A 54881-nucleotide genomic window follows, 5' to 3' on the forward strand; every position below is an offset into this window, starting at 1 on the left:
TAATATTAACCAACAATATTACGCCACGCAATGGAAGATAAATGGTTTGCGAAAAAAAACACTTTTCAAGGAATATTTCACCCAAAAACTAAACTTCAGTCACTGTTTGTACCAAATCGCCATGACTTTACGGAAGATGGTGAGTAAACGGTGGCGGAATTTCTTTATTTGGATGAACAAATCTTTTAATTCCCGGTCAGTATAATTATTCCAGAGAACTTGTTTTATGGACCATTCATTTGTTGTTTTTACAGCAAAAGACATGACACTGAGGTTTCTCTCTGGTTTTTCCTGTGACTGAACTCATGAGTAGCTGAAGGAGACCATATCAACAGAAAAGTCTCATTCGTATCCCTCTGAATTATCTCGTCCCTATTCTGGTTTTGATCTTCTTATTCCGTCATCTCCTCTCTCTCACTTTAACTGCTGTTTGTGCTTGTTTCCCATAAATTACCCGGCGGAGCACCCACACAGCAGTTCACACACATCCATGATGGCCAACTCTCTGACTAACATCCCCCTGACCTCATCCCAGATGACTAGACATTAGGGGTGTGGGTAAAGGAACGATGAGTGAAAGAAAGTCTTCTGTATTTGGTTAAGAGTTTTTTCTTTCCAAAGTCTTACTTGGATGGGGCCATTTGTTCACCTCTCAGACACCGAGAAAGAAACCTTAGTCATTATGAAACAGTTTGTGTCTGTCCAGGAGGAGGGTTTGAGAGTCGACAGACAAAGAGCATCTGTGTGGTTGAGAAATACAGAGAAAGGAAGCAAGAGGTTGGGAGGAGGAGAAAGTTGTACCTTGACGTGAGACTGTGCTCCAAGGTTGTAGATTTCAGTGGGTTTAACTTCATTGATAATCTTTACCAAGCACGTGCTGTCAGTCAGGTCTCCGTAGTGCAACTTCATGTCTATAAGGCACAGAATAAAAGACATAAACATTCCTCCTAAATGTGACCGAGCAATCTGAAAAGTTTGAAGTTTAAACATTTTTTCCTCCACATCGGCTCAAGTTTAAAGATTGCCACCTAAGCGAAAATAACCAGAGACCCGAAACAAAGAGGTCATGAGGTCTGAAATTTTTATTAAATTGTTTACTGAGCACAAAAAAGCTGCCCATCACCAGATTAGCTGGAGAGGAATAAGAGAGAAATAACTGGAGAATCCATATCTAGATTTTTGTGCAAAACTTTTTTACATTTTGCTTTCAAAGCCAGATACAGACTGAAAGACCTACAGTATTTGAATTGCAAATGTTTTATACAGGTTGACTATTAAGTGACTTTACTTAAAACTAATCATTTCGGGGAGTGAATTCTGTCGTAGAACACTTTTGGCACTCCCATAAATAGGCAAACTCTTGTTTGTACAAAACAGGATTAAGCACTTAAAAGGAGAGTGACAACCATATTTAACTGCACTGTGTAAATGACATTCCCTGTAGGAATAAAAATAGAAAAACCTCTGTCTTCTCTGTGATAAACTGCAGCCCAAATGCATGAGTTTTATCACAGAGGAACCATACCAATGATTTTCTCAGACTTCGTCCCAAAAGAAATAATTACAATCCAAATATTGCTGAAGAATGTTTAGATAGCAACCGTAAAGGAAAGTACCTTAAAAATTACTTAAAAATACTGAATTAACAACTTACAACACCCAGTGGATCCAATGCCTGGTGATATTTTACACAGGTTAGAAGACATTCATGCATTTACAAACATCATAAAACATGCATATCACAATCAGGTGCGTTTGTGTGAAACTCACTTCCTTCTGTGTGTGTTTGAGGGTTATGATAAAGGTGCTCAATCCGGCCCGTGTTAAAAGAACTGGACCTGCGGAGTATACCATGAACCTGCCCAAAACAACAACAAAAACATTCCAGTCTTTTAAGCAGACAGGATTTTAAACTGAATTATGTACAGTATTGTTCAAAGGTTTGGGATCAATAAGGTTTTTTTAGCAGCAGTAGTAGTAGCAGTAGTAGTAGTAGTAGTAGTAGTGTATATTTATCTAATGCCATAGTCAGCATCTAAAGGTTATTTTCATGGCAAAAACAATTTAAAAAGATACCAAGTATAACAAATACAATAAAAAAACAGCAAACATACAAAGTTATATTGCACAAGATTTTTTACACTAACATATGATAAAAATGTTAAAACTTTTTGCTGCCATAATTATATTAAACTCTTTAAGTGAGTTTGCTTTATAAAAGAGTTTTCCACATACACTAAAAGGTGGACAGTCCAATAAAATATGTTTGACAGAAAGGGGAATCTCACAGAACATGCATTGAGTAGGATCTTCACCTTTGAGCAAAAATGCATGAGTCAGTCTTGTATGATCTACTGTATGCGACATCTGGTAAATACCACTTGATAAAATTCTGTTTGAAATTTCCAGATGCATTTCAAGTAATTTATTATTTGTACATGTATCCCACTCTTCTTGCCACTTATTTAATATGTAACGATTAATAATAAGGTCGGATCTCTAAGGGAGGAATATGACATGTTGTTACTTCCTGATTAAAAGCCTTCTTTGCAGCTGGATCAGCTCGCTCACTTCCTGAAAGAGCCAACGTGTCCTGGAACCCCAGCAAAAATAATACTATAGATTTGATTCTGTAGATGGTCTAACTTTGGTGAAAATATAATCTATCAAAGGATGATCAGTTTTAATGAGTCCATTACTTGAAGGCATGATTTAGAGTCCGCAAAAATGATAAAATCCTTTTGCTGAACATTTTCAACATATTCCAAAGCTAATAGCAAAAGCTGTGAAAACTGAACACTGTTGAAATATGAATTCCATAATGTTCCACTGTAAAAAGTTATTGGGATTTTAACAGTAAGAGATTGTAAAATGCGTACAGTAAAAATATGTCAACTGGTTAACGGTTAGTTTCCATACTATATCGATGAATAAATGTAATTACATTTAAAGTTATTACTATAAATAAAATTTAAAATTAAAAATACGTTTTTTGGAAGTAAAGTTAAAGTCATTGGTATAATTAGCAGTGATAAACCGTAAATCGACACTCCCATAATTCCCTGCATGACACTCCACATTTGATGTTTTTTTTTGTTGAAATAACATGTTTCTTAGTTTTTTTCTTATCGGTTGTGTATAGTGTTGTCACGGTAACCAAAATTTCATTATTCGGTACCGATACCAGTGAAAATCCATGGTTCTCGGTACCAATTTCGTTACCCAAGCAAAACATAAACATATGCTAATTAAAAATAATAATAACTTTTTATCACTAAAAATAAAATCAATGCCATTTTTATACTTATTTACAATTGTGTTTTACAGTTTCTCTGTAATTATAATTATGAGAAACAGTAAACAAGTTTAATTTAAATTAAATTTGTTTTTAATTAATGGAAATTTAAACATTTTATTTTTTGGTAAATAAAGCGGATTTGCTATTAAAATTAAAAAAATGGAAGAAATAGTTGATTTATTTCTTTTAAAAAAATTAAAGTTTTATAATTTTTTTCAACAGTGGTTGCAGTATCCACACTACTAAATAATAGTAAATATTCATAGCAAGATGCCTTTATGTAAAATTTACTTTTATTTTGATGTGTTACCATGAATACCTTAAAATTTACCACTGGTTTTACTCAAATGAAATGGTAAAAATGCTTGTGAAGTGACTGACCGAGTACTCGTACCACCGGTACTTAAAGAAACCTGGTACCATGACATTTTTCATTTTTTAGTACCTACTAGGTACCGAAGTACCGGGTCTTTTTGACAACACTAGTTGTGTACATCAGGATTTAATCTTACCATCTAATGTTCTTAAATGAATGTTTATTGCATTAATTCAGTATCATGTGTGTCACCATGATGTGGATTAGTGTTTTGTGTGAATGACACAGTGCACCTTTTATATAAACAAGTATTGCCCTCCTCAGCTCGTATAAAAAGCCATTTGTGATGAGCTTTAGTTCATTCATGTGATTTTCTCACCACCACTAGTTTTGGTGGTTATCAAGTGCGTTACAATGGCTCAAAACCAGATAGTAGTACTTCAATATGTCTGTTTATTAACATTAAATAAGTTAATGAAATATATGTATTTCATTTTGAATTTAAGTCAAGTCGTAAAACCTAAAATGTTGCTAGCATATTTTGGGTGAAGTGAAGCTGACAGTGAAGTTCTGGCAACCACAATTTATGAAATATTTGACCCTGAATGTCACAGATTTTTTTTTTTTTTTTTTTAACAGTGTTGCTGTCCTAAAGTATTATTGAGAAATGAATACTTTTATTGATCAAGTTTACATTGAACTGATCAAACATGACAGCAAGGATATTTAAAATGTTACTTTTTAAATAAAAGCTGTTCTTTTGAGATTACTGAAAAGAATCCTGAAAAAATGCCTAAAATGTTACTTTAAAATGTAAAGTATTTAAAAACATAAAAATAATTTACCCAAACCTCTGAACAGTCAAATATTTATTTATATATTAAACCTTTAAAGATCCAACCCATTTAAATGAAATCTTATGAACATATGACTTTCATATTTGATCATTAACAGACAGGGAGATATTTGCATCAGATCAATGTGAAGATGATTTCAGATGGGTTTGTAGCATGTCTTTAAGGGTTACATTGGCTTACCCACCTCATAACCTTTAGCCAGCAGAAAACTCAGCCAGGTAGGACCCATCCTAAAACCACAAAGACGTAGAATTATTTTGGGTTTTGAGAAAACATGCACACACATTTAACGGCAAGCATTACCCAAGAGAGTAATTCAACACAATGACCATTTCTTTCAAAATTTCATGAGCCAGTCCCGCCACGAATACACCGCCTACATTATACAAATACATGTTTTTGCACACGTACACACACGCGCTTGTGTCGAAACTCACCCTTGTGTCTTTCCAAAGCTCTATGACTTTATTTCTTTCAAGCAACACAACTATTTTTGCCCCAGTGGATCCAATTATATGGACAAAAAAAGACTATTTTCTTTTGTGTTTAACAGAAGAGAGCAAGTCAAACAAGTTTAGAATGACATGAGGCCGGGTATATGATGACAGAATTGTCATTTTTGGGCGAGCTATCCCTTTAACAGCAGAGAACTAAAAATCCCCTTACTAAAAAGAACTCCAAACATAGTCTGCAAAGAATGCAAAGTCGACAAGACAGCTAACAAATAAGTAAGGAGTGGCCTATGGGCTACAACACACACCATAAGCCAGTGTAATACAAGTTTACGGAATCACCTGAGCACATCACACACACAGACAAAAGAGTATAAATCGAGCAAACAAGGCCAATGTTTAAGTCAGTGAAAGCCTGACAGCTCAGTTTAAGTCTCTGAATCCACCTGCCGTAAACTAAAGACACGTTTTAACAAGACATAAGATATAAACAACTTTCGAGTCGCTTTCATTCTTATTCTCGTCTCCTTCTCATTCTCCCTTTTTCCCCTCTCATACTTCCCAACCGCACATTCTAGAACTTTGGAACATTCCGCCCCGGCCATGGCATTCCGCCCCCTACTTCCTGCTGGGGTGATATAGGCACAGTCCCAAAGACCTTTGGGAAAAAAATGAGAAGCTCCAGCAGCCGTGTATGTGCCTGTATATAAGAATATATATATCGGCATAGGAAAAGATGTGCTTAAAGATACATTACCATTTCCTTTTCAAACCGTTCGTTGGCCATTTACATAAAACCCTGCTCAATGTCTGACCACCTGAGGCTCTCTCTGTGAATATGTGTGTGTGTGACACAACCAGTGCCAACTACAGCGCGGACTCATAACCCTGATAAAAAGCAGCTTATCGTCACACTGAGACTGTTGGGAAACGTTGCCTGTTTCCCGCAGATTATGTTCATAGACAGGAAACCTAGACGGACACGACATTCCAACCAGTCTGCGCATACGCACACACTGGCCTACCTTCAGCCACCAATCACTTTCAGTCTGAATTATAAAATCTTTAAAATAAATCACTTTTTAATTCCTAATCATCTCTTATTTTGAGTCAAACCCACATGTGCGAAACATCTCAGAAATACTGACTAATTTGGAAAAACTTTCCACTGCAATTACAATCACCCTTGTGCACCACATAAAGATAAATCTATAGGCCTTTAGACCTCTGCACGAGACACAGGCTGATTGCTAATGGCAAACTGTGGATGCATTTGTGCTGAGAAAGCCAGAATGGTTAAGGAAAGAATGAAAGCGAGTCAAATAAGTCTCCGTCTGTGACGTATTATCTCTGTTTGTGTACGTACTTGCGTGTTGACTGTGTGAAAATAGATCACTTACATTTGCCTTTGCCCGCTGTAAAGCGGTCTTTCTCAGTTTACCAACTCAAAGCACACATCCAAACAACTGCTGTGTGTTTTCCTTTATTAACCACAAGTGGCGCAACAACTTCAGCTTAATTATCTGCACACGTCAACAAAATACACACAAATTAAAGCGTTATACTATTCATTTTGGCTATGGCAACTGCCTTTGAATATGCCTGTAATGTAAAATTGAGTCCAGTATGGTTTTATAGTGATAAGCCTACACCAAATTATAATCATTTAATAATAATCATCAATTAATAAATATTTAAACTGCTTCCATACTCAGATAGTGTTTGTTTATTTACTTTCATCTTTCTGAAATAAATGATTGCCAAACATTTGCCATCAACTTATGATGATATAAGCATAAAACTCCAACAATAACCGGGAAAATGAGCTATAATCTACTATTTTCTAAATATGTTCCCGTCAATGTGGTTTGCAAATTGGGTTGCCTTGCTAACTTGTTCCTTAACACACCTGCCTCTAATAGTATGGCTATTAGAGCTTGTTGGCTGGTTCTGGTGTGTTTAAATGGGGTTGAAGCTAAACTCTTCAGGACACCGGCCCTCTTGGACTTAGTTTGGGCACCCCGTATCTAGACGATGTGTGTCATTCGAGCGCCCTCTTCTGTTCATCAAACAAACTGCATGCTTCCTTTTTTACTACGTTGCAGTCCTGTTCCAATTGCGCTCTGCCACGTTAAAGCTTTATCATAAGAATCCTCCCAAAAATCCTCTCAGCACATACACCCAGGCAAACTTTATACGCTGCAAGCTGGTCTTTCCAGTTAAACTAAAGAGTTCAAAGGAATCTAAATAATTGTAGTGCATGCCCAACTTGGCATCTAATGTTACACATTGAACCACGTCAGCGTTCTGATGCAATTCAATGCATGTCAATTAACGTTTCTAGCTTCTTCTTTTTTTCTCTTTTGACTTCGCATTTACCTCACTGACAAAATAAATCTAAATAAGTGTAAAAATATCATCTCATGCACACCAACACAGATGGAAAGCGATTATATAAGGGATTACAAAATTAATACAAAATAATTAAAGAGGCTGAAAGGTATGTTTCAATCCCAGCCTGCCAACATCACAACAACTGACAATTAAAGGCAAGGCACGTTCAAGATTCCATGGAATCAATACAGTGGGAGAGGCTCTGTACACACACACATATTTACACAAGCTGATATTCCCTCATGCTGTATCTGGACCAGAATATCATTTTCATTCATAAGAGTGTGTTTGTAATATATGAAAAGAAAAAGCCAACGAAACTTTTCTGTAGACAACCAGTTTCTCCTTTTGCATTCATACAATTCATTCAATCATATCTTCTTTCATATAGTTTCTCTCAGCAGGCTGCCTTCAGTAATGTTTTCACACACAACTTAAAGGGGTCTTACTATGCAGTTTGACTTTTTCTTCTTTAGTTAGTCTGTAATGTTGCTGTTTGAGCGTGAAAAAAAAGATCTGCAAAGTTACAAAGCTCAAAGTCCTCTTCAAAAGGAGATAAATCACTTTTCAAAAATCTCAACGAACAACTCGTTTGGACTACAACGCATATTTTCTGGGATTTGTGATATCACAAATATCAACGAATGGGACGAGACCTGGTTGAGCTGCACTAGAGAAGACACCAAGTGTTATAACTATGTCAGAGACATGCTAGCTTCGTGGTTACAATCCCCCAGGTGTAAAACTTGATTTTGACACAATATTTACGCCGAAGCTTGCAGGGGGCTATGGACAGGGGCATGACATTTCCCGACCAGGTGCCGAGTGCTGCCAATCACAACACACACAGGCTCAGCTAACCAATCACAGCACATTTCCTATTTCAGAAGGCAGGCCTTCATTTAAAACAGTTCATGCCAGACTGGGGGAGAGAGATATTCTAACAATGTAAAATATGTTAAAAACGATGTGTTTTTCGAACCACCTTGTATGAGAGCCTGTTCTAGTAAACCCCATTACAAAAACAAGTTAAAAGTTGTAAAAGAGCATAATAGGAGGTCTTTAATAAGTAATTAATATGTATAGTAATAGGTAATAGGCTTATGCACAGTTAGAATATCATGGCCAACTGTTTAGCAACAAATAATCAATAAAATGAACTCTGCTTGCCTCATTAAACTATTTAAGTGTTTTGTCACAGGAAAAAAAAATACTATTGACTGATTTCTTTTTGTTGAATTGTGTGTAAAACACTTTAATTGGAGTGGAGAATAAATATACAATTTTAAACATTTAAATCTTACTATTATGGTCCAGAAAATCTGACCAGGACAAAATGGATGGCACATTCAGCAATATATATATATATATATATATATATATATATATATATATATATATATATATATACACACATACATATATATACACACACACAGTGTGTACGGAAAGTATTCAGACCCCCTTAAATTTTTCACTCTGTTAGATATTGCAGCCATTTTTTTTCTCATTAATGTACACACAACATCCCATATTGACGGAAAACACAGAATTGTTGACATTTTTGCAGATTTATTAAAAAAGAAAAACTGAAATATCACATGGTCGTAAGTTTTCCTTTTTCACATCTGGATTTGGGGATCCTCTGCCATTCATCTTTCCCTCAATTGCAACCAGTCGTCCTGTCCCTGCAGCTCAAAAACACCCCACAGTATGATGCTGCCATCACCATGCTTCACTGCTGGGACTGTACTAGACAGGTGATGAGCAGTGCCTGGTTTTCCCACACATACAGCTTAGAATTAAGGCCAAAAAGTTCTATCTTGGCCTCATCAGACCAGCGAGTCCTTCAGGTGTTTTTTAGCAAACTCCATAGGGGCTTTCATGTGTCTTTCACTGAGGAGAGGCTTCCGTCGGGCCACTCTCCCACCTCCCACTGCTGCATCTCTGGAGCTCAGCCACAGTGATCTTTGGGTTCTTCTTTACCTCTCTCACCAAGGCTCTTCTCCCCCGATAGCTCAGTTGGCCAGACAGCCAGCTCTAGGAAGGGTTCTGGTCATCCCAAACGCCTTCCATTTAAGGATTATGGAGACCACTGTGCTCTTAGGAACCTTAAGTGCAACAGAAATATTTGGAACCTTGGCCAGATCTGTGCCTTGCCGCAGTTCTGTCTCTTCAGGCAGTTCTTCTGACCTCATGATACTCATTTGCTCTAACATGCACTGTGAGCTGTAAGGTCTTATATAGATGGGTGTGTGGCTTTCCTAATCAGGTCAAATCAGTATAATCAAACACAACTGGACTCAAATGAAGGTGTAGAACCATCTCAAGGATGATCAGAAGAAATAAACAGCACCTGAGTTAAATATATGAGTGTCACAGCAAAGGGTCTGAATACTTAGGCCCATGTGATATTTCAGTTTTTCTTTTTAATAAATCTGCAAAAATGTCAACAATTCTGTGTTTTTCTGTCAATATGGGTTGTTGTGTGTACAGTAAATGAGAAAAAATGAACTTGAATGATTTAGCAAATGGCGGCAATATAACAAATAGTGAAAAATTTAAGGGGGTCTGAATACTTTCCATACCCTCTGTATATATATATACATATGTGTGTGTGTGTGTGTCCACATAGCAAGACAAGGCCGTTACTTAAAACACATCACATACATGTGCAGAGCGAAACCTAGAAACCTGAATACCAAGTATCATGGTCTGAATGACTAGATACACACCCATGTCTGTAACATTCTCAAGCACTCTAAACTTACAAAAACATGTAAAACGTTTCACAACAGACTAGAAATGAAAGTTATGCCATTTTGTCTGCTTCCTTATTTCAACAGTTTAAACTTTCTCTATCCAGCAAACTGGAAAACAACATCCCGCTACCAGCTTATATCCTCAAACAACTTTTGAGAGGATGTGTCACCTGTGTGTCCTGTTACACAGTTCACAGTGATTCACAATGAGAAGGTCCCAGGTGTGGCGATGACAGCCAACAATGAAAGGACTCACGTGAGACTCTCCTGTTTGTCACCAGGTCTGTAGTGCTTTACAGACACAACAGGGCACACCGGACAAAGTCATCCCACTATACTATGCACCTTGTACTTGCTTCGTTGACAGTTCCTTATAAGTCCGGAAATGACCACGTGAGAAAAACAAAAAATCGTATGGCCTATCTATATAAAAAATGTATTTTACAGGGACAAATAATTGTATTTTAGCAAAAACTACTGTCGTCATGGTTACCAAAAACCACCAAGCAAGTGAGTAAAGGTGTCAAGGACAAAACTGGATGAAATTGTCTCATAAAAGTCTGACATCATTTCCTCACTCTCTTGTACGGGACTGACAGCCTCAGTCACTATTCGCGGCATCTCTTTTCCGTTAAAAACAATGAATTGTGACTCAGGCTATCATTCTGCTTGACATAGCCATTTGTTTTCCACAGAGCAAAGAAGGTCAAACTCGCTTGAAACAGATTTAAGGAGATTAAACATGACAGACTTTTGATTTCTAAGTCTCCGTATATATCATCGCGTATGTTGAGTTACCTGACCGGTTATGCCTGTAATGATGGCCACTTTCCTTTTCGTCTCGCCGGTGGCTGCCGCCGCTGCTGCTGCACACTGAGCCATTCTCTGGAGCTGGTTTCTGTTCGGAGTGTGTAGGGCAGGTCTGGATGCACTATGCGCGATCGTTTGTCATGAACGGATGCAAACACATCCGAAACTCCAGCTGCTTGAATGACACATTCAGGAACCTGCACTCAGCAGCCAATCACAGAGCTCAGCGCCAGTGACGTGAGCACCACAGAATAAAGAGGAGAGGAATCCCGTTGGCTTGGGCTGTAAATGTGTCACAGCGCCCACTAAAGGAATCAAGATTCAGGAGGAATTAAACAAAACGCTGTTTAGGTTCTCACTTTATTATTATCTAATAATAATTTGTACAATTATATAATATGTCTACATTATATAATAAATCCTAGGCCTAAATCACTGCTGTTAAATTGCTTCAACTAGTCTAGGCAGTTTTTCTGGTCTTTGCTGGTATCTCTCAGATTGGCGTCTATAGGCCATGCCTTGTGTATTATAGGGAATAATATTCAGAAAAAAACAAGCCTTTTGCATTATAGGGAATAGTATTCTGAATATTTCACAGTTGGTTTGATACCATTAGCTCTAACAGTGTGAGAGTTTATTTAATTTGATTGGGTACAGTACATAAAACAAATGAAAAGATGTGGTTTTAGTACTCTATATAAACACAATAAAGGATAATCTGAAATACTAAGCCTTGTGTATTAGGGAATAATATTCTGAATATTTTAACTTGATATTCAAACAGTGTCAGAGTTTAATTAATGTATGTGGGTATAGTATATAAAACAAATGAAAAATATGGATTCAGTAAAAATAATAAAGGCATTTTTTTAAAAGCAAAAACTAATTGCTTAATTAATTGAATTAAAAAAATAATAAATTTATATATTATTTATATATATATATATATTTATATATATTTATATATATTTCCCTAGAAATTAAGCCTTGTGCAATGTATATTTATGTCTATCTGAGTCAGTTTGGGATCTAAATATAACAGCCACAAAGACTTTAATTGGCATAAATACAGTTTATAAAAATAATTGAAAATTAACTTTCAGTGCATATTCCAGTGCATGAGGCAAAGAGGTTCGCATACTTGAGCTAAGGAAGCAGGGTTGTAAACAGTACAATTTTGTACAGTAAACAGGTAGATGTGTGTGTGAGATCATGAAGACTTGTATTGTGTTTTTAAGGGTAACATCGTTCTTACATGATTGATTTTGCCACAGCCGTAGATATATGTGGTGTGTGTGTGTGTGTGTGTGGTGTGATTGTCCGAGAGGAGATAGAAAGAACAAACAAGACAATCAAATGTTTGTTCAAAATATATTTTATTTTAGATAATATTTAAAGTTCCAAAGCAGGTACACCACAACAATATATATTCAAATGATGTAGAAATACTAATAGTACTGATTTTAGTTTATGTAGCTATTATATTTCAGCTTTCCTCAATCCAGTCATGGCATATAAAGAAACTGGAATCAAAACAAACAAATAAATAAATCTCTTATTAATGTATAATGTTTAACTTGTTATTAATGTTTTGTCATTTTTCCTTAGAAGCTTATGTGTCTAAAAACACTACTTTGTTAGCCATCAGCTGACGTACAATATATTTCACTCCATTTATATTTTGTGAAAGCATTTCAAGTAAACATTAAAAAAGGTGATCAATCTTTATATAGAGAACCACACAAAAACACACAATACATTGGTAGGTAGTGTTCTGTTTTTTTCTTTTTTTCTTTTACGTTTGCCTTCATGGAAGTGAGATGTCTACTACAAAGAGGGGTAGTGAGCAAGACCGAAAACAGCTAGTGTCCCAGTCTCAAATTTCCAACTTAAAAAAAAAATTGAAAACCAAAATACAATGAAGTGTGAGATCAGCGGCATTACCTAAACATTTTGCACAATACATTTGCTCTATGAGAAACCCTCTATGACATTCTAAAAGACAGTATTGAATAAAATGCTGTAAGTGAAGTTGTATTTGGTCATGGTTATTTGTATCAGATAACAGTAGCTACATGCACACATACAAACTCCAAACTCTTTAGACTTCCTAAAAATCAGCAGAAATGACATAACATTCAAAATTTTTTTGAAAACCAAAATACAATGAAGTGTGAGATCAGCGGCATTACCTAACATTTTGCACAATACATTTGCTCTATGAGAAACCCTCTATGACATTCTAAAAGACAGTATTGAATAAAATGCTGTAAGTGAAAGTTGTATTTGGGTCATGGTTATTTGTATCAGATAACAGTAGCTACATGCACACATACAAACTCCAAACTCTTTAGACTTCCTAAAAATCAGCAGAAATGACATAACATTCACAAATGATAGATTATTTGCAGGATTTTGACATTAAGGGTGCTAGAGTTTCAAGTGTAAAATACAGTACTGTTTCCTGTGTGAATTCTAATGCCTTCACAACAGACATGAGAATGAAATGTTATAAACCAGGCAGTGACATACAGAAAATTACCATAAGACTCAATATATTTGTGCGTATAGAGTATGAATGATGATTTCTGTTGCACTCTTAGTCATTCACATGCTTCCTCCAGTCATGGCATATAATAAAGTGCACATACAAGACCAACTCACTGTAGAATTAAACTGTATGTAGTAATTTTTCATAAGACGACGGCCACCAGACAGTTAAAACCCACCTAAACCAGGACTGGAGCACAGTGCAAGTTTGTCATAGAGCCATAAATGGTTAACATTTTACAAAATAGTGAAATATTATTGTCCCACAAGTGGAGAGCTGTACTTTTAATGTGTTGTATGCTGTTTTAACTTAAGCTTGAGGTAAGTCGGTAATAGACAATGTACAGTTTAATATTTAAATAGATGTTGTGTAGTTGTTCAGGTACAACAGTATTGGTCCAGTGTGTTACCAAGGCATCAGGAGAGCCGAATATCTCTTCTGTAGAAAACATTAAATTAAGGATATGACAACTGAATGTTTATTGCTTTTTTAACATTTAAAGGGACAGCCCACCAAACACAAAATTAAATTCTGTCATCATTTACTCGTCCTCATTATGACTTCCTTTCTCCTAAAGAACACAAAAGAAGAGATTCTAAAGAATGTCGAAATACAAAAAAACTGGGTGGGACAGGAAACTGTTATCAGATACTGTTATCTTCTTTTGTGTTCTGAAGTAGAAAGGCATACAGGATCAGAACGATGTGAGCGCGAGTAAACAATGACAGAATTGTAATTTTTAGGTGAACTATCCACAGATATTTCAGGTTATGCATCTTACCTGTTTATCCCTCTGGAGGAGGGCCATGAGAAGAGTGACACTTGTTTTTCTGTGAGAGAAACAGGTTCATTAGTTTTGTATATAATATTATTTTATTTGCATTATTCCACTGCTGCACTCATTTAGCCATAAATTTGAAGCTGTTATTAACCTTATGGTGTAGACCGGTAGTGAAGCGCTCGGTCTGAAGCCATGGGGTGTTTCAGGGACTGGGATGCACTCATTCTCCAACTGCACAAAATAAATCCATTAAAACACAAACACCCAGTTAATTTGTCAGAATTAAAAAATACAGGAACACACAAACCTTTGCTCTTCACAAGCAGGCGTGAGATGAAATCTTTGGCCTCCTCCGAGATGTCGGCAAACTCTGCTTCTTCAAAACTCACTGACACGCCAGGATGTTATTTTAGGCGTCTCATTATCATCCTCACCCAGGAACGAGAGACAAGCCACTGAGCCTACACACGCAAACACAAGTACGCTTTACAATCACTCCTTTTTGTATATATGATTGTTCATCTGATGTCTATGGACTCACAGCATGTACGTGATGACACTAAACTCCACATATCAGTTGGGAATGAGACAAATTCATAGTTGATAAACTTCAGGAGCCAGGAACTCGGTGTGCCAAAGTTCACCCTCAACTTTTCCTGGGTTTATATCTGAAAGGAAAATGAAGAACAAAGTGGCGTGATAAAAGCAGTAGATCCATGACACAGTGTAAACACAGAAACAAATACTAACCTTCTTGCAAGCCCAAAGTCAATTATCTTCACCTTGTTTGTTTGTCGACTGACACAGAGAATGTTTTCAGGCTGGTGACAGAGTAAACACAGGCATTTCAAACTTCTTGTTCTTTTTTATGCAGCTGATACAATTCTATTAACAAGAATGTGTTCGGGTACCTTTAGGTCAAGGTGTAATATGTACATCTTGTGCATGTACTGAAGGCCTTCACTGATCTGTCTGATGAACAGCACTGTGTCCAACTCGGTCAGCTTTGTAGTTCTCATCTATGATCCGGTCAAACAGCTCTCCACCATCAACACTAGGGGGTAGCGAGGGTACACAAATACACACAGAAACAAAGCATGAATAAGATTCAGTTAGTGAGAGTGAATGTCTGTGTGTGAAATGTGTTTTTCGATGTAACTTACTACTCCATCACTAGAATGATTTCATGTCGAGATTCAAAGGCGGCATAGAGCTGGATCAGATTGGCATGATTCAACTGGTTCATCACTTCAATCTCACACTTTACTACCTCCTGACAACAAAAAATCAGTGAATCGTTACAATACATTTATAATTTTTAAAGCAGTGGTTCACGGACCAGTGTGAATATTAACTGAAAAACGAACTAAACTAAATTAAACTACACCAAAATGTTGAAAACAAATAACATTATAAAAATACAATCTAAATATTAGAAGAATAAAAAAAACTAAAAAATAAGGAAATTACTAAAACTGAAATGCAAAAAAAAAAAAAATTATAAGCACATTGCTAAAACTTAAATTAAAATTAAAACTGATAATACAAAAATAAAGGATGAATCAAAACATTAAACAACACAAAAAATATCACTGTTGTGGGTCACCAAGTGGTCCATATTTGAATTGGATGATTTAAAAAACAACAATAATGATGTCTTAAAACAGCCACAGCCATTTACCTTCTCCTTCTGACTCCTGGCTTTAATGATCTTGGCTGCTAATATCAGGCCGGAAAGATTTCTCTTCACATTTGTGCACCATGCCAAAGCGTCCTCTAAAGACAAAAACAAAAAACAAATTTAAATTTCAAAGTTTGGAATCTTTAAATTCCCACGTTCTTTTTAATACCGCAAAGGAAATGTACTGTAATCTCCTCTTGTCTCTAGGTATTTACTTTCACTAAGGGCTAAAAATATTCAGCATGTCTTATTACTCTCTCAGTGTCTTTCCCCATCCATCCACACACACCTGTCTGTCACTTTCATGCCCTTGTGTATCATGTGTCCTGTAAGCTCTTAAAATGCTCAGCAATCTTGTGTTTAATGGGTTAATGGGTTTAAAGACACAGGTATCTTTCCTTAAAAGTGCCTTTGATGTAAACAAATCTAATATAATATGATGCAACACTAATACTAACTCACCCTCCAAGTACTTCCTCTTTATTGATAGTGTAGTAACTTGCAATCTGGTGGGTCTTGGTTGTCACTAGACGGTGCTCAAATGGTGCAGGTGGAGGAGGGGAAGAATCTGTAGAAAAGATAGCAAATGTAATTACAAAAAGGGAAATAGATTCGCAGTTATTCTTAGACTATTTTCTTACCAATGACATATTCATCAGTTCCTGGCTCTGCATCTTTCCTCTCCTCTTCTGTCCCCTCGTCTGGTGTATCTGGTCCCGCCTCTGCAGCTTCAAGTCCTGCTTCCTCTTCCTCCTTCAATTCCTTCTCCTCCTCCTCCAGCGCCTCCTCCACTCGGCTTTTTTTAAGTTCATCTTCAGTCAGATTCTCGTCAGTAACATGTCTCTTAGGGCTGAAAGTCATTTCCAGATTCTCCTCACAGCTACATGAATATATAAATTAAAAGAGAGGCAATATGAAATATATTTTATCTTAGTATCTTATTTTATTTTCAAATACAATACATTATATAAATCCATCATTTTTTGAATATTGTTGTATTTTGAATTTTGAGCACCACTTCAAATCAGCATATTAGAATGATTTCTGCACATTTAGCTTTGCCATCATAGGAATACATGACATTTTAAAATATATTCAAACAGAAAAAGTTCAATTGTAATAATAGTACACACAAGATTACTGTTTTTACTGTATTTTGATCAAATAAACACAGCCTTTGTGAGAATCAGATTTTAAAAAATCATTTTAAAAATATAAAAATGTCTTACAGTCCCAAAACGTTTTAGTAGTAGCATATTAACTATTTCTTTTAACCAAATTCGCATCTGAATATCCAGGACATACCTTTCTGGTGTGACTGTAATGCTTTCATCTGTCTGGCCAGATGAGTTCAGCGCAGCTAGTTGGCTTTCTTCAGATAACAATAAAGCCTCGTCTTCTTTTGACCTTTCATCTTCCTCCTTTTTATCCTCCTCTTTTATCTGTAATAATTCAGCAACAATTTCTTGCTCTCTTGCTTCTTCTTCCACTGCATCCTGTTGTTTGTCATCTTTTCGTTCCCTATGTTTCTCTCCTTCTTGCTCTTCTTCAATAAGATCCAGATGTGCAGCTGCGCTGACTGCTGTCTCTGCCATGCATTGAGAAAGCTGATTGTTCTGTTTGTTGAGCTTCTGCACTTCTTCAAATCCAGCATTGACTAAGTCTTCAAAAGGAGGGGGAAAGAAATTAGCACAAAGAACAAAGAATCTTAAACATTATTAATCAGTTTATTTACAGATTTTCAATGTGACCTCTGGCTTTTAAACTCTGTTTTCTTTTCTTCCTCACCTGATGCATCCAGTTGTTTCTTTTTCTTCTGGGTTTTTAAACCTTTTTGGTACACTTTAGATTTCTCCTTCCCATCCTTTTCTCTAAACTAGAGAGAGAGAAAGAAATAACAGCACAATAGGACATTTATTAGAAAGGACAAAGGTAAACAGTAAGTATCTATCTATATGGTCACAAGTGAAGTGTCATAATACAGATTCTAACCAGTGTAAAAAAACAAAATGATCATTTATTAACAATCTTTTAAGTAAAAACACCTGCTTTCAGTGACAAGTACACATTCAAATGCTCTGAGCTGCTAATGCGCAATGAACCTGATATTTCTGATCACACACAATCATCTGCTATGAGCTGAATGTACAGCTGTGTCCTTGAGCTGCTACTGAGAATCACTCATCATGTCATCGGTCAATCTGTTTCCTAAATGCCTCAAGCCAATGACAAGGACAATGAACCTGGCAACCCATGTTCTAGAAAAGCCCCTGGTGGAAATGCAGCACAGCTAGACACAAAAATAAGTTGGAAAATAGAGAAAGAAACATGCTATCCAACTATTTTGGATAAAGAACAAACTTCACACACCATAAAAAGCAAATGTGAAAAATTCTTGGGTAAGATAAACAGACAAACAAAAATGTTACAAAAATGGGAATATTTTCATTGTACAGAAGTCCACCTTTGAACAACAATAACTCATTCATTAGGTCATCTGCTTCACAGATGTTACTAACTAATGCTAATTTTGCACATAATTGTTTGTATACTGAGAAAAAGTGTCTTTGTTAATGTATTTGGCTCATTCGTTCACTGTAGTTTGTACTTGTTCACAAATGAGTAATTTCAAACAAAGAACTGGTGCATAAAACATCTAAACTTACCCTGCCGCTGGATTTTGAGTGTGTTTTTTTTCAAGAGATCTGCCAATTTTGAGTGTTTCAACACTTCGGCAACAAAATTGACAACCTGCTGAATGCCGCTGACCAGTCGCTCCAAAGCATCAAGTCGCTGATCCTGTGTTTCCTCCTTCTCTCGTACAGTTTCTATCACGACACGCACATCACACAACATCTGCTCAATAATTCGTCCACCTGCAGCTGTGCCTTGATCTTGACCGATGGTATCTAGTCTTTTCAGAGACGCTTCCTGCAGGGCGAGGAGTTTGTCCATCTTATCACTCAGATCATTGACTTGTCCTTCAATATGTACAAGAGAAGAGGACGAGGAGGATTTCGATGAAGGCTCACCAGAAATCGATGAAGATGGATGTTTGTTTGAGGTAGAAAGCGAAGCTCTTTTTGCTGTTGCTCTTCCACCATTCAGTCGTTTCTGAGGATGAAGTGGTTTGGGGTCATAAACCCGAGCAAGAGACTTCACAAGATTAGAGCTCATGATGACACTAAAACAAGTTCAAACAAATAGAAGTTTAGCTTATTTTCTTCACGTCCTCTTGAAAATGCTTCCAAACCTACAGTTCATTTGTTCCCCGTCTCATTCCCTTGCTTTCTCTCTGTATGGTGTCTTCAGCTTCAAAACCGATGCTTTTTATAGGGGTAAGCATGCTTCTTCCTATTGGCCGGCGTGTGAGTGGTCAATGCACTGTTGCTGTTATCTTCTGGAGGAGGGTCTGTGGTGTGGTGTGCGATTAGAGTTGTGAATCCTGGACCAGGTGTGAAGACATTGAAACCAGAGTGAGTGCAAGAAAAAGAGCCCGATGGATTCAAAGAGCGACGTATCGACAGCACCAACAGATCTTTTCAGTGCAAAGACTGTTAAACCAGTAGATTTCTCCTGATCGACTGAAAAACAACACCCCAGATAAAGGGACTGTGTTCACATGTTACTGTACAGAACTCTGACCCCTTTGTTCTAGGCTAGAGAATGCAATGAGCCACAATGAACCAAGTGCAAATGTGTGATTGAACAAGAGCAGGTGCGCACAGCTGAGTCTATTGAAAAACGGGCACAGAATAGTTGTTGGGACATTGAAATGGCTCAGACTTCTATTTTCAACCGGGTTCCACTGTCTTGAAATTCAGCAAAGCTCTATATGAGCCTGAATTTGAACTGTATGAGAAAAATGCTTTTGACTTCTAGAGTATGTTTTAGAAGCAAAGACTATTTGTCTGTCTGATAGGAAATTTCATGTGTGTTATTTGCTGTTTTTGTTGTTTTTTTTTTGTAGTTGTGAGGTTTACGAGCAATTTCTGAGTGAAAACTCAGCTGTTTCAACGTCAATTTTTCTCTTTAATAAAAAGAAAACACGTAGATGGAAGTTTAAATGTTTGCTGTGATGTTTGTTCCCACAGTAATGAGAAAATACATAATATTATATCAAGGAATATTAAAACCAAAGATGATTTCCAAAGATCTAAAAAGTCCTAGAAATTATAACAGTTTTTGCACAGAGATACCATCCACAGCCACAGATCCAATACCTTCGCCATGCCCTCAATGCACCTAGTTATCAAGGCACTATAATAGAAATCATTTTCTGTGAAAACTGACAGTGTGCCACAGAGGCTGTCAAAAAAGCCTAACTTAATATTTAACAAGGAGTATTCCTTTAAAATCATTCCAGCTCACATAACACATACAAGACCTTTTCCACACTAATCTTTCAGCCAGTCAGCAATGAACTGGCCTATAGTTGCTAACCTTTTTACAACACCTTCCTGTTTGCCATATACAGGAATCTGACCATTCCTTAAATCACATTAACACCCATAAGAAATAGGAATTTAATAAAGTATCATCTAAATTAATAGATTCACACAAGTAAAGAGAATGACAGTAAGCCGAGACAATCCACAGACAGCTGCTACAGTGTACTTTTACCATAAACAGATAGATATAGTCCTGCTAAATGCCCTTTTCACATGCTACACTGTAACCTGATAGCTTGTAAATATTAACAAAACAACTAAGCAGAGGGACCGATAGCTAAGCGTACAAAAATCTTATTTTAGACTGGATAGTTGTGTGCCACACTTTATGTGATAGAGCACTCCATTAAAAGCATACAGGTGATTGCTTGAAGGAGTAATGGTTTGTTTTCTGATTGGCTGATGTATTAATAGCTAGCCCCTGAACATTCAGTAATCTCGAGAGGATTGGTGGCACCTTTGGTATGTGAACTTGATAATGTGAAGTGAGCTCCACCGTTCTGACAACAAGGGCTTATAAAAAGAGACTAAGTGCTCACATTCCTTTGTGTGATGGAGAGGTTTGTGTGCGTACATGCCTGACTGTGTGTTTTTGTGATTTAATTACTGGTTACAAAACCATCTAGCCTCACGTGGAGATGGAATGAAGTGTCATTTATGAACACATGATTATATAAGAATGTGTTTTGCAATAGAAATGCATCTTCTTGCATAAAACCCATGGGTTCAATCAGAGGGACTGTCATTCACCCATGACTTTTATACACTGGAACAATTTTGCATAAATCTACAAGATCAAATAAGCATATTAGAATGATTTCTGAAGGATCATGTGACACAGATGGTTTGCTGAAAATGTATATTTGCCATTGCAAGAATAAATGACATTATAAAATGGATTCATATAGAAAATAGTTCTTTTTGAATTGCAATATTTCTTGTTTTTACTGTATTTTTGCGAATATATTAAGACTTGCTGATATTTCTTATATTGACGGGGTGGTGTATGGCACTCATGTTTCCTTTATGTCTTGGAAAGAGACTGATAAACAAACAGAAATTTAATGAGGTGGAATAGAATGGCATCGCGTGTGTTACATAATGGGGTAACATGATATGATGGCCCTGAAGAGATGATCACAGATGGGCAAAGAGCTAGGGATTATATAGGGTGTAGAATATGTGTAGAATGACAAACAGGACTCACACAGAGACATAATTCATACTTTAGCAGCTGCAGACTGATTGTATAAACTGTCTGACAGTCACAGCAGATGTCACATAACTTCAGTGCACCAGAGTACACAAACAGATCTTAAAACACATTATCATTTGATATGAGAATCACATTAGTGTTTTATCATGATTTTAGGCTTGGTAAAATAGGTTTATAGCCTCATAAACATTGTATAGAAATGAATTTACATTCATTAAACAGCAGTTACATTTATAACAAAACATGAAGTAAAATGTATGCAGTATTATTTAAAAATATAAAATGCAACTGCTGTATCGGTAATAAAGTCAATTCTCATTAGCATGTGAATTATTAAATGACATACGAAGGGGTCAAATTTTTTACTGAAACTCCGTCCGTACTTTTGGTTCATCTCACACAACCTAAATTGGATTTTGCTGTGTCTAGCACTGGTAACTAACACATACATACATAAACTAAGCATTTAAGGACAAAACTGTCTTGTTTCTAAAATACTAAACATGATATTCTGTGACTGAATGGAATCATTGCGTGAAGTTAAAAAATCATAGTGTGAGTCTGTGTCCATAATATACTATATGAAATGTGTGTGTCAACTCAGATCTGCAGACTATGTAGTGTATTCCAACCATAAATGTTGTTAACCAAAGAGTTAATGGTTCCCTACTGAAAATGTATTTCAATACTATAGTTCAAATCTATTTACTGAAATATCACTTGAGACTTATCAATATAAAAATTATCATTAAACTTTATTTGGGATATAATTTTCCTAATATTAAGCCTAAAATGAGTTTTAATGTCACCATTGAAGAGAACTGCATGATCTTTGAATAATATCGGTCTTTAAATGCAAGATATTTTAAGTGTACCTAAAATATATTAGCACAATCAAATATACTTCAGTATATCTTTAGTTAGACCTCAGCAATACTTCCACACAATTAAAGTGCATTAAACACAAAATTATTTGGAGTATTTTTATGAAGCACATAAATATATAAATGTATTTGTAGTATACTTAGCATGAAATAAATGTATTTAAAATAAATTTCAATAGGGCAGTCAATAGCGGGAAAAATACTATGGAGGTTAATGGCTACTGTAAACTAATTGGTTACCAACATTCTGTGTTCAACAGCAGAAATACACTCATGCAGGTTTAGAACAACTTGAGGGTACTGTAAATGCTGACAGAATTTTCATTTTTGCATGAACTATCCCTTTAAACTGTGACAGTTCATGTGATATACCACAAGGGGGCAAAGATTACATACAACTGTATGCTAGAAATCTATTTTGTAGGAACCTACTAGAATCCTCAAGGGTGCATGTACAATATCAATTCATGGTTTAACAATAATAATTCAACTAAATAACAACACAATGTTTTTTCTGTCCTTGTATGACAACTATGTCCCCAGAACAACCAGTCTGAATGCGATGACAGCCCATAAAATCAGACTGCTGCTGAATACCTCTTTAACTACCTGAAGAGACTGAGTGTCAATCACCTTTTTAATGGCTCAAAATTAATCCCCTTATAAATGTGTTAGATGCATCATGCTGGCACAAGCAAGTGGAAATGTCTGCACTGGCCAGAGAATGTCCACTTGCGTGTGTGATAAAGAACAAATGTACAGGTGCAACAGTAACCGTACACCAACAATGCAATCCTTACTAGAAACTGTAAGCAGAGAACTTTAAAACCGGTGTGGATGTGCATATACGTGCACATGTATGTGTCTGCAAGAGTGTGTGCATATATAGAAAGAGCATGCGCAGGAGGCTATTTCAGGGTGGGAGGTAACAAAATGCCCCCCATTCCCTGATGGATTCCATCCACCCTACATATTTATCTTATTTTCCAGTAAAATATCCCTATGTGAAGATTTACAAGTAAACATTCGCTAAATATTTACTTTTACATTTAAATAAAAAAAAATGTCAGAAGCAAAATTACTTAAATTTTAAGGCATGTTTTTTAGTGAACATATATTCCCCATATATTATAATATAATTAACATAATGGTAACATTCCCAAGCAAGTGACCCAGTTGGAATAAGAAACCCAGTTGTTTCTTAATAAACTTAACTGAGGTTTATTTTTAAACAGCAATATGGTCAATAATTCAAAATATAGGGTGATATTATGTATGTAATACAAAAGAATATTGAATAGTAACCTTTTTTTTCACTTTTTTAATTTTTATTTTAAGCAATTTAACCATCACCAGTATTAACAGCACGTAAACAGCTAAATAAAATAAGGCTTGGTTTTTATGTCATTTCAAAGTGCAACTCCATTTAAAGTTTTATGCTAACAAATAACATTATAAAGGTGCAAAAACCTCAATTCAAAGACATTAAAGGGATAGTTTACCCAAAAATGAAAATTTGATGTTTATCTGCTTATTCCCAGGGCATCCAAGATGTAGGTGACTTTGTTTCTTCAATAGAGCACAAACTGAGATTTTAAACACAAACCGCTGCAGTCTGTCAGTCTTATAATGGATGTGAATGGGAATCAAGGCTAAAACTATCTCTCAAATGGACTGTTGACACTCTAGAGTATCTACAATCTCTATTAGGAGTGTCAATGGTCCACTTGAGAGACAGGTGGCAGTAATGCATTTATAAATCTGCAATCCGCAGTCTAGGATTTTTTGTTGTTGTTGTTGTTGTTGGGGGTGCTAAAGAGGGGCTTAACAGTTTGGAGGGGTTGATAAAAAAAAAACGAATAAAATTGAGTGAAAGTAATGAATGTCTACAAGCTTCAGCTATCTATCTGCTGTAAATAGCATAAAAATTCAGCCACCTTGTGTTTTTTTTATATATATATACAGCAGCTTCGAAAAAGGCAAATAAAAAATATTCTGTGGTATTAAACTTCTCATATGCCACTGTTATTAGTAATATTACTTTTAATTCCAAATGCCAAATATGACATTTACAAATCAATATGATATGAATGCACATAGAAAAGAGAGAAATTAGGGATCTTTTCTTTTATCATAGTTTTATTTTATTTATTTATTTTTATTTTATTTTTTACATGTCAACGATAGCTAGAGATATTGTCAAAATTAAGAGGACTTAGCATTTCCAATTAATGTAGGCCTGTTACATTTTTCTTATTATTAAGCCTATTATTATTATTATTATTATCACTGCATGAAGCACTATGAGGATAATTAAAGTTTAGGCTATTAGCTTACTCCTCACTGAAAATGTTTAAAAAAAATTTTTTTTTTTAAACAGGTCTATTAATTTATGAACACTGCAGCCAATCAATGACGATTAAGAGGAGCTTTATTTTGTGCACCGATTTTCAAAACCAGCTAGTTTAACACAAAATTACTTTCTTCTAATGTTTTTCAACAAGATAAATATTAAGGGAATAATTTAAGACATTTTTATCTATACCATTATCAGCATATGTTGAATTAGTTTCGTCATTTGTTGTCTCAGATAATATAATAATAATAATAATAATAATAATAATTCCTTACATTTATATAGCGCTTTTCTAGCACTCAAAGCGCTTTACATAGACAGGGGGTATCTCCTCATCCACCACCGGTGTGCAGCATCCACCTGGATAGTGCGCCAGAACGCCCACCACACACCAGCTTACTGGTGGAGAGGAGACGGAGTGATGAAGCCAATCAGAAGATATGGGGACTGTTAGGAGGCCATGATGGTCAGAGACCAATGGGCGAATTTAGCCAGGATGCCGAGGTCACACCTCTACTCTTTTCGAAAGACATCCTGGGATTTTTAATGACCACAGAGAGTCAGGACCTCGGTTTAACGTCTCATCCGAAGGACGGTGCTCGTTGACAGTATAGCGTCCCCATCACTACACTGGGGCGCTAGGACCCATACAGACCACAGGGTGAGCACCCCCTGCTGGCCTCACTAGCACCTCTTCCAGCAGCAACCTAGTTTTCTCAGGAGGTCTCCCATCCAGGTACTGACCAGGCTCAGCCCTGCTTAGCTTCAGTGGGAAACCAGTCTTGGGCTCCAGGGTGATATGGCTGCTGTAATATGCTCCACTAATGCATTAATTTTTACTTTCACTTTACTCTTGCGCACAGTTCACACGTTGCTTGCGTGTGTTGCTTGACCCCTCCCCCATAATATCAATTATTTATAGGCCACATATTAGGCACTTTAAAAGGGTTTTGGAATGTTTATTTTTCAATTTTAATGAAAGGAACACCAAGAAACAGGAACATCATAAGGAAACCCCTTGGGGGTCGCCAGTGGATCCCCATAAAGCAAGAAGAAGAAGAAGACGCATCATGCGCCTTCAGCTGAGAACGCGCTCAGGAGAGTTCAAACAGTTCGGACATTGCGTGAATCAGAGATAAAAATAAAAAAAACTGATACAAATACTGTTCAGTTTCAAGCATGGACCAATCGCTTTGTGTCTTTACACAGCAATGTATGAGCAGGAGGGTTTAATTTGGGTTTGTTTGAATATGTGTATTGGTTTGTTTGTTTTATTGTATGTTTTAGTTGTGATTCCTATTCACATCCATTACAAGACTGATAGACTGCAACGGTTTGTGTTAAAAATCTCAGTTTGTGTTATACTGAAGAAATACAAAATCGCCTACATCTTGGATGCCCTGGGGGTAAGCAGATAAACATCCAGTTTTAATTTTTGGGTGAACTATCCCTTTACGACTGTGCTGCACAGTGCAATAAATTTATTTTTACTACAAATTTATATTAGTCCAAAAGGGTTACCTGGGATTGCTTTATATCAACATAGGGATAATCTTATTTTTTAATGTCTCAGTAGGAAATATATTGTTTGAGACATTTAGCAATTGAGAGGTAATGAATGCAGCTCTGGAAATCCATAATTTAATACAAATAAAGCTTATGACTTAGGTAATATAATACAATCTAGTAATATAGTCCTAAAATCAATAAAAGTGAATGCAGTTCATGCTGCTGTGCTGAATCACAGATGACACAACAGTCATCTTTTCTAAATGCATGCATTCAAATTTCTTACAGTATATTTAGCAAAACTCTGTTCATTGTAAAACAGCTTATTAAATTAAAAATTATGAGCATGGTTAAACTATGGCTAGCTGAAGAACAAGAGATATTTAATTAAATTAATTGAAAACAAATTTTATTTATTTATAAATATATAAACCTGGTTATTGTGCATTTAAACACATTTAGTATATTAGTACTATCACTTTCCCCCCTTTCATCCATGACTGACAAGTATTTGTAGTGTTTTGTGTAACCCAAATGAATGAGAATTTTCATACATGCAAATCAAATACACAAATCTTAAGCTTAGGCCTAAAAGATGGCAGACATCCCTCAATATGTATACAGTATGGTCACATGGTGACACCTAACAAGTCTGCAGTCTTTCATAGTGCAGAGCTGTCAATATGAACCTCCCTCCCTCTTCACCTCCTCAGACACCTCTAAATCAGACACGAAGACAAGAAGACTTGAGTTAAGCCAGAATTTTCACATTAGCACATGCTGTTCTAAACCAAGGGACAGATTATTTCAGGAGTAACACTATATTTTCTGTGCTTTTCCTAACACGTCAACACTTATCTTTACTTCATAAATTTTTTTATGGCAAACATTAAAGTAAATTAGATTTTTTTGTGTGTTGAGAGTGAACTACTCTAAAAGAGCAGATCAGAGTGGCAGAGACTTCCACATACTGTATAAAGTACACTTCAGAGTTCCATTTTTTCATGCATTTAAGGCACAAATCCCATACTCGCTTGTTTTTCTTAAAATATATAATAACAAAAAAATCTATCTAGTTTTAAACATCAAATGTCTATAATGGGGATTTTTATTATGTAATATTTACATTCTAAATGTACAAATTTATCTGTATGCCATATTTTCAATGCAAAAAAAAAAAAAAAAATGAATAAAAAGATTCTTATTATTGCTTGATTGTCCTCTCTACAAAAAAAGTTCCTCAATGTGCACCCAAAAGTCATTATTTAGTCACCCTCATATTGTTCCAAACCAATATGAGTTTCTTCTGTTCAAAAGAAGATAATTTGAAGAAATTTGGTTACCAAACAGCTGGTATTAACGTCTATACAATTTTTTATCCATAATATCCAAGTCAGTGATTACATTCAACAGTTTGGTTGCAGACATTCTTCAGAATTAGTTTGTGTGTGTGTGTGTGTGTGTGTACATATATTTGTGTGTTCAACAGAAGAACGAATCTCATAGGTAACTTGAGGGTAAATAAATGAAAATGTTCATTTTTGTGTTAACTAGGGGAGGGCAATATTCTTGTTGACATGATTAGCCAGTAGACATTTGTCAAATTTAGTTATTTGGAGTACTGCGTCTATCACATTTCACATTCACGTGACCTTGTTGTACTATGTAGTCACGAAAACACATATCGTCTGTATGCGTTTTAAGCATTGCAAATGACTTTAAGCTGTTGAAGTGCAATCAGCAGTGAAAGAGAACTCATTTCGCTATATACGCACGCTGTCTGAGAGACTGTTTCTGAGTGCTGTCAGAGAAGTGTGTGCAAGGAAAGACACGTATAACTCATAACTATTTTTGCCACTTTATAGGCAAACAGAACAGGAAATAGGAACAGGAAAATAAACACTCTTGTATGTATCAATGTATCACACTCTTGTATGTATGTATTGCAAGCATCCTCGTAAACACAGTAATTTAGGCTTTAAATGTGTAAGCAAACAGCTGAGAAAGAAAAAGTGTAACAGTATATTGGATCTGGGCAGCTCTTAAAGTGACAGCAGTATAATATTCCTGCTGTCTGTCATTCACATTCACATTAATCAAACCACAAAAGAGAAAAAAACTCTCACTAAATTTAAATTAATTCACTTTTCTTATTTTAATACGAATACAAATATATATATATATAAATATAACCATTAGGCCACGACTTCCCATAGAAACAGTGAAGAATATGCAGTGTTTTTATACAGTACATTTGATTACATTTGATGTATGTAGCATTTCTTTCTTTTTTTTTTTATGTGTTTTTGTTCTTTTGCTTGTAATAACTTTCTTATTTAATCACTGAATAATTACTTGTCTTCAGTGGGTTTGGGGGGTGGGGTATTAATCTTTGTGATATTGACTCTGGTGACAAGATTTATGAAATTTCTATGGTATCAGAAACGTAGATACCATAAAGACATTATTTAAAGCAAAACAACTATATATCATTACCTTGAAATAAAATTACTCATATTGTAATATGAGATTTTGTTCATATCACTTACCCCTAGGGTGAAATGTGCCTTAAAAAATTGTGATATCTAAGAAATTAACTCATTTCGACCTGACCCTTTTGGGGGAAGTCATGGCCTAATGGTTGGGACAATGGGAAGTCAAGTAAATGATATTACCCCCCTTTATTAATGTATTAATATTAAAATAAAGCAATCAGCTAGCAGCACTTCATGACTACCAATAATGAGTCAGTTATAATTACCTCATGCACTATATAAGCAACACTAATATTTGTGGTTGAGACACATGTTGTTCTGAATGCCACTTGGGTGGGATGTCAGATCACTGAAATGACAATGGTGTCGAAACTAACATGAGAGAAGGAAGACAGTGAATCACAGTACACCTTCACTCTTTTTACATGTGTAGTCTAGACGTTTCTATGAAGATGTTGCATTTCTCTCTATTAGACTATTAGATATTAGCAGTGCAGTTTAATCATTTCATTTTCAAAATATTGCTATTATAATTGTGACAATTTAGCAATATATTCATTGATTTATTAAGCATAAGTATATAAAAAAGTGCTCTTAGTTAAAGATCTTTCTGTGATATTACTATGTTGCATGATTAGTTCTGTTAGGCCTTTGTCACGTCACATCACTTCTTCTATGATAAGTCTATCTTATTTACTTTATATGGGGAAAAAACCACTTTATTTTGATAGTCCACTTTAGACATTCTACTAACAGTAAGTAACTTTGCAACTAGCAGTCATTAGAGTATTAGTAGACTGTCTGCTTAATATCTTCTAACACTTTACTTTGATGAGTCCACAACACACAACACATTGACTATGAGCAACTTTTCACTGTCAATGTATTCGACTATGCCTAAACCTACTGTAATCTAACAGTTTAATCTGAGAGCTAGCAGACTTAGTTGACATGTAGTTACAAAGTTACTGATAGTTAGTAGAATGTATAAAGTGAATTATCAAAATGAAGTGTGACCAGACCTATAAACCACACTGAGTAAATATTAGGTGCCCTTGGATTCTATATATCACCTTAAAACCCCTGTGAATTTGAATCAGTATTATCAAAACTGTCTGCTTTGTGAAAAAGTGCAAAGACAACTCATTTCAAATCAAAACAAAATGTACAATTCTATATATCCAACAGGAATCTCTGAAGTGGACAAAATCCTAAATATCATAATTATATTTAGCTTTTAAATTAGTTTCTTCTGTGCATCAATGGGTAGCCATGCATCAGATAAACCCCCAGTCTAAAAAACTGATTTTCTTTCTAAAACTCAATTAACTACATTAATTAATTTTTATTCATAAGAACATTATGCAATATTGCTACATGATATAATGCTTAGCTCATTAGTTGGAAATTTAGTTAATTCAGTTTTACGTCTTCAGTTCTATATTTTCTTTAAAGACCTCATAATTACCATCGTGAACCACTTTAGGGGCTCTATATCATACATTTACAGCTATTTGATTTAACTTTACCATGGATTATTCAAAGCTAATAAAACATGCTCTATGTAATATAAGACGTTGCTTAGCATTCAAATCACGACTACATGTAAATACAGTCATGTGGATTAGCACAAAATGAAATTTGGAGGAAAAATATTGTACCTGAATGTCAATAGATGCACTTTCTGGTGAACTGTCTCTTTTCCTCTTGTATGTAAATAAATTCCAAAATCGTCTCCATAGGATTGATGCAACCAAACACACACTTCCCACAATCCATAGGTCCTTATCCTGCAAGAAGTTCTCCATGTCACCTACATTCACACCCAGCAAGTCTCCACACAACTGCAGCTTATTCTTTTTAACAATCCTTTTCTTGGTCTTAGCAGTTTGTCTACTTCTCTATCTCTTTCTGTAAATGCCAGTCTGGTTGTTGACATGAGCCGTGCAGGCGAGCTACAGATTACGAAAGGTGGGCAGTCACAGCAAAGGAGAGACGTGGGTAACGGGGATAGAATGCTCCCCCTCTTCCATATAAGGAGCAAAACATCTGTCAGTCAGTGAGACAAGAGGTGGACAGGTGGAACCCTGGCTCCACGGCAAACGGAGGGCAGTTAGCAGAACTTGATGTATCCTTTAACGTTAGACACAGCACTTAAAGTGCTCACTCACACTCTCTCTTACACACACACACACAATGGGGTGAATGGCACATGGTCTGTATAATCTATCACATCCATACGCAAGCAGCATACTCAGCATATCTAAGGTACACTGATACTCTAGAACATTTTTAAGAGAAATGGCAACTTGTCACAGATTCTCCACATGTGTGACTACTATAATCAGACTAGAGATATGTGCACGTGCACGATGACATTCAAACACACAGTCACAGCTATTCAAAACACCAAGGCTGTGTAATCACACTCACAAAGCGATAAGAGATATGTTGGGGGTTAAACTGTAACAGTAGCGATTGATTTAAATAGACTACAGTTCTTGAGTTACTTCTTTCTGACTTTGCTTTTCACCCTATAGGTCATATGGCACAAAGTCACAATACACAGTAATATAAAACAACAAGAATTCGTATATTGAACATTTGTAATATTAATAAATAAATAAAAATTGGTGTGGCTGTGTGTGTGAATTTTTTTTATATATATGCGCCTATATATACATATGGATATATATACTACATATAGCCTTATGCAAGGAGCATAATAGAATATGCAGGATATATTAATTTAAATATAACTATTCATAATGAAACATTATTAAAACTGTATATTAAAAGGTAAAAGGCCCAACCAAGACAAAATAAATTAATATTTTGTAATAAATAAATAAATAAAATCTTGTTATTATAAAATCCATGATCTGTCCAGTGACCAACAGGTTTCCCTCAACTACAAGCAGCTAGATGGTACGTTTAAAGGTGTGTTTAAAGAGTTATTCCCACTAGAAATTATTATTATCATTTTTTTTAATGCTAACCACATTAGTTTCACATCACTGATATAAGAAATGTCACAGTTGTAGTCGTATGCACTGGCCTATTGAGTCCAAGTAGGCAAGCAATGCAGTAAAATATTACATGAACTGGCGCCCCCTTCTGGACGGTCAGTAAACATAACATATACAGTGCCACTGCACGTTTACGATAGGTTATACATCACCTTACTGCTTTTTTGAAAGTTGATAAATGTTTATAATATATTTATGACAAACGTTTTGGGGTGTGCTGGCATGGAACAACATTACAATAAACCAATCAGAATTGAGGTATAACTTTTCAGGAAATATCTGTTTTAGGCTTAGAATCAGCTATCATTTCCCTCTGATTTTACGAATAAATTATGGGTAGGGTTAGGTTTAGGGGTGGGACTGTGTTAAGTCGTTATTTTTGGACAATAATGTTGATCCAGGAACATGTCTTCCTTGGCAAAATCGCATGTGTATGTTGGACTGCGTGTTAACGTGTGCATGTGCAATCTCAGTAAAAATACCCACAAGTATGGCATAGCTTGTAAGTGAAGAAAGTATTTCAACGAAAAAATTTTGTAATTATTTTTCAAATGAACTATGATATTCTGTCACATACTACAGATAATAATGTCCTAATTTTACAAAAACAAACAGGAAATTTCTTCAGTTATAATGGGGGTAATTCATGGTAATACAGCTCCCTCTATGGGCATATTTAAAACAACACAACTGCCTTCAAATAATATACAGCGACTTATACACTACCGTTAAAACTTTTGGGTCGAGAGATTTCTTAACAATTTTGAAAGAAGTCTCACCCAAGGCTGCATCTATTTAATCAAAAATACAGCAAAAAAAAGGTAATAATGTGAAATATTGTTACAATAAAAAATACCTGTTTTGTATTTGAATATGTTTTAAATTTCATGACAATTATTCTAATATGCCAATTTGGTGTTTAAGAAACATTTATTGTTATTATCAATGTTGAAAACTGATTTAAAATGCTTGTGGAAATACTAAAACTTTTTTTTTTTTTGATAAATAAAAAGTTCAAAAGTACATTTGATCAATTTAATGTGCCTTGCTGAATAAAAGTATTCTTTCATATTAATAAAAAATCTTCCTGACCCCAACCTTTTGAACAGTAGTGTAAGCATTCCTTCTAACAAAAAAATCATTTTTTTTTTTCAAATTAACCTCCAGAATTTTAGTTTTTAATTATTATTATTTTTATTTTTGTCAGTGTCTAACTTTTTTTCTTTTGTAGAGTTACCTGCTCCAGGGTCTTTAGTTGGACATGTTTGAGCTCCCAGTAGCAACGCATTCTTTCTACTCGTTCAAGCTGGCCAAAAAATGCAAGTTGACCAATGCCAAGTCCCTTGACCCGTGATTCCTCTCCCTCCATGGTTCTGTTGTTATGAAATGCAGGACATGGATGGGCAGCAGCTGTTTTACTAGACGTGGCACACTTCCTCTTCTTGTCTGCAGTAAACTTTGTATTGTCTTTTGAGCTAGAGAGAGAGAGAGAGAGAGAAAGCAATCAACCAATCAATCAATATGGGGGAAAACTCACTAGGCCTTGAAGTCAGCTGATTCTGATACACAAGCTTTATTAGACTGATAATGCTTCTATCCACCTTATTTTGCAAGATGTAGCTTCTGTTAATGTGTAAGATTTTCAATTCATTAATATAGTGCAGGTAGAATGAATCACTAGAAGATTAAGAGAGTTCAGTAAACACTTAAAATGATAATAATGATAACAAATACTAGTTTGCAATATAAGCAGCATAACAGACTGTTTTGAACCACTAATGACACCAGATACAACACTTCAATAAACCTCAAGTTAATAATGAGTAGGTTACATTTTAGACACAATATTGCCATTACTTTGTCTATGTTGCTAACCCAACACAAAAATGGCTGTTTAAACTATTCACACGGATTATTCAACAGAGCAACACAAAGTAGAGCATTCCTGAATGAATCGGTTCAGAATGAATCAGCTCAGTGAATGATTCAATGACTCACAAAGACTGCTGGATTCAGAGCTGTATACTATCATATTACCCTTACTATCTGAGCCATATAATTAAATGGAAAAAACAGTAAAATGCTGATATACCATTTTAAAATCAGCAAGTCACTAGTTTTGTTTCATAATGAATCTGCATTCGTTTTGGGTAAAATAAATGAGTGAATTACTCGCACTTAAATACAATTTGCCCTCACCTACTGCCATAAGGATGTAACTGCAGAAAGAGTCAGTGAAAACCACTTATACACAAACTTACAGAAAACAGACATTAATTATTGAATGTGACAAATCTTTATTTACTTTTTTACATATATATACAGGTGCTGTATCTCAATAAATTAGAATGTCAAAAATTTGAATGTTAATTTATTTCAGTAATTCAACTCAAATTGTGAAACTCATGTATTTAATAAATTCAGTGCACACAGACTGAAGTAGTTTAAGTCTTTGATTCTTTTAATTGTGATGATTTTGGCTCACATTTAACAAAAACCCACTAATTCATTATCTCAACAAATTAGAATACTTCATAAGACCAATAAAAAAAAATGTAAGTGAATTGTTGGCCTTTTGGGAAGTATGTTAATTTACTGTACATGTACTCAATACTTGGTAAGGGCTCCTTTTGCTTTAATTACTGAATGAATAATATATATAATATGAATAATATATATATATATATATAATATACATGAAAGTTTACACCCAGAAGCATAGTAATAATGCTATTATAAGATAAAAGTCTACACTGAATAGTCTCTGCTGGACTACAATACACACAAGAACAGACTTGTAGTAAATGTATAAAATGATGTGTGTATGAGTGTTGAATACGAGTGTTGGGTCAGTGAGCAGGTGCAGGTCAATGCTGACGTCTGGGGTAGGTAATGGTTGAGGTTAGCAGCTATAAGCAGCTTTATGGGGGTCAGGTAGTCATTTTGTGCTTTTAACTTTAGACACTCAGGCCAAGTGGTCACCCTCAGTTTGAAAGAATGTTCTCCATACATGGACAAAATAATTATTACAGCTTGTTTAAAAGTGTGACTACAATGGCTACAATGTGACTGTGAAAGATGGATGATTCATCAATGTACTAAAAAAAGGACGGGGTTTCAAAAAGAAGATCAAACTAAAAATATAGATTGCAATATGATATTTAAAATATATATATGTCACTTGTAACAAAAAAGCTTGTCGCTTCATATTCAATTTATGCACTTAATCTATCACCATTGATCTAGGCTGCATTTAGACATCAGCTCTACCTCAACATACTCTCATAAGTACTAAGTGTGTTGTTCTCTTTCCAAGGGATCAGTTGAGATGCCATTCTGCGCATAGCACGCTGATCCATCTGCATGCCTTGGGGTAACAGAAAGTCCAGGAGTGGAGTGATCCCCCTGGGGCTGGGACACCCCAGCAACAAGAACAACGCTCTATTTTCAAACCAGACACAAGCCTCAATCAGCTCTGGCGCCTGTGGTGAAGCATTATTCCCTATAATGACATAAGAATGTTGGTTCCTCTCTATTAGTTTGGGAGAGCTTTTGTCACACTGTATTTTAGGTTCATATGTTAGGTCTTTTTCCATAATGCCAGTCGGTAATATTTTGATATAGAGCAGTGAACAAATCCTATCAAATAGTTTTGTTTTGCTGGGGGTTGTTGTTGGATTGGTGGATCTAAAAACACAATATTGTGGCTTTTTTTTTTTTTCCAGTGTAATAGGTGCGTGACTTTGTGATCTGGCCTTGCTGTTATATTCTCTGGTGCAGTGTTACAGAGTCTCAATTAAAGGGCTTTGAATGGCTTATGCTACAGTGAAGAAAGGCAAGCTATTTGACATTCTGTCAGCACATCTCAAGACAATCTCAGTTACATAAAATAAAATGTTTGTGCCTGCATTATCACTGTGTCACGGTAGGAAATCCAGTGTTTCCTCCGTGTCATGTTTTGTTATTGTTTTTGTACTTACGTTGTCTCCATGTGCTCGTTTAGTTGATTGTCATCACCTGGGTGTTGATTGTCTCGCTCCAGCTGATCGTCATCATACCTCTGCTACTTATACTCACCTCGCTCTCTCTCTGTTGTCAGATCCTCTCTTATGTCTCCATGCACTAGCTGGATTATCGTCTTCCGTGTTTGTGTGCTGGTTTGGATTCGTGTTGTCGTCCGCGTGTCAGTGTTCCGGTCTGTTCCTGGTTCCAACCATTGACCACCTTCACCTGCACCGCTGACTTCACCATCCCGCTCTTCTCACGCCACCGTAGACCTTCCTTGCCATTGCCAACACTCTGGACACTCTTTATCTATAAACTACATCTGATTGCCTGCAATTGCTTCCTCCTCTTTTATCTGTCGTTACAGTAGGATCTGACCATCATGGAAGCAGCAGGCGATCGCTCCCCATCTCATCTCGAAGAATTTCTGCAACGAGCTGTGGGTCGTATGGATCGCCAAGACAAGGCGATAGATGAGATGGGTCGAGCATTCCAAGCAATGGTGACGAAGGTGTCCGAGCTCGTTCTCCAGACGCAACAACAACAACAATCGTCACCCGCTGCGCCTCCCACGCCACCCACACCGCCGATCGTCTCCGGGGGGATTTCCCAGCCCGAACCACGCCTCCCCATCCCGGAGAAATATGCGGGTGAGCCAGAGTTCTGTCGATCTTTTCTGTCTCATTGTTCTCTGCACTTCGCCCTGCAGCCCCGCACGTTCTACACCGAGGAAATGAAGGTGGCATTCGTCTTATCTCTACTTACGGGAAGGGCTGCCCTCTGGGGGACGGCGGTGTGGGAGAACCAAGACAGCTGCTGTGCCTCGTTCCACGCACTTTCGGAAGAGATGAGACGGGTCTTCGACCGCTCCGCCGCCGGGAGGGAAGCGGCTTGGCTTCTCACGGACCTACGTCAGGGGGAAAGGTCCGTTTCCGATTATTCGATTGAGTTCCGCACCCTGGCGGCGGAGTGTAAGTGGAACGAGGAGGCGCAGTGGGATCACTTCCTGCATGGGTTGGCTGACCGCATCCAACAGGAGATCCGCGCCGTCGAGCTCCCCACTTCTCTCAACAGTCTGATTGACCTAACCATCAGAGTGGAGAATCGACTCGATCAAGCCACCAGACGGAGGGGGAGAGCAGTTCTCGCGAACAGACCGGAGGTTCAGTATCAGCGCTCAGATGTTGCGGTCAGCCCACCGGGAGATCTTGAACCCATGCAGGTGGGGCGAGCTCGGCTCTCCCGGGAGGAGAGGATCAGGCGGAGATCCCTGGGACTATGTTTATACTGCGGCAGTCAAGAACATCACATCCAGCGTTGTCCGGTAAAAGACCAAGCCCGATAGTAAGACGGAGGCTACTATCGGGTGGGATCTCTGCCAGAAAGACCTCATCTACATCGACACTCCTTCCGGTGAGTCTACGGTGGTCCACCCACGCACTCGAGCATCACGCCTTGTTGGATTCTGGGGCAGAGGGTAATTTCATGGACTTCCAGTTCGCTAGTAAGCTTAACATTCCTCTCACCTCCCTCAAACACCCCATTGCACCCTTTGCTCTCAATGGACACAGACTACCAGTCATCACTCAGACCACCTTACCTGTTTCCCTCACCACATCGGGCAATCATACTGAGGAGATATCATTCTACATTACGGACTCACCTTCATCCCCCATCGTTCTCGGTCACACCTGGCTTCAGAAACACAACCCCAGCATCAATTGGCGCCTTGGATCTGTGGTTAGCTGGAGCGAGGAATGTCATTTGTCTTGTCTTTTGTCTGCTGGTGTTAATGTTTCTGAGTCTGTGTTTCAGGGGGAAGCAGTGGATTTGGCTAGCGTGCCCGCGGAGTACCACGACCTGAAGGAGGTGTTCAGTAAGTCTCGTGCTGATTCTCTTCCTCCTCATCGTCCCTATGACTGTGCGATAGAGTTATTGCCAGGTACTTCTCCGCCTAAGGGCAAGTTATATTCTTTGTCTGTTCCAGAGACGGCGGCCATGGAGAAATATATATCCAGTTCTCTAGCAACGGGGTTTATCCGCCCTTCCTCTTCTCCAGCGGGGGCGGGGTTCTTTTTTGTGGGAAAGAAGGACGGATCCTTGCGACCTTGCATTGACTACCGAGGGCTGAACAACATAACGGTAAAGAATACCTATCCTTTGCCGCTTCTGTCTTCAGCTTTTGAGAGGTTGCAGGGAGCGTCCGTTTTCACTAAATTGGACTTACGTAATGCTTATCATTTGGTCCGCATCAGGGAGGGGGATGAGTGGAAGACTGCCTTTAACACCCCTAGAGGCCATTTTGAGTACTGCGTTATGCCGTTCGGGCTAACCAACTCGCCGGCAGTCTTTCAAGCACTCGTTAATGACGTGTTGCGAGACATGGTCGATCTGTTCATATATGTTTACCTGGATGACATATTGATCTTTTCTTCGTCTCTCCAGGAACACGTGCAACACGTACGACGAGTGCTTCTGCGGTTGCTAGAGAATGGATTGTTTGTCAAGGCGGAGAAATGCGTTTTTCATGCACAGTCTGTTTCTTTTCTAGGACACATCATTTCGACTGAGGGTGTTCGCATGGATCCTGAGAAGGTTAAGGCTGTGGTAAATTGGCCATCCCCAGAGTCTCGCAAGGCCCTGCAGAGATTTCTGGGGTTCGCCAATTTTTACCGGCGTTTCATTCGCAATTTCAGCCAACTAGCCGCTCCTCTGACCGCCTTGACCTCCCCTAGTTTGACGTTCAGGTGGTCAGACGCAGCTGAGGCTGCGTTTGCCAAACTGAAAAGCTGCTTTGTTTCAGCTCCCATTCTCGTCACCCCTGATCGCTCACGTCAATTCATAGTGGAGGTCGACGCGTCAGAGGTGGGGGTAGGAGCAGTGTTATCCCAACGCGCATCCTCAGACGGAAAGGTGCATCCGTGCGCGTATTATTCTCACCGTTTATCTCCTGCAGAAGTTAATTATGACATTGGCAATCGAGAGTTGTTGGCAGTCAAACTTGCACTGGAAGAATGGCGTCACTGGCTTGAAGGGTCGGGTGTACCTTTCATTGTATGGACGGACCATAAGAATCTCGAATACATTAGAACCGCCAAAAGACTTAACTCCAGGCAGGCTCGGTGGGCATTGTTTTTCGGTCGTTTCGATTTTACACTTTCTTACCGGCCGGGTTCCAAGAACATCAAACCCGATGCTTTATCCCGTCTTTTTGAGCGTTCCGATCGTACTGCTACTCCCGAGCCCATTTTACCGGGGACCATCATTATCTCCGCGCTCAGGTGGGAGGTCGAATCGAAGGTGTTGACCGCCTTAGAAGGGGTAACGCCCCCGGCTCGTTGCCCACCGAACCGATTGTTTGTGCCGGAGAGGTTACGGTCAGACGTTCTCCAGTGGGGTCATTGTTCCAGTGTTGCTTGTCACCCAGGGGTTAGTAGAACTAGATTTCTGGTCAAGCAACGATTTTGGTGGCCTGGTATGGCTCGTGACGTCCACGATTTCGTCTTGGCTTGTTCAGTTTGCGCTATTGGTAAGACTTCCAATCGACCTCCAGATGGGTTACTCTTACCGCTGTCTGTCCCTTCAAGACCCTGGTCCCACATTTCGCTAGATTTTATCACCGCCCTCCCACCCTCTAAAGGCAATACGGTGATTTTAACCGTAGTGGACCGGTTCTCGAAGGCGACTCATTTTATTCCCTTGCCCAAATTACCTTCAGCCAAGGAAACAGCGGTAGCTGTCATTGACCACGTCTTCCGCATACATGGCCTCCCGACAGACGTGGTTTCTGACAGGGGTCCCCAATTTGTGTCCAAATTTTGGCGAGAGTTTTGTAAATTGTTAGGAGCGACTGTTAGTCTTTCTTCCGGGTTCCATCCCCAGAGCAATGGTCAAACCGAACGAGCCAATCAGGATGTCGAGAGGGTTTTGCGATGTTTGGTTTCCAATAATCCTTCGTCCTGGTGTCAGCAACTCTCAGTTGTGGAGTACGCACACAATTCTTTGCCAGTGTCATCTACGGGCATGTCTCCATTTAAGTGTAGTTTAGGGTACCAACCACCTAATTTTGTCAGTACGGAATCCGAGGTTTCGGTCCCCTCCGCACACGCATTAGTCCAGAGGTGTCACCGCACCTGGACCAGAGCTCGCAGAGCTCTGCTCCAGGCTAGGTCGCGCACCAAGGCTAAGGCCGATCGCCACCGGTCGAAGCCTCCCCGTTACGTCGTCGGTCAAAGAGTGTGGCTTTCTACCCAGAATATTCCTATGCGGTCCGTTTCTAACAAACTTGCTCCCAAATTTATTGGCCCGTTTTCTATTACCAAGATTATTAATCCGGTTACCGTGCGTCTTAGCCTTCCTCCGGCGTACAGGAGGATTCATCCCGTGTTCCACGTCTCCAAAATTAAATCGGTGATTTCTTCCCGTCTTAATCCGCCTGCTCCGGTTCCCCCCCCGCCTCGTCTCGTTAATGGGGAAACCACCTATTTGGTTAATCGTATTCTGGACTCTAGACGGAGGGGACGCGGTTTTCAGTACTTGGTGGATTGGGAAGGTTACGGTCCGGAGGAGAGGAGCTGGGTTCCTGCTCGGGACATATTGGATCACCACCTTATAGATGATTACAATCTACAGGTAAAGCAGGCTGGGAACGTCAGGTGACGTCCTAGGGGAGAGGGTACTGTCACGGTAGGAAATCCAGTGTTTCCTCCGTGTCATGTTTTGTTATTGTTTTTGTACTTACGTTGTCTCCATGTGCTCGTTTAGTTGATTGTCATCACCTGGGTGTTGATTGTCTCGCTCCAGCTGATCGTCATCATACCTCTGCTACTTATACTCACCTCGCTCTCTCTCTGTTGTCAGATCCTCTCTTATGTCTCCATGCACTAGCTGGATTATCGTCTTCCGTGTTTGTGTGCTGGTTTGGATTCGTGTTGTCGTCCGCGTGTCAGTGTTCCGGTCTGTTCCTGGTTCCAACCATTGACCACCTTCACCTGCACCGCTGACTTCACCATCCCGCTCTTCTCACGCCACCGTAGACCTTCCTTGCCATTGCCAACACTCTGGACACTCTTTATCTATAAACTACATCTGATTGCCTGCAATTGCTTCCTCCTCTTTTATCTGTCGTTACACACTGCCAGCATTTATTATATGGCTCTGCTCAGTTTGCGGTACTGATATACTCAAATATGTCATCTGAGTGGTTAAGTCTTGATTAACTGTAAACATAGAAGATTTTTTTTTTTTTATGATGTTACACAAGTTTACCGTTTATCAGCTCTGCACCTCTGTGTATGAGATGCAACCAAAACACAGGTTTAAGAGATTCATTTTAAGTGGAAAAGGCACTATTTTTTACAGCTAAAGACATTAATTTGAACTATTTTAATGTGTTTAAACTATTTACACAGACAGATGATTTAACACAGCAACTCAAGGTAGCACACTTGGATGAATCAGTTCAGTGAATGATTCAATGGCTCATAAAGACAGTTTCTGGATTCTGAGCTGTATTACTCTTACTATTTGTGCCATATAACGAAATGGTAAAAACAGTAGGATGCCGATACACTATTGGTGATCCATAGGTTTATAATTTATACAGTTTAAAGTTAAATTACCATTGACAATAGCTAACCCTATGTAATGAACTCTACTGTTATAGGTTACATTGCTATTTGTTGGTTAAATAAAATATTTTACCTGTAAGAAACCATGTCTGGGTCGGTTTTTAACCTTTCATATCTCTTAAGTTCTCACCACCACTAAAAAGCCAATGTTGATTCTGGTTATATTACTGAATCTATCGTTCTCTACCCTTCTCCTTGTAGATTTTGCTTGTGCTATATGCGGGGTTTCTTAGCTTTTTGTTTTTATCATTGATTTGCCACTTTGCATGGTAAATGGTTAATATTTCTTGCTTGCTGTGACAAATAACTTTCAGCTTTATGCCATGTCAGAGTATCTGGAGAGGTAAAAGAAATCACAGTTTTGAAGATGGTTTTTATGATGTAATCACTCAATATTCAAATTTCTTGATAAATTGAAAAAAATGACAAAAACGGCATTTACAGATAAACATAAAATGAAGAGGATTTTGAGGGGAAAAAGGAACAAAAAAAGAATGCAAGATAGAAGTAGAAGATAGACTGGTAGAAGTCCTAAGAAAGGTTAACATTGCTTAATGGGATATTAAGTCAATGTTTTAATCTGTGTAGAACATTAACAGATTTTGTCTTTGTTAAAACAAATCAGATATGATTCTAGGGTTAGGATGTTCCTTTGATAGGGCCCTAAGAGAATATATCATTACGTTGGACCCCTAGCCAAGAACTCAGGGAGATTTTGGCAGCTTGTTCCTTGGAACATCACTTCTTTGGCGTCACTTCTTCTTAATTATTTTTGACTGACAGTTTTCACTTGCTAACATATGGTAGAAGAAACATTTAAGTTTGGAAGCTAGGAAAGATTGTCTTAAATCTCTGCCCAAATAAAGGATATTTCATATGGGTTTAAATCTCAGTTTAAATCACAATCTATGGGTTGAAATTTACTGATGAATGGTGGCTAGTCTGTAAAATGAAATGAAATACAATGACTATGAAGCTTGCGGAGCTATTTTGTACTCATATAGACGCACCAGGGAACATTTAATCTCTGATCTTATATCAACACCATCACTTTTCCAGCTACCTAATGGTAATAGCAGTGGAGTGTAAAATTACACATACTTTAATGTACTTTCCACTTATACCAATAGATTCAACACAAACATTTACCAACCCACATGCATCTTGATAGAGTTTAAGGATTAATGAAACACCATAGCAGCAGTTACGTTTAATAAAAGCATATAAGATTGCAGTACATCATATTATAGTGTTTTGTAGCATATATATATATATATATAATATACTGTGATATGTAATTTGGTTTCCACTTACTGGGTCGGCAAGTCCCTCCAGTTGAGGTTTTCCCTTTTCTCTTCCTTTAGCTGTAAAACACAGTCTGTATCAAGGATGTTAGGTCAGATCAGCCTCAAACATGGTGTCTTGTGAGCATAGTATACACTGTGTAAGTGGCACACGGTCAAATAAGCAAGGAGAGAGAGAGAGAGAGAGACTGTGGGATGTGGGAATGGGTCAGCAAAGTCAGAGATGAGTCAAGTGTAAATGTGCAGTGGGGGTGGAGGGATGTGGGGGGATAAGAGAAGCGCACGGAGTGGGAAGGGGGTTAAACATGTTATTGTAGAGGGTGTGGAATTTCAGTGCCATGTGTTCCCCTTTCCTGTGTATATGTATGTGTTTGTGTGGAGAATAAGTCAATAAGAGAATAATCAATTCATGATTGTAAAAAAAAAAAAAAAAAACTTCTCTCTCAGCTTACTTATTTAAAAATTGTCAGTTAAAAAACAAAAATCCCATAAATAACTTTTTGATTAATCAAACAGCATGGTTGGGGAGGAATTACTGTCCAGATAGGTGAGTCAATACACATTTTTAAGCAACTGTATGTATGCACATATCAATATTGTAATTTTTGTCACACTGTACAACAATAATAAGTGATTTTTCATTATTATAAGGGGTAGGTTAGACCTTAATAAAACACAATCTAATAGGCATAAAATTGTATGTATTGTTAGCTTCCCTACTGTTATCGTCATAAAAGTCTTAAACGTATCACTGTTGTAATTAAAGTGAATAGCCTTACAAGTGTCACTGCCATAAAGCAATTTGCCCTTTTTGCAGAATTTCATACCTGCTCACCAAAGTCACTCCCAAAACAGACATTTTTATAAGTGTACCATCAGAATGATTTTTAAAACTGATATTTCAAAGTTAAAAATGCTTTTAAGACTGTGGTTTTAAGTATTAATTTAAATGTTTGGAAACAAACCGATATTTTAGTCTGAAGTGCCCGTTCCCTGACTTAGAGTCTAATAAACCTTTGTCTTGTCACTCATGTTATTTATAGCCTTCAGCTGTGATTGAACCGTCAGTGAGAAACCACCTCATGGACTAAGTCTTTAAGACTTAAATGTGCACTATTTTTGCAACAGTGCAGTTTCAATGATGCTGTTCGAGGTAGAGGTCAAATGTAGGCAATATGGCAAATCCACATCTGTAGATAAATAACAATTGATCTACTACTGCCTTTGAGAATGTCAACTCTAGTGGGACAGACCACCAGACAGAAGAACCAGGTCAAAGTCTGTTCTCCTTGGCTTATTTGTGACAGTTCAACAGGTGAGGATCTCTTCTTATTCTGTCACCCTGTAGTTAAAGCTATAAAGATTCCTTTATTGTGTTGGAATATAGGTTAGCTATGCTATGGGCTGGCATGTATGTTGTATATGATGGATTGTGTTCTCATTGAAAATAACAGGATCAAAGCCAAACTGCAGCTGCTCTTGTCTTTTCATGAACTTGTATGAGCATGTAATGCATTTAAAAGGGTTCTAACATTTTATGGTCACATAACAGAAAGCTTGCTTTTAAAATGTTTAATTTATAATAACTATAATTATTATCGCAATGATTATTGTTGCTGTTTAATAACAATTTATTAATGTTGTTGTTTTATAATTATCTAAACATTCTTTGTGCTTTCAACATCACTTCTTTAGTTGTTCTGGGAATGAGGTCAAGGAAACTGTATGTGTCTGAGTGTATCTCTGTGTTTCTGTGTTGGTGGGGCAAGTGTTTCAGTACATTTGCAGATGTTTGGTACACTCAGGAAGCTGTGTGTGTGTGTGTGTGTGTGCGTGCCTGTCTGTCAGCTACAGAGCAATGTTACACACAGTATTTTCATAGCCAACCATTCCCCCTTCTTTCAGGGAGCCATGTTATACTCTTTAGTCCCTTCTGATTAATTCTCTCTAAGTCTTCTTACATACACATACTCACATATTTAATTTAGTATCTAAATGAGGGCATACCATAGATTTACATCGCTTTATATGAAGCTAATTGTTATGCAATGATAATTTTATGAACCCTAACTCTTACAGAAAACATTTGCATTTTGCATTATTACTCAAAAAACGGATGTCCCCGTATGTCCCCAAAGGGAGGTTCTCAGATTTACCTAACCTCTGGGGACATACTAGAGCTAATTAATACCAAACACACACACACACACACACACACTGGTGAAAGTAGGCATGCAGTGTGAGGTGTGGAAATAGCAAACCATGGTGCTGACATGAAGAGTTTTATTTAAACCTCAATCTGGCGTGTAAGTGCTGCTGTCTGTGTGTAATTCAAGAGCAGCAATGGTATGTGTTTGAATATGTCTGTCTGTGAATGATTGTCTGTCTGTGTGTACAAAACATATCTACAGTACACAGAATCCTGCTCATAGAACCAATAACTGCTATCCCACCTGTTATGGACATATTGTATTATTAAATATGTTCTTATGCAAAAAAAAATTAGTAAAAAAAAATAAAAATATGTAAGTTCTTATGACAGTGAATTGAAAATAAAAACATTTTGTGCATCATTTTTAAATGCCTTTCTATAGATAAACCTGCATGCTACAAATAATGAGTAATTCTGCCATCTAGTGACTTACAAATGTCATTGTGCAGGGCCCTTTAAACATTGCTCCATAAATAAAAAAATATTGCATAACCCTGTTGTGTTGATGTTCGGATATCTCAAAATGCACTGATGTGCCTGTCCAGGTTCACACCAAAAGCTGTTGCTGTAACTGAACACAGACTCGCTTGTTAAAATAAGTGGAATGGAGAGTGAGATTTGAGAGCTAACAGAGGTTTCATTTCAGGTTAGACTAACCCTATTTACTTATTTTTTCAGGAAAGCACAGGTAGAAGAGAGGGGAGCGGAACTGACAAAGTACCTCGAGACAGGAATCAAACTCAGGTCACTGAGTGAAGTTGCGAAATGTAGGCTACAATTATTTTTTTTATGTTGATTAAAATGCTATTCAGCAGGGACACCTCAGTTTATGTAAGAGTAAAGTCATTTATAATAATGATGCAATAGATTTCTATTTCAAATAAAATGTTTATTCAACAAAGTTTCTTGAGAAAATATTACACAAACTATTAAGCAGCATAACTGTTTTCAACATTGATAATAATGATAAGAAATGGTGTGTGTGTAGGAGCAACTTTAAGTTAACGGAACAATGTCCAAGCTTCAGCTCAATCTGTACTTAATGTGCCATTAAATGATACTGACATTGATAATGAGGCAGCTGATTTCTTCATTCATAATTTTTAATAATGTCAAGTGATTGGCGTTATCTCTTAAGGTAGCCACTTCAGGTAACTTGACAGAATCAGTAATCTATATCAGTGGTGGCGAAAGTGGGTCCTGGAGAGCCACAGCCCTGAAGAGTTTTGCTTCAGCCCTAATCAAACACATCTGAACAAGCTTATCTAGGTCTGAAGGGTTCGTAGGAGGCTACAGGCAGGTGAGTTTTTATTAGGGTTGGAGCTGAACTCAGCAGGGCTGCCACCCCTGGTCTATTTGCTTAAGATAGCATTCAAGAAAAAAATTAACCCTGTTTTTTAAAGATGTGAAGAAGCATTTCGACAAACACTTCTTCCACAAACACAGCGCCTATTGTGAAAGGCCGTTGACAAGGTTTTATTGTGCAGAACCTCTGATGCACCAGTGTGACTCACCCTTTATGCACAAAGTCCAACTGATTAGTCCAGAGCTGTCACATTCATTGAATTCATCTGCCTTGTGTTGCTGACAAAACAAAGTGTTTTTCCTATTGTCCACTCCCTCTGCCTCTCCATAGAAAGCACACTCAAACTTACCAACAAATGTTTTCACTCGCTTTTGAACTTGGCTGGTTAAAAAGTTGCACATTATGCAGTAAAATAAGGGAAGCACATAAAAAGGTAATAAAAGGGTGGGGGGTTATGAGACTGACTCACCTGTGATAAGTCTAACTCATACAGTTTACCTGTCTAGCTTGTTCTGCACTTTATGGGCGCACATGGGCGTTGCTGGTCCATTTATATAGCGCATGACTCTAGGGCAGGATTCTCTTTCACTCAGATGTTCTTTTGGGACAAGCATCTTTTATAAAAGGTAAGTAATACTTAATCTGTAGGCTACACATTCAATTCTCAAAAGCAGGTGCTCGGAACTGAAGTGACGCTTCCACTGGAATAAACGCAAATGTACGTGCAACTTCCTGTTTCTCTCACAAGCTAAATATTTACGGTGATGGGCATATTATTAGCTAAATATGTTAAAACAAAAGGACATTATATTATCAGAATGGACAGCAGTCTAAAGATGTTTTTTGTATAGGCTACTAACACTGGCAATTCATAAACCATATTGTTTACACTCTAAATCTGCTCAATACTCTTTGCTGCTTTTAGTGAAAATATTGCGCTAGGTTGTATGGATTTTAACGATGGTTGCATAAATGATGGGGTTCTTTTTTTACGCAGTGTGATCAGTCATGGAGGGTCTGTCTCGTGCTAACAGTCTCTTCGCTCTGGATCTCTATCGGGCTCTGAGCGAGAGCAACGCTGCGGGAAACATGTTCTTTTCTCCCCTGAGCATCAGCGCAGCGCTCAGCATGGTCTACTTGGGAGCCCGAGGAGACACTGCCAAAGAAATGGAAAAGGTATAAGTTATAAGCATCTGGAAGAACAAGAACAGGTCTGTGTGGGAGTGTTTTTTTTTTTTTTTTTTTTTCAGTTATTAATCTACAAATAGTTTGCATTCTGCACACTTACAGTAATCCGTGACTGGGAAATCCAGCTAGGAAACAAAACCATAACCCAAAACCAGGAAGAGAAAATAACCCTGTTTGACAGAAAAAATGGGGTGAGGCCCAAGAGTAAATATTTGTTCATAGTATGAGCTTAAAACAGAGTTGCATTTATCACAGCCGAACAATAGCACACATTATGAGTTTTTACCTGGCGAGTTTGTTTATTTAAGCCAGATGTAGTGAAAATGCTAAGAAATGTCTTAGAATTCTTTGTGAGTTTAGGTGAGAATGCGTGTGTTATTAGGCCTAATACATTTTAGGGTTGAGAAAATACAGATGTATAGATTGTCTCGAAATGATGACTCATTTCTGTTGGGTAACTGTGAAAGTTTGAGTTGATATCATCATTCAGTGAATTCTTCTTGTCATTTCAGTTACTTATCAATGGATGGTAAGAATTCCAGAAAATTTCTTAATGCAGAAAATGTGCTCTCATTCAGATTTATATTGTCATTCAGTTTAAGCAGTGAATACCATAGCATATCTATAGTTTATTGTATAGCCAAAGTGGTTACATGTTAACTAACCTATAGAAGTATTGAAAATATTCCAAGTTACTTAAACGCTTAAGTGCTATATGCTGACTTCAACCATACATCATCAATCTATTAGAAAGTATATTTGCATGGTTAGACTGAAATCAAATGCAAAGCATTTGACGTTTATTGAAGACCTAGGCATAGCAGGACATTTGATTAGCCAAAGAGCACATGCAGGCTGTGGTAGGCTAACTCAATAGAGAGAGGGAGAGCTAGAGTAGTGTAAACAAATATAAACAAATGATTACAGCTGCACATACCTCTCTCTCTTTAAAGCTGCTCTATTAGAAGGAGCTTAAAAAAAACAAGAGAAAAATCCATCCAGATCTGAAAGGAAAAAACAACAACTGAGTTTTTAGCCACAAAAGCCAACTTGTGCATGCCCTGAGCTTGCTGCTGTGATTTGCTTTAATTTCAGACTCAACTAGACAATGAATGTGAACGCTTGTTTTGACAAAGGACTTCAGACTCTGACATTTAGTTTACTCCTTGTGATAAATCTGCTCAGAACAGGCTCTTTAGTGCACACCCTTAGCTTATTCTGTTACATACCATGGGCATTTTTTTTTTTTTTTTTACTTTTTTAATAAAAGAGTAATACATAATAATTATATATATATATAACAAAATAAAAATATGACAAACTTTGTAAACTATTAGTAAAGTCTCTCCTGTGTAAACAAGTTAATATGTGAACTTCTTTCTCTTTTTAGGTTTTGTCGTTCAGTTCAGTCTCTGATGTTCACTCTCATTTTGAGAGCCTCACCTCAGCAATCAACAGTCCATCAGCTTCTTATATCCTCAGGCTGGCCAACCGTATCTACGGAGAGAAAACCTTCAGCTTCTTACCTGTAAGTTAATTCTGCCTTTAACAAAAAGACATTTGGAAGCTAAACCTAAGACATATATTCTTTTCCATCCATTATTGTTTAACTTCTCTATTAATAGGTCATTCTTGATGATTGTTGTCATGTGTCCTGCAGGAGTATTTGGACTCCACTCTGAAGCTGTACCATGCTGACCTTCAGGCTGTGGACTTCATTGGAGCATCTGACGAGTCACGACAGCTCATTAACAAATGGGTGGAAGAGCAGACAGAGAGTGAGAAGAGCAGTTCAAAAACAGTTCTATTTCAGATTAAAGAATCAGTTTGGACCTGTTGCTAGAATATCTTTTTTTTTTTTTTTTTTTAAGTACAGATGTAAAGTCAGTCAACTTGTATTTTTCAGATAAAATCAAAGACCTTATCAAACCTGGAATGGTGACCGGAATGACCCGACTAGCTCTGGTTAATGCCATCTACTTCAAAGGCAACTGGCTACAGAAATTTAATGCTCAAGACACTAAAGAAATGCCATTTAAAATTAACCAGGTCTGTATGCAAACTATAGTAAAATGCAGTGGCATGTATTTACTCAAAGCATACTAAATCATATCTACTTCATAGAGGGTCATACTCTTTTTCGTGTTCACTTTCACATTGGTATGTGTATTTATATTCCATCAGAATGAGCGCAGGACAGTGCAAATGATGTACCAGAAGAAAAAGTTCCCCTTCAACTATGTCTGTGACCACCGCTTGCAAGTGCTGGAGTTGCCATACGTAAAGGAGGAGCTCAGCATGCTGATCCTTCTTCCTGAGGAAAGTCAGGATGGCTCTGACCCTCTTCATAAGGTCAGCAAAAAGTTTTCATACTGATCTGCTTGACTGGAAAATGTTGTAATTTTGTGTATATTCAGAGACTCATGTGCACATGTGTTTGACAGCTGGAGAGTGAGCTGACCCTTGATAAGCTGCATGAATGGACCAACAGAAATAATATGGACACCCACACAGAGATTATAGTCCACTTGCCAAAGTTCAAGCTGGAGGTTGAGAGCTCCTTAGCAGAAATATTGATGGGGATGGGGATGAGCTCTGTGTTTCAGGACACAAAGGCTGATCTGACAGGCATGAGCAGTCAGGGTGGCCTGTTCCTTTCAGCAGTGGCCCACAAGGCCTTTGTGGATGTAAATGAAGAAGGCACAGAGGCAGCAGCCGCTACTGCAGCCATTGTGGCATTCTGTATGTTACGAGAGGAGCATTTCACGGCAGATCACCCCTTCTTGTTCTTCATCAGGCACAATCCCACCAACAGCATCCTCTTCTTCGGCAGATTCAGAGGCCCATCTTAAATATGTGATGTTTGTCTGTCTAACACCAAAATAAAGGTTAAATACTAGTATTTAGATGTCAGTAATTCACATTTTGTATTTTTTCCCCCTGTTTCTTTTGTTTTTAAGAGCACAGCAACACAAAAATAATGTCTTGGCTTTGGACTGAGATGAGAACACTAATTTAGAGTTCAAATTTAGTTGGAAAATGATGGCTTACCTAATGCAACACATTCTCTGTAATGCTTTTAGTGACTATCGCAATAATTATTTTGCAAATTTTCTAGCTAGGACAAAAAAAAGTAAATGAAGCAGTCATTAGGCAGGTTGACATCTCTGTTTGCTAAAGAATAAGGTAACACAGCTGTTAACACACTATTACACAGAGTATCCCATAATTCATGTTCAGGAACTCACATGCCCAAAAATCGTGTTATGCAGAGGAATGTGGTGTAGCTAAGTTAAATTAATTACATATTACATGTAGCCTAATTTGGTAGTAAAATAAAAGTGTTACATGTTTTATTGTTATAGAGATGAATATGTGTTTTTCATATTGCAACCGCTTTTTATTAAAAAGTAAGCATTACAATAAATAAATGATATAAGCGGTTAGATAGGGTCTTTAAGTTTAAAGTCGACATGAAACAGAAGTGGCGATGTTTTTTTTTTGTTTTTTTTTTAGGCTACTGTGACCTCTCCGAGTGAAAGACTTGATTTCGTCCTTGGGGAATTGATTGGATCTTTGGAAGTTGGGGCGTTTCTAACAAAATGGAGGCAGATCTAGGGGGTATTCCAGAAAGCAGGTTAAGACTGTGAGGGTTTAAGTTTCCATTTAGGACAGGCCACTTGTTACACTGCGTTTCCAGAAAGCATTTCGTTCAAATCGGAAACCGTTCCGGTAAGTAACTTACTTACCCCTGATGTAAGGTAAGGAGTTAACAAGCAAACCTAATCATGCACGTGGCTGGATAGAAAGTGAGGCTATCACGTGATTTTGTGGAAACTGCTCCCCTCGAAAAGAAGCTTCACTGGAAATTGCGCTGCGTGCTCCATACGCGCATCTATGGCAAGCCGTTTTAGCTTAAAATATTCCCAGCGTTATTCGTCAATGCCATTTATACTAGTAACAATTCAATTAAAGAGCTCTACAATTTAATTCTTACTAGTAACATTGCAATTTTTACTAGTTACAATTACAATTAGAGAGTTCTCTAAATTAATTAGAGAACTCTGCAACTGCATTCTTACTAGTAAGAACTGAATTAGAGAACTCTCTGACTCAGTATTCACTAGTAAGCTAACAGTCATGATTATAGAGCTCTAATTGAATTCTAACTAGTAAGAATTACTATTAAGAGACCTCTTACACAGTTCTTACTAGTAAAAATGCAATTACAGAGCTCTCTAATTAAATTCTTACTAGCAAGAAATCGAGTTAAAGAACTCTACAATTGTATTCTTAGTATTCTTGTATTCTTAATTTCTTAGAAATTAAAACTTGTATTCATTAGACACAAAAAGATTTGTGACTCCACTCATTTACCTTTCCAAATCCCGCCTATGGTGATGCACTTCAAAATAAAAGCCCCATAAGCATTAATTGATAGCATCTTCATTGTGTCAGAATGACCATAAGAGTGAGATGATAGTTTAGAAAGGTGTTGTTTTAATATTGAATCACTTCATTAATGCACACTTTTTATTATTATTATTTTTATTATTTTTTTATTCCAGACCATTAGATCCATATCACAAAAATGAAAAAAAAAAAGAGAGAATAGTCTTGAAAATAATTTACCAGACAAAATATCATCTCATTGTGGTGTTTATTATGCACTGTAACATGCATGCGGAATTTGAGCTACATACAGGCCAATGAATAGGTTAATTGTCACTCTAGACAAACTGTTTTTCTTTCTCTCTGTCTCTCTCTCTTTTTCAGGTCAGACATTAGCCAAATAATAATAATAGCAACATTATTTGGGAAGATGTTTTGATAAGCCTTATTAGGTGATATTTTGCTGAATGTGTTTTCGTGCTGGAACGGTGGCTCGTTCTGTTGTGATTCATTTAAAAACACTTGATTCATGCAAGTATGAAACATGTTTCTCTGAGACGCGCAACAGTTCTTCTTCAGCTTTGTTTGAACTACTTTTGTTGGTGCAACGAAAACAGACAATATTGTGTTCAAAATGTAACTCACTTATATTCATTTCTTGATTGTTGAACTGTATAACTGGTAACAGACTCTGCCTCATCATTACTGAGTGAGTGAAAAATGATAAAACCCTTATAAATGTAACAAAAACAGGTATGTTACATACAGTAAGTAAATATGAATATTTCTGAGCATACATTTATATGCATGTTTTCTGTGCAAGTGTGAATTCACCCTTCAAAATAGTGTAGCCTGCAATGTAAAATAAGTGTAAATAGTGATATAGACTATTTTACACTAAGTGCAAATTGCAGGCATTTTTTTTGTGATATGTACTACATAGACTACCTATATTTCTTCTCTGTAAAGCATAACAATTTTATAATAATTTTAATCAATATAGCCTATATATTAATATACTTAATAGATCATTAGAGCCTCAGTGCTGCTATTCATACATTAAAAGCAGCTTGACTGAACAAGCTGCTTGAGTCCCCATTTTCTTTTTTCAAGATCGATTTTTCCTTTATTCCAATAGGGACAGTGTAAGTGAATTGAGGTGGGACTGGAAGGGTCCGCGACACGAGCCAGGGACTCAATTTCAGGATACCCTGGTGCAACAGTATTATCGAATGGACTGTCCACAAAGCAGTCAGACAGACAGTCATACATTTTTATGAATATGCATGAGGCACAGTTATCATAATAGGCATTCAGATTGTCTGTCAAGTTTCTGTAAATTCTGCTGTCGACATCTAATTTAAAACCATTTAGGACTATGAAGATGTTTGGAATTTTTACTGCCATTAAAGACAGTACAGGAAGTACTAACATACCTGTGTAGGTCAAATAATACATAATTGTTAATTCTATTTACAGTAGTAAAGGTTTATTTGCATGAATAAGGCACACTAAAACTGACACACAAATGCTGCATTTACTTGTTTTTCTTTTGATTTTGATTTGAAAGCATGGGCATCTGGACCAGTGTATGTGAGACAAGACCCACCCACAGTTTAAAAAGTGACGTGACATAAAGCCATACAGCCTGAGACTCAAACCCACAACCTTAGGGTTAGGAGTCAAATTCTCTAACCATTAGACCACAACTTCCCTGCAATTGCTATGATATTGGACCCACTCACTTTTACTGTCTTTAACCCCTGTACTCTGTTCGTTTGTGGGTCACACTCAAACTGTTTTGAGTCTTCAGAGACTCCAGAGATTAAAATTTAATTTTGTAACAAAATATTTTACTAGTAAGAATTACAGTTAGAGAGCTCTTTAATGCAATTTGTACTAGTAACAATTTAATTAGAAAGCTCTGTAATTGAATAAGAGAGCTCTGCAATTGCATTCTTACTAGTAACAATTTAATTAGAGAGCTAAGAATGATAATTAGAGAGATCTTTAATGCAATTCTTACTAGTAACAACTGAATTAGAGAGCTCTTTAATTCAATTACAGAGATCTGCAATTTAACATATCTTTAATGTGTTTTTTTTACTAGTAAAAATTGAATTATATACTTCTGTAATTTATTTTAACTAGTAATAATTAAATTAGAGAGGTCTCTAATCAGAATTGTTATTAGTAAAAATGTTATTGGAGAGCTCTCTAATTGTAATTCTTACTAGTAAAAAATTATTTAGGCCTCATTTCACTAGTGCATTTTTGTTTTAAAATCCATAACTTTTGATGTGGTTATGCCGTTTACACTACTTTGCCGTTTTCCACGTTTGAAAATTGAGTCTTTTGAAAATGCTGCTGACCCCGTTTTAGTTTGAAAACTCCGGGGTTGCATTTCAGTGTAAACGAAACCAAAACGGAGACTTTCAAAAATGATGGCGTGGCTGTGCACATGATCTCTGCGTATCCTTGATGACCTTGTAACCATATAATGAACAGTAATCATGCTCATTGTTGAACTTGACAGTGACTAGCAACCGATTTTTTGTTTACACTTTTATGTGCATGTCCACTTGTGAATGAATGGTCACATGACATGCACTTTTCAGTTATGTAGAATAGACGGAGATCGTTTCTGAAACACCAACGTAAATTTGGATCGTTTTAATTCTAAAAGTCAACTCTGTAATTGGAATTTTTAATAGTAATAATTTAATTAGAGCGCTCTCTTATTATAATTGCTTACATGTAAGAATTGATTTAGAGAGCTCTCTAACTGGCATCATTAGTATATTTAATTGTAGGTTTAACATTTAATTGTAGGTTTAACATGGCAGGTCTTTGAATTTACAAAAATTAAACAAGTATGTACAACACAATTATGTTTTGGTTGTGAACATACTTTAATCAAGTAGATTTCACTTGTTCATACTGAGTGTTGTATGTACACATTTCTGTCACGTTAACTGAAAGTGATTGAATCTAAAACTGAA

At 37.1% G+C, this 54881-nt stretch overlaps 2 protein-coding genes, 1 long non-coding RNA gene and 1 pseudogene across 9 annotated transcripts; 1 reads left to right on the forward strand and 3 right to left on the reverse strand.

Annotated features, from left to right (window-relative positions):
- Positions 1-630: 630 nt before the first annotated feature.
- LOC113096267 (GDP-mannose 4,6 dehydratase-like) lies at positions 631-11126 on the reverse strand. 2 transcript variants are annotated; one of them, XM_026261620.1, is made up of 5 exons: positions 10878-11126; positions 4656-4701; positions 1771-1858; positions 1655-1675; positions 631-911 (listed from the first exon to the last, which is right to left on the reverse strand). In XM_026261620.1, exons 2-5 carry the CDS (start codon positions 4698-4700, stop codon positions 646-648), a joined length of 420 nt encoding a protein of 139 aa, XP_026117405.1. In that variant the 5' UTR covers position 4701; positions 10878-11126; the 3' UTR covers positions 631-645. The 2 variants fall into 2 exon arrangements, with proteins under 2 accessions (XP_026117405.1, XP_026117406.1); XM_026261621.1 differs by lacking the exon at positions 1655-1675 and having other exon boundaries at positions 10878-11116.
- A 2257-nt stretch (positions 11127-13383) lies between these two features.
- Positions 13384-14386, reverse strand: LOC113096265 (uncharacterized). The gene is made up of 3 exons (XR_003288485.1): positions 14373-14386; positions 14222-14270; positions 13384-13878 (listed from the first exon to the last, which is right to left on the reverse strand). It is a non-coding gene; the product is annotated as an uncharacterized LOC113096265 (long non-coding RNA).
- An 11-nt stretch (positions 14387-14397) lies between these two features.
- LOC113096264 (myosin light chain kinase family member 4-like) lies at positions 14398-42913 on the reverse strand (annotated as a pseudogene).
- Positions 42914-46721: 3808 nt separating this feature from the next.
- Positions 46722-50401, forward strand: LOC113096266 (leukocyte elastase inhibitor-like). Of its 6 annotated transcripts, none has more exons than XM_026261616.1 (7): positions 46722-46924; positions 47293-47475; positions 48878-49015; positions 49148-49265; positions 49394-49536; positions 49672-49839; positions 49932-50339. In XM_026261616.1, the coding sequence occupies exons 2-7, from the start codon at positions 47308-47310 to the stop codon at positions 50337-50339; spliced, it is 1143 nt and encodes a 380-aa protein (XP_026117401.1). In that variant the 5' UTR covers positions 46722-46924; positions 47293-47307. The 6 variants fall into 6 exon arrangements, with proteins under 6 accessions (XP_026117401.1, XP_026117399.1, XP_026117398.1 ...); XM_026261614.1 differs by having other exon boundaries at positions 46723-47017; positions 47297-47475; XM_026261613.1 differs by having other exon boundaries at positions 46723-46925; positions 47297-47475.
- The last annotated feature ends 4480 nt before the right edge of the window (positions 50402-54881 follow it).

Source organism: Carassius auratus, unplaced genomic scaffold (genome assembly GCF_003368295.1).
Source record: "Carassius auratus strain Wakin unplaced genomic scaffold, ASM336829v1 scaf_tig00215898, whole genome shotgun sequence".
Classification (NCBI taxonomy): Eukaryota; Metazoa; Chordata; class Actinopteri; order Cypriniformes; family Cyprinidae; genus Carassius; species Carassius auratus.

Excerpts from the sequence above, each read along its gene's own strand:
- LOC113096267 (XM_026261620.1), bottom strand. The coding sequence starts at position 4,700 with ATGGGTCCTACCTGGCTGAGTTTTCTGCTGGCTAAAGGTTATGAG. Across the intron at positions 1,859-4,655 it reads TGCTGGCTAAAGGTTATGAG|GTTCATGGTATACTCCGCAG; the intron begins GTGGGTAAGCCA and ends TGTTTTGGGCAG. Across the intron at positions 1,676-1,770 it reads TCAAACACACACAGAAGGAA|GCATTGGATCCACTGGGTGT; the intron begins GTGAGTTTCACA and ends AAATATCACCAG.
- LOC113096266 (XM_026261616.1), top strand. The coding sequence starts at position 47,308 with ATGGAGGGTCTGTCTCGTGCTAACAGTCTCTTCGCTCTGGATCTCTAT. Across the intron at positions 49,016-49,147 it reads AAACCTTCAGCTTCTTACCT|GAGTATTTGGACTCCACTCT; the intron begins GTAAGTTAATTC and ends TGTGTCCTGCAG. Across the intron at positions 49,840-49,931 it reads GCTCTGACCCTCTTCATAAG|CTGGAGAGTGAGCTGACCCT; the intron begins GTCAGCAAAAAG and ends TGTGTTTGACAG.